This window comes from Myxocyprinus asiaticus, chromosome 23, assembly GCF_019703515.2.
Source record: "Myxocyprinus asiaticus isolate MX2 ecotype Aquarium Trade chromosome 23, UBuf_Myxa_2, whole genome shotgun sequence".
Taxonomy (NCBI): Eukaryota; Metazoa; Chordata; class Actinopteri; order Cypriniformes; family Catostomidae; genus Myxocyprinus; species Myxocyprinus asiaticus.
Genome location: NC_059366.1, coordinates 29,570,217 through 29,642,305, shown reverse-complemented (window position 1 = coordinate 29,642,305; position 72,089 = coordinate 29,570,217). Strand labels below are relative to the sequence as shown.

At 36.8% G+C, this 72,089-nt stretch overlaps 3 protein-coding genes and 1 pseudogene across 5 annotated transcripts; 1 reads left to right on the top strand and 3 right to left on the bottom strand.

The window, feature by feature from the left end:
• Positions 1-27,015: 27,015 nt before the first annotated feature.
• On the bottom strand, positions 27,016-34,639 carry LOC127414100 (carbohydrate sulfotransferase 3-like). Its single transcript, XM_051651846.1, has 4 exons — positions 34,520-34,639; positions 34,258-34,361; positions 28,416-28,602; positions 27,016-28,317 (listed from the first exon to the last, which is right to left on the bottom strand). The coding sequence occupies exons 3-4, from the start codon at positions 28,493-28,495 to the stop codon at positions 27,120-27,122; spliced, it is 1,278 nt and encodes a 425-aa protein (XP_051507806.1). The 5' UTR covers positions 28,496-28,602; positions 34,258-34,361; positions 34,520-34,639; the 3' UTR covers positions 27,016-27,119.
• Positions 34,640-37,938: 3,299 nt separating this feature from the next.
• On the top strand, positions 37,939-58,318 carry LOC127414037 (cadherin-related family member 1). 3 transcript variants are annotated; one of them, XM_051651705.1, is made up of 18 exons: positions 37,939-38,049; positions 38,265-38,270; positions 38,642-38,737; positions 40,988-41,133; positions 41,217-41,267; positions 41,366-41,455; positions 41,631-41,717; positions 42,333-42,452; positions 43,145-43,288; positions 43,770-43,848; positions 44,021-44,121; positions 44,435-44,638; positions 46,149-46,301; positions 47,805-47,969; positions 48,868-48,935; positions 51,214-51,442; positions 51,535-51,789; positions 56,820-58,318. In XM_051651705.1, the coding sequence occupies exons 1-18, from the start codon at positions 37,989-37,991 to the stop codon at positions 57,360-57,362; spliced, it is 2,598 nt and encodes an 865-aa protein (XP_051507665.1). In that variant the 5' UTR covers positions 37,939-37,988; the 3' UTR covers positions 57,363-58,318. The 3 variants fall into 3 exon arrangements, with proteins under 3 accessions (XP_051507665.1, XP_051507663.1, XP_051507662.1); XM_051651703.1 differs by lacking the exons at positions 37,939-38,049; positions 38,265-38,270 and having other exon boundaries at positions 38,453-38,737; positions 55,952-56,959; XM_051651702.1 differs by lacking the exons at positions 37,939-38,049; positions 38,265-38,270 and having other exon boundaries at positions 38,459-38,737.
• Positions 58,319-64,163: 5,845 nt separating this feature from the next.
• LOC127414104 (leucine-rich repeat, immunoglobulin-like domain and transmembrane domain-containing protein 2) lies at positions 64,164-68,005 on the bottom strand (annotated as a pseudogene).
• A 161-nt stretch (positions 68,006-68,166) lies between these two features.
• LOC127414091 (leucine-rich repeat, immunoglobulin-like domain and transmembrane domain-containing protein 1) lies at positions 68,167-71,757 on the bottom strand. The gene is made up of 4 exons (XM_051651831.1): positions 71,535-71,757; positions 70,549-71,009; positions 70,084-70,389; positions 68,167-69,902 (listed from the first exon to the last, which is right to left on the bottom strand). Exons 1-4 carry the CDS (start codon positions 71,654-71,656, stop codon positions 68,851-68,853), a joined length of 1,941 nt encoding a protein of 646 aa, XP_051507791.1. The 5' UTR covers positions 71,657-71,757; the 3' UTR covers positions 68,167-68,850.
• Positions 71,758-72,089: the final 332 nt, after the last annotated feature.

Below are 72,089 nucleotides of genomic sequence, written 5' to 3'. Positions count from 1 at the left end.
TCATTGTACAATTTAATGTACTATATTTCCACCTTCTCTCCAAACAATTTTCCGGTCACCAAGGCCGAAACATGCACAGTATGCAAGTGCACCCACATCAGTCAGTGACTGTGGGCATCCTCTTCTCTTCTTTGATGTGAGAGCTGAGGAATGGGGTTAAGTTGTGTTGAAGAATGTGAGGAAATCATAATGAGGCAGACTCTTGGGGAGCGGAAGCATCAGTGAGTCCTAATTAATGGAGGAAAAGACACTCCTCAAGTCTCCCATTCACCGCTTCACAATGGGCATCTCTCTGAAGCAGAACCTGCGGTGGAATATTAAAGAAATGAATGAAAACGGGTGCAAATGCCGGACCCTCGGCCACCTCCCATTCCTTTGGCACCCTGGCTCTCATTGTGTGCCTGTTCTCGAGTGTCTCCTCCAATCTTCCAGGGGAGTCCCATTCAAAGCAATCTGCTTCAGAAGATCCAGCCACGCCGTTTTGTAAATATGGCCCCAGACAATACACACAAAGGGAAGGCACATTGCCAACAAGTATCCAATTTAGTGCTTAAAAAATTTTAACTCTCAAGCTTCCCTCGACTCGGCTGAGATGAGCCCAGACATGAAGAGTGACAGTGCCGTCGATGCCAAAGGGGGCCCTCGTGTAGACACAAGTCAGGTCGAGGGGTATTTGAGAGGGGTGATTGGAGAAGTGTGGACCCACCTGTCACTGATTATCGCTCCTGTTAGAGGGTTTAGCATTGACCTCTCCTCCTCCTTTCTGCCCCTCAACACTAATCTGTTCATTAACATCCGACAACAAAGACTAAGAGTTTTGAAGGGGTCAGTGCAATGTGACAGTAGCCAAGGTGGCTTTTAGTGTGTATGTGTGAAAGATTTTTATTCATGTGAATAATGCTCAGATCTGGTAATGGTTGCATCTCTCTTGCACTATATAGCTTAATCTCTCAGAAGTTACTAGTTTGCTTGTGTGCTTTGTTTTAGCCATGTAGAGAATCATAATGGTGGCCCTACAACTGTGAGACATTTTGAAATGCCCTGAAAATCCAAGCTTCATCATTGTTGATAGACAAAGTCAAAAATCAGTCCAGTTGTGCTTTGTTTAAAACAATGCTATTATGTTTATTAAAGGGCAAGTTCACCCAAAAATGATGACAGTCATAATTTACTCAACCTCATGTTTTTCTAAACTTGTGTTTTTCCTTATTCCATGCAACATAAAACATTGGCAGCAGTAGCAGATCCTGGTATAGGTGATATAGGCAGGCGCCTAGGGTGGCAACGCTCTCTGGGGCGGCACGACAGGGTACCTGATCGATCGCCCCTGCATAGAGCTCGCAAGGTCACGATGGGAGAAAGGTGCCCCGAATTGTGCCATCCCGCCCCGGCTCGCGATGGGTGAAAGGTGCCCCAAATCGTGCCACCCCACCCCTCACAGAGCTCACAAGACAGCGATTGGGGAAAGGTGCCCCGAGTTGTTTCTGACAGGCTACTCAGCCTACAAGGCTCTAAATGGTTAGGATTATAGATGTTCATAATGCATTCTTACATTCTGAACAAACATATGATAACCATAATCAACAGTATATGTACACCGTGACACAGGATCGACTCAGTGGTCTTGAGAAAATAAGAATCAGCCATGTGATTGCTGGGCAGATTTGACAAAGTCATTGATGATTTTGTGTTTATGAAAACTAGGAGGGGAGGGTTAAATTAGAAATTTGGAATTATGTGTAATAGCACAAGCAGCAATCTTTAAGTATTCTGCCATTTTCTTTATTTACTGACTCTATAATTTAATTGTGCAATTTAAGTTCTGTATATATATAATGTACATGTTAATATAATTTGCCTATATATATATATATACACACACACACACACACACACACATGTATAGTTACTTCATTTCTATATTCATTTTCTAGTTATACCCAAAAATGAAAATTCTCTCATCATTTACTCACCTGCATGCCATTCCAGAAACATGGCTTTCTTTCTTTTGCAGAATGCAAATGAAGATTTTTAGAAGAATATTTCAGCTCTGTAGGTCCATACAATGCAAGTGAATGTTGGCAAGAGCCTTGAAGCTCCAAAAAGCATATAAAGGCAACATAAAAGTAATCCATAAGACTCCAGTTGTTAAATCTTTGTCTTTAGAAGTGATATGATAGGTGTGGGTGATACATAGATCAATAATCCCTTTTTACTCTAAATCTCCACTTACACTTTCAGATCTGAAAGTGAAACTAAACAGGCATCACATGTGATTTTAAGATGTAAAAGTGGAGATATAGAGTAAACACATTACTTAAATATTTATCTGTTTCTCACCCACACCTATTATGTTGCTTCTGAAGACATGGATTTAACCACTGGAGTCTTATAGACTACTCTTATGCTACCTTTATGTGATTTTTGTAGCTTCAAAGTTCTAACCAACATTTACTTGCATTGTATGGACCTACAAAGCTGAGATATTCTTCTAAAAATGTTTTCATTTGTGTTCAGAGGAAGAAAGAATGTCATACACATCTGGGATGTCATGAGGGTGATTAAATGATGATAGAATTTAAATTTTTGGGTGAACTAACCCATTCATATATTTTGTGTTAAAGCATAGTTTGTAAAAAAAAAAAAAAAAAAAAAAATTGTTAACATCGTAAAATCCATAATTCTGTTAAGGGGGTGCCACGTCGTATCTCGCTTAGGCACCAAGTAAGCCAGAACGTCCACTGTTTGACAGAATGTTGCCTCAGTCACCATTAATTTTGATTTTATGGAAAAGAGATGCAATGAAAGTGAATGGCGACTGAGGCTAACATTCTGCCTAGCATTTCCTTTTGTGTTCCACATACAGTAGGAAAGAAAATTATACAGATTTGGAATGACATGAGAGTGTTATAACGACAAAATGTTCACACTTAGGTGAACTAACTGTCTTTAAAAGTCTATAAAGTAAATATGCAGATGTTTTCTGTGGTAAAAGCACATATTGCTTTATGATGATATTGTATTTTTTATTGCTTAAATTACATGTAGCATGTTATAATGATGAGCATTGCCATGTTAATCTGTTGGGGGAGCAGCAAATGTCAGTTAGTTGTGTGTTTATTAGTTTTTGACAGGCATAAAAGCTTGTAGATTAATTAAATGACCCTAAGAAGGATTGGACAACAATTACTGCCAAACGTGTCTGTCAGAGCAGAAAAGTAAAGGTAGTAAAAGCTGACAACAATCCATGCTCAATTCATTATAGGTATTAATGAAGTTCTGCTTGATTACTTGTAGATGATATTCAACGCCTTAGTGTTTTTTTTCCTTCACCTGACATAATGGACACTCACATGTAAATAATTGACTCCTCAATGATTAAGCATACTAACATTTTGAGTTTTATTAATGTCCTCGGATAGGTCTAGTAATTAAATGCAGCGCAGTCATTGGTCGTAATTAAACTATTAAGCATCTCAAGGTTTGACCTTCTTGCCTCTGACCCACTGTTAAAGCAAATGTAATGATTCAGAGAAACTCTTTGTACAGACATGGTGAGGTGACCTTTTAGTGGCATAGGATAGCAGTTTTAAAAAGCTTGTCTTCACTTCAGTTTAAATACAGTCCAGATAGGCTTTAGAAAATTATAACTTTTGTATTGCATTGGCCTCCACAGGGACCCCAAAAAGTATTTGGACACTTAAGCCACTCTTAAAAATGTTTAAATGTCTTTGCTTTATACAGTATAACAGAATATCAAACCAAGTGATATTTATTCTAAAGAAAAATAGCACAAACCAACTTTTCAAGCAAAACATTGAGCTTAAAAGCATTTAGCTTTGAAATGATTAAACAATCTATGTTGTTTTTCAACAATAACAATTCAAAATGAAGATGAGAAGTATTTGGACACTTTCTGGTGGTCAAATTTAGTGGAACATGTCCTTAGTTACTGTTATGAACTACATCTGTGATTACTCTGCTAGGACACCTGTGTGAACTTGAGAACTGACTTCAGACATCCTCTTAAATGAACTTGTTACCCATTGGTTTAAAGTAATTTAAAATAAAATGTCTTAGAAAAGAAAAGTTAGTTCTGAGAAAAGCATCTTTTAACAACCTGAAGCTCTCCTAAAATAATTAACAAAATTTAAATAAAATCCAAGTTTTAATAAATTAAAAAAATGTACAGTATATTTTTATTGTAAGAAACATTCCTTTAATTTATTCTCCCACTAATTATAAAGACTTCTCACCAGTGTGTTGCAATTATCATTAGACATTTTAATTCTTGACGGTAAACTTACAAATGGCTGCTGCCTTATATCTCTCCTCCATTTCTTCTGATTCCGACAGTCCAGTAAACAACATCTGCCATTCCATTTGCCCACCTTACACTGTAACCTCTGTCTAGTAAAGTTAAGTGAATGCACAATGGAGGGTAATGATCTTCTACTAATGTGTGCTATTACCAGCACTCTCACAGTGATAGATTAGAGCAGATACCTTGTATATTTTTCCAAGGCCGCTATTGTCTAATGTGGTTGCATTGATATTTTTCATAGCACGTTTTGCTTTCCTGCTTTTTTCTATTGTTTATTTAAGGTTTTAATCGATGAACTGAATTAAGATGCTAGCCATAGTATTTCAGCTGTTCTCAAAGGACATCAGATATTTTTACATTAAGGCATTGCTTTGGCTGTTTTAAGATGTTGATGAAGATAATTGCCCTTTACCTCCAGCTGCATTTGCTTTATAAGTATGCCACTGTGGCCGAGCCGTAGATCAGCTTCTTACATGCAGATCAGGGCTAGATCAATATGGCACTACACCCTGACCCCGAGACCTGAGGTCAATACCCCTTAAATCAATGCGCTCAAAATTAGCTGTCATCAACGTCAGTTAATGGAGATGCCTCATCTATACCACCAAACTGACTGTCACTGCCTTTTTTTGGCCTTACAGCTAACCAGGGCTTGTTTGTGTTGTGTAGTTTTGCATCCCTCTCAAAATTATGTGCATTTACACTTTAAAGGTTAAATTTGAATTCTTGTTGGGCTGGGTTTTTGTTTGAACTGTCTTAAAGGAATAGTTCACCCAAAAACTCTCATGTCATTTCAACCATGGATGAGTTTCTTTCTTATGCGTAATGCAAATGAAAGATGGCCCTCCATCTTTTCAATACATTGGCAGTGGATAGTGCCTCACTTGTAAGTACAGTTCATAAAATATGCATGGCGCTTACAGGTACACATATGTCCAACAACACCAATTTCGGTCAGCATACACTGATCTTTGCTGAAGAAAAGTCAACCTATTCTTTCCAATTTCAATGTGAGGTCAGTCTGTTTTGTTTTTTTACACTAAACAAAGCAAGTTCTCGCATGACCACGCATGACTTTTGGGTCCTTACCCTAACCCTATGCTTTAAAGTGAGGCATTGCACACTGCCATTATATTGAAAAGACAGAGGTCTTTCTTCATTAAAACATCTCATTTTGTTTTGAGTAAATAATGACAGATTTTTATTTTTGGTTGAACTATTCCTTTAAAGATCATTGCAGTGAGTCTCGCTGGAATTTTGGATCCATTGTTTCAAGTTTAAAATATTTTTGTTATGGCTCCAAGCATTTCCTTGGGGAAGTAAAATTATTCAAAATATTACAGACTCTTTGAACTCATTTACACATGGTTACTGTTTAATCCACAGGTATTTCATTTCCACTGGTGAGTAGGAGCAGTCTGAGGGATATTGTTTTCCTGAGGAGATCATTGACTAAAACACTTTGCATTCCATTCACTGTATGTAAGTCATTTTCAGAGGTCATAACCTGGAGCCAGTGAAGGATGGCAAAATTGCCTTTATTGTAAAAAAAAAAAAAAAAAAGAAAGAAAAAGAAAAAAAAAGCTGTTCAGGTTAATTTTCACTACTGGTATGTTCCTCACTAAGTTTTTGTTTTGTTTTTTTTTTTTTTTTTGTTTCATTCTCTGCCATACTGTGTTTTTTTTTTTTTTTTTTTTTTGTTTTTTTTAAGATTTCATCCACTTTTGAAGACCTTTCTCTGTTTAATTAAAACAATAAAACTCTTTTATAAGCCATCAGTACATTTGATCAACAAGTGCATGGGATTATTCTGCCCTCACCGCTAGACTTCCCTGCAGGTGAAGAGATCTGAGAGCAGCCATGCAGACCCTGCTGCTGCTAAAACTGACCATCACAATCACAGGCAGCCCCGGCCACAGCTGAGACTTTAACTGAGCAGCACAAACTGTTTTCTCAACAAAGGGATTGGCCCAAACAAATGTCATAAGCCTTTAATGAGAGAGCTGATCTCACTAAAACCTACTTCTATTCACAGGCCCTATAACCATTGGAGTCATTGAAACTAAACAGAGGCTCTTTCTCTTAGAAACCCACTGCAGCCAAGCCACATAACAATGCAGGTCAATTAATTGGTTAAAAAAGTGGGAATCCAATTAATGTGTATCAAGCTGGCATTTTTGCATTATGATAGCTCATTAGTGGGGGTGTTTTGCTGGATTATCCCCCCCCCTCATTAAAAGGCTGTCTTTCTCAGTAGGGCTTTAGGCAGCAGGGAGGGGATTCTTTATGCAACAGGTCTGAAACAAAAACTCTATGTTATCCTCATTTAATGGATTTAACGGTGTTGAATTTTTAAATGGCTTGGGCAGATGCCTTTTGACAGGGCTCTGCAATTCACATTCACTTTCACTCTGTTCCTTAATTGCAGAGAGGCATTTTGTGAAAAAGTGAAAACACACCTTATTGTTGTTTTCAATGTGTTTTTCTCCAGATCTACAGTGAACTACGCAATTTGGAAGTAAAAAAGGAGCATTTAATGCGTCTTGGACTCTGTCTTTTTTATCTTTTAAAAATAAAGATTTTAAGTGTGAAAATTAACAAAATAAATGTAAATTTGTTAGTTATTTAACACTGAATACAGCTTAAGAATTATAGAAACCTTCTCATAAAATGCAAACCATTGTAGTCACTACACATTAAAATGTTACTCAAATAATGTTCAAGTAATCAATTACAATTTCTCTGTTTTTATTATTTCCCATTCACCATTTTTCAACATAATGCCAGAATGAAATATTGCTTCACACAACTATATGCGCCAACACAAAGACTTTTGTTGCTTGGTTGTTTTTAGTTTTTCTCTGAGCAGAAGATTGATATCCTTGCTATACTTGTGTAGAATAACTTCATTTTAATCTTGTTTGAGGCAAAATTTCAAGTGGAGTGTGTCTAGTTGTTTCAGAGATTACTTCATCTTTCTCTCTGCAGCCACTTCCGCCTTTGTCCTCTGGCATTCAGTGTCCCATTACCCTTCACAAGCAGCTAGTTTCTGATGTTTGCCCAGTGCTTTCCACTGGGGCCAACATCACAGCGATGTTTAGGAATGCCTTTTCTTCTCTCTCTTATCTGCCCTCCTTTAAAAACTCTGATTAATTGATGCTTCTCTTATAGCATAAGGCCATTTTGTCATTGTGTGCCTTTTTAGCCAGGAGGAAAGTTTAATTTTTTATAATTAAGTTTCAATTATAGCGCTTTTATTTTTGTTTGGGTCAAGTGTTTGTTTTGGTCCATGTTTTAGCCAATTGTATTATGCAAAATCCTATGTTTGTGTCATGTGACATGTTCAGAGAGCTGTGAGAAGAACAATTAGTCCAAAGTCATGCGGTGTAGGGAGGTTACTGAGCTTGGGCACATGATATAGGTCACAAAGACTAAGTGTAAAGTGCCCTCTTGTTCCTATAAATGGTGAGAAAAGCTCAGAAATCGAAATAGGTTGTGTTGTCCGGTTGTACCGTCACCCCTGCATCAAGCCACACCCACAATTCAGCCCCTTTGTACATTTATAATTGTTTTAATTAGTTTTGGGTTTCTGTCTCCTTTTTTTTCTGTATTTCCATCATGTTCAACAACAATCAGTTATCAAATCAAATTGCTTTCAATGGAGTATAATTGAAGTCAGTAATTATAGCCTTAGAACATTCAAAAGTAGTTTTGTATATTTGATATGTGCCCTGAACACTATGCAAAATATAAAATGAAGTGTCTATTTCATGAGGGTATCAAAGTTTAGATTAATTCAGCCTCAAGTCATGGCAAATGTTAATTGTCAACGAGTAATGATGAAGTGAGAAAATAATTAGGAATATGTTAATCAAAGTGTTTACTATGCAACCCAAAGCATCCTAATTTTAGCTTAGATTGCACTGGATGTTTTTTCCCCCAGTCTAATACATATGTTGCCATTACTGAAAGTGTATAATGTGCTGGAATTTTCCAAATCTTGCACACCAATGTAGTTTGACAGAAAGTAAGCTCTTTGGTATGTTTGTGCGGTTGTAATTGTAACTGTGCTGACCCACCAATCCCCTCTTAAAGAGAGTCGGCCACATCACTGCAGAAGAGCTGCTTCTCTTACTTCCTAGCTAATCCTTGGGGTCAAACTCAGAGCATCAACACATGGCAGAATTTAATCTGTGTATGTTTTCGCTTTTTTTCCTACTCTGGGAGTCTCAAATAGTTTTGTAATTCCAGAACAAAAGGAAGGTATAGTAAATATAAGGATAATTTAATGTAGTGGATGCCTACGTCTTACTCATTCTTGTTTTTCCATATGTAAAGGCAACTATACTATTATAATATTTTTTGAAAAACTTTTATAAAAAGTTATAAATGTCATCTTTTTTTACAGCTCGACAGTACAAAACAAGTAAAAAATATTAAAATTTTTTTTTTTTTTTTTGGTAATATTTTTTCCCCCATTTATCTCCTAATCATCTATTCTGTGCAGCCAGGCGAATACATTGACAAATGTTTCCAGCATTATAGTAATTTACCTAGTAGATAACAAAGTTTTCCCCCCTCTCTGAAACACTACTTTGTTGTTTGTGATTGCTAAGTAATAAGGCATACTGTTCAGACTGAACTTTGTGGGTCCCATCTATTGAATGTTGTTTTTTCCCACACAAAAAAAGTATCAGTTACATTGAAATTCAGTGCCTGTACATTGGAGTTTCAAACCCCTGATGTTTTATATGCCTGTCTTGATGTTTTGAGGAATTGAAAGTTTAACAGCTTTCATTTGCCCTTATTTTTCTTGCAAAAGGGATAGACAAAGTTTTAATGGGCTGTTTCCCAGAGTTCTAACATTCAAACTCAGTTAGAGTTCGGTGCAAGATCTCTAGGGCCATGTGAATATGGTAAGTCTGTTATTTTACGTACTATTTAACTACACAGAATGTATCCTACTGTTAAAACGTATCCATTTCGAAATCAGTTTAAACTCTACCAGTCTACCAGTAGCCGTGGGGTTAAATCCTTTTCTTTCAATCCCTGTAATATACTGAAACGCAGTACAGTACGACAGTACAACAGGGAGTTTGATTTCAAGCAGATACTGACCCTAACAATGAGTAGATTTAATCTGATTTGAAAGCGGCAGTCCCTGTAAAGCAGGGTGCTTGTGTGGGACCAGCCAGTGAGTTTACCCACTCATGCCATCTGTTAAGAGGCTGCTCCAAAGTTCAGCTTGGATTCACAAGCCCCAGGAGTTCTACCAGCCTGCTTACTTCTCCTGTCCGCTGGATCGTGGCGCGTGTGGGTGATGTTTGTATGTGTTCATGTGTGCATGTCTCGACCCACCTCTGCTCCACATACCGTACCGATTGTACCTGCATTCACACAGGCAGGTGGGAGACTGGCTGACTTCAGAACAGGGTAAGCCCATCGACATAGCGTACTGTAGAATACATGGAGCTTTCATACTAACTACAGCAACAAATAATATTAGGGAAACTGTTTGCAGAGTATTTATTTGATTCATATATTTTTCTCAGGTTGTTCAAATGAATGAAATTCTCATCACTCTAGTTTTTGGCCTTTAAGTGCATAAAGTGAAAGCAAAGTCTTCTGTCTCTCTCTCTCTTGTCTTTTATTTTCTGATTTATAGCGCCACCACCATGCTCAGACTGACTAATGAAATCTGTGTAAGGCCGAAAGTTTCATCTCAAGTTTAGCTCCTGCCCACTTTTATATATTCTAGCTAGCTAATCACCTCTATTCACTCTTTTTTACTCCCATCTTTTACTTAAGAAGTTTGATATACATATTAGATTTACAAGCATTTTTCTGACATTATTTGACATCTGGCTAAATTTGTAATGCAAGAGATATAGTGGACGATGTTTTCATTTTTATGTTTTGGAACGCTTTCAAAAGAAGTGACACAAAATATATTACAGACTACGTCTTTGCCAAAATGGTTTTGTGTGTGTGTGTGTGTGTGTGTGTGTGTGTTAGCTGGCGATTGTTATTTAGACTTTTTAAGTAACGATCTAGATGCAGTACACTCCATTAACAATGAAGTCACTTACTTTGGAGAATTACTTTGTTGGCTACAGATAGAATTTGAATTATGAGTCTGTCCTTGATAAATGTATGTATCTAAATTAATACATCGGAATTAATCTAAAACTGTGCTGTCCACTTTATCTGTTGTGCGTACGAGGTAGGACGTCCTATTTGTTTATTTATTTATTTCATTGTTTTTATTTATTTATTTATTTAGTAGAAAACCCTTAAAATTAGTTCATTCGGCTCATGATTTAACTCTCATATCTTGAATTCCTTAGACTTAGAGGTAGTGAGGTTAATAGATAACCAAAAAAAGCTTGTTGAAGAAATTATTTAATTTGACCCACAAACTCATTAAAGAGTCTAGCCTTACCTATACATAGGCTGCTTTATTATTGCAATACTTTTGTGATGTATGATTGCATTTCTGACCTTTATGTGAAATGAGCATAATGTTTTTTTTCTTCTTCTTCTTCTTCTTCTTCTTCTTCTTCTTCTTCTTCTTCTTCTTCTTCACTATATTGCCGTGAAGACAAAGGTCGCAACTTGACTCGTGTAATATGCAGTTAAAAAAGTTAAAGGGGGCCATCTGAGATACGGCATCCATGAATGGTGTGTTTTTTGTGGCATCTAAAGATGTAGAGAATAATATAAGAAAAACACCAGGCTCAGATATTTGTAATATATATTGCTGCAGTTTAATTTTGCTTGATGCTTTTCTTGCTCATATGTGAAAAAAAAATAAAAAAAAAAAAAAATAAACAAAATTATAATAATAAAAAAAATTAAAATGTCAGTTAATTTAAGTGATAACTTCTAAATCAATGTAACTGGTTTTATCCAAGTCAAAATAAAACTTAATATGACTGACACCACCTGTCTTCATTAGTTTACACCAACAAAAAGTCTATTTTAAAGGTTAGATCAAGCTGAAATTACTCTTGAACATATCCACTTTTTACAGTGTACGTTCACAACACACTGCCGATTTCAACTTTTTGGATAATGTTGTTCTTTTCCATTTTTCCATTTTTTGGTTTCAATATTAAGAGTTTGATCATCTTTGTGGAATAAAGAAGAGAGAGAGATTTTATGTCACTTTGTCCATTGGTCTGTTTATTTGGTCATTAAAGTGTGAGCCGCTGCATTGAAGTGGTGAGAGTATGACTGTAGGAGACGGGATGGCGGGGAAAGTTTGGAGAGAAACCTGGCTAGGCCCGCCAATCAGTCGCAAAGTTCACATTAAAAAGTGCTGACAGCAGTGGGAGAGAGAGTTCCCACTTTCATCTAGCGCGAGACCTCCAGCTAACCTTCACGTCACACTTTTCCTCTCAAGACCTTCTTTCTTTATTAAATTGTTGCATCCCACGGTGGAATTCAAGGCACCGCCTGCTTTGTCACTTATCGCAAAACTTTTGACTCATTGCATTTTTCATAATAAAAAAAAAAAAAAAAAACAAAACATTTTTACATGAAAGCCTTGAACCGAGGGCCCTCCTTTTGTCTTTGTAGAGCCCACACACACACACACACTACTCCAGTCCAGTCTGACCCCTTTTGCTTAAATGAGTTTGTTGATTGAAAGTTAAAATCTCTTCTGTAGATTAAAAAAAATAATAATAATAAAAAATAAAAAAATAAATGTAAGTGTGTGTCTGTGTAACTTTTTTTTAATGACAGTTTTAAGTAAGTTTTATGTCCTTAAATGTCAGATTTTTCCCGGTTTTGTACATGGTAAAAATAGTTTGACTGGGTCAAGTTGTCTTGGCATGCAGTAGTCTCTTGGTGTACAATTATTTGTCTCTCTTTGGTTTATTGTGAATTAAGGGAAGAAAAAAGCTAGAAACTATTTGAAATGCATAATAAATTGTTGTGACAATTTATGTTGTGACAGTGGTTTGTTTTTCTACAGGGTTGTGTTTATTTATCTGCTTTTTGAATTGCAATATTGGTGAACTTGGCTTTTGCTTTTGGTTAATTTTCAACGCCCCAATAATTTATATTATTTACACATAATTTTTTTTTTTTATTTTTAAATAAATAAATAAATAAACAAAATAATGTTAATTAACTGCAAAAGATATCACTTAAAAGAATATTGATAATTTATAGTCGTTTTGTAATGACTCACTTATATAAAGTAGTACTTTGATTTTTTTTAATGTGAACAACTCTTTCTTTAAATCTGGCAGTTAGATTCGTCAAGATATGAAAATGCCTAGATCTTTCTTTATCTGTGATTTATCAAAATTGTTAGTCATTCCAATTTTGTCTTTTAAAATACTTTCAACTTATTCTTAGATGCAAAATGACTGGTGGTCTTGGGTTTGTTTCCTTTATGGCCTATACGTTTTTCCTTTAAAATAAATAAATAAAATAGTGTATATATACCACAACAGAACAGCTGATCTCAGCAATCTAATTCTATACACTAAAAACGTGTTGATCTTCAGCTTGTGATCTGTAGAAGAAGCTGGTTACTGGTGGGTTGCAAGATCAGTGTGAATGAAATTCCTGGTGAGGACACACAAAATTTGGCTCCAAAACACAGTCTTTTCCTGCCCCTTTAGGGTGTTTAGTGGACTATAATCACATCTATTTCTGCTCACTTAACATAAATATATTTGCACTGCACGTTTTTGAATTTCTGTTTATGCCAGGCTTTAGCATTAATGAAACTCAACCAAACTCAATATATTTTGGTCAAGTTCCCCCAAGCCTTAACTGATCCATGTATGATTTTAAGAGATGGTGAGTGATGTTAAGAGAAAAGTGCTGTGCTCTACACTTTCAGGTCAGTTATTAACAGGAGAAATCTACAAAGTACAGTTTTTCAGTACTCAAGCATCACTAGAGCCTTTGCTAATATATTATGTGCAGGGTTGGGGAGTAACGAAATACAAGTAACGGGAATATGTATTTAAAATACAAAATATAAGTAACTGTATTCCACTACAGTTACAATTTAAATCATTGGTCATTAGAATACAGTTACATTCAAAAAGTATTTTGATTACTGAAGAGATTACTTTGCATTTTATTGACATTTGTTTCATTTAATATTTAGTCCTTTCAGATGGAAAACATTTATACATATAAATGATGCAATCCAAAATGCATTTTAACAGTGGGAAACACTTTCTTATGATGTGTTACATTCATACGAGCAGACAGAGAAGTACGTTTGAAGTAAGTTTGGAGCAGAAGAAATAGAAATAAACCTTGTGTAAATTGTCAGCTCTAAGATAAAATGCTATTTCTAGCCATTGTACATGCACATGTTACCAGCACGATCATAATTGTTTTATCAAGAAAATTCACGTTGGATCATAATTTCTTTTTTTCTTGTAAGACCTTTGATATTAGGGCAAAAATCGTATTCTTGATAATATTTTTTATATTGTTTTCCTGTAAAAATATCTAAAAATCCTTAAAACAAGATCAATTTGATTGATCTTGTTTTAGAAACAACACTGCATAAGATATTTAGGTTTTTCAGAGAATGTATTTTTAACATGTGTATTTTGTCTTACTGTACTGGCAGAGTTTTTATAGTCAAAACAAGTGAAAAAAAATCTACCAGTGCTGAAGAAGTAATCCAAAGTATTTAGAATACGTTACTGACCTTGAGTAATCTAATGGAATACGTTACAAATGACATTTTACAGCATGTATTCTGTAATCTGTAGTGGAATACATTTCAAAAGTAACCCTCCCAACCCTGATTATGTGTTCATTTACTTGTTATACCCTTTAATGTTTTTGTTCTTTTTTGTTTTATTCATACATGTGTGGTGACAAAACATCAAGTAGATATTTCAATTCGAGAAAGTATTTTGGCCTAAGAGCTAAAAAAGTGAAAAGGCTGGTATGATAGCAAATACTACCATCTGGTGGTTTAAATATGCTACAGCAACAAAACTCAATGTGCATAAAGTACTATTCAGAAATAAATGTATTTGCATTTCTAAATCAGTTTTTAAAATTGTAAATATATATGTATTATTGTAGTTGTTTGTTCTATAATAGTTTGAACTACATCTAATTGAACAATTAGAGCTAATTTTTTTTCCAAGTTAATTCTTGTCTCCTTAAAGAGAGATCCAGAAATGAAAATTCTGTTATCATTTGCTCACCCTCATGTTGTTCCAAACCTATATTGCTTTCTGTCTTTTGTGAAACACAAAACGAGATGTTAAAATGTTAGCCTCAGTCACCATTCACTGTCTTTGCATCTTTTTTCCAGACAATAAAAAAGTAAATGGTGTCTGAGGCACAATTTACCTAATATCTTCTTTGTGTTCCACATAAGAATAAAAAAAAAAAAAAAAAAAAAAGACAAACAGGTTTGGAACTAGATGAGTAAATGAGTAAATAATGACTGAATTTTCATTTCTCAGTGAGCTATCCCTTAAAATGTTCTCCATAGATCTTTACAAATAAATTCAGTTGTGCTATGATGTTTTAAATGACACACATGTTTTAGCTTATACTATAGCTCAACACCATATATATATATATATATATATATATATATATATATATATATATATATATATATATATATATATATATTTAAAAAAAGCTGTACAATTGTTAACTAATCTAGAACATTTGAGCTTTATTCTTGGTTTTAGTGTCATTTCCTCTGCCAGAATTGCACTGCACAGTAACCTTGCTCCACCTTCAATGAGACGGTCACTTTAGTCTTGTTACCTGTAAAATATGTCTGCCTTTTCTCTCTCTTCCTGAGCCCCACTACAACCTGTCAAGTGGACACAAAGGAAGGAAGTAGGATATTAAATTGCCGAGCTTTGGCTCTGTGGTGTGTTTATTTGTGATGTCAGAGACTGAGAGATTACACTGTTTATATGTAGGGTGGCTGGAATCTGGTCAGGTGTCTCCTCAGGGCTCGAGAGCTAAAGATGCACTGTTGACACTGGCATTAAGAATGAAAGTTCTGACTGGAGACTATTCACTTCGAGTAAGTGGCTGCCATCAATCATTCTGGGAAAAGTGGATGCATACACTCAAAGTCCAAGGCTGTTTGTGAGGGGAGAAATAAGATCATCTTTTTGAAAGAGAGCTAGTGTGCAACATTACAATATTTGTTTTCGTAACATCCCATATGAAAATCAATATATTGTTATGTTATATTTTTTGCCCTATGAGTAGCTTTAGCTGAGTAGCATAGAAAAGAAATCTATGCTGAATTTGAAAAATAATTTTTATTTTTAAAAATATTATTTTTTCAAAAACTTTTACCCCACTTAGAATTTATCTGCTTATTAATTCAATCATAAAATCTAAATAGATAAATAAATAATATTGTTATAGCATTTCTTTATCATTTTTAAAATCTGAAACAATTGCTTCACATAATCTGGGGCCAAATGTGAGCTGTTTATGCATGAAATGAAACAAAATGCTTTGTTCTGTAAATTTTTGCCATTCTTCCTCCTCGATCATCACAAACAACTGCCTTTTGCCAGGCCTGCTGTCATTGGATTTTGATTTATTACCATGAAAATATCTATTGCTGAGTACACAGAAAGTTCATCCTGCTGACCGGAACCCATTTGAAAAATCTGGCAATATATGTGAATTCTGACTTATTGTCTGTTGGAGTAAAAACACATATAGCAGCTTTACAGTCATCATATGGCATCATTCTTCTAGTTCTCTATATGACCTGAGGCACTGTAAACAGTGGAAGTGCTCAGATATTCTTCCTCAGTCCTGAACTTGTACATGTTTTGGCTCCACTGTCTCACTGATGGGAATAGATGGCGGGTTTTGCTTACGTTTTTTATTGAGATGGTGTCAGATTGAATATAAATGTATATTTTGTTTTGAGTTGTCAGCAAAGCGCAAACAGGTCTTCAAGGTCAAATAGGCTGCCTGTTTTGTTTTTTGGGTATTTTAGTGCTGTTTTCTTATTACAAATAGTAAATAATTTAAAGGAATGTTCTGGGTTCAATACAATTTAAGCTCAGTCGACAGCATTTGTGGCATAATTTTAATTACCACAAAAATGGAGGTTACAGTGAGGCACTTACCACTGAAGTGAATGAGGCCAATTTTTGGAGGGTTTGAAGGGAGCAGTGTGCAGCTTATAATTTTATAAAAGCACTTACATTAATTATTCTGTTTAAATTCATGCATTATTTGAGCTGTAAAGTTGTTCCAATGTCATTTTTACAGTCTTTTTAGGGTTTTAGGGTTTGTTGACATTACATCGTCATGGCAACGAAGTTGTAAAATTGGCTATAACTTTACACAGAAAAGATTAGTAAGTGATTTTATTACACTGTAATCATGTTTAAACGCATTTTGTTTACGTCTTGTGGCTATACTTTTGAAAAAGTGAGAATTTTTACATAAAAAAATTGCCACCCATTCACTTCCACTGTAAGAGCACCATTTTAAAGAAAAGGAGGGGCAAGTGCTAAGTAATTTTTGTGGTAATCAGTATTATGCCACAAATGCTGTCGATTGAGCTTAACTTGTATTGAACCTGGAACATTCCTTCAACCCTCCCTTTGACCTAAAAACAGCACCTTGGGTCAAATGTGACCCACATTGAAAATAATTAAAAATCAAATATTTATGATTACAGTACAACAGGGCCAAAACCACACGTTTTACATCTTACAGCGACAGTATAATTTGAGAACAGGCATATTTCAAATGAATCTGCACTGTGATTGGAGCAGTCAGTGTGAAAGAAAGAAAGAAAGAAAGAGTTGATGGCATTTATGTGTGTTTTAGGAGATTTCCTCTTCTAACTGTGTCATTTCATTGTATTTGCTCTAATTAAAGCACTCACAAGTTTCACTGAGCTGGATTTCAAAACCTGTGACATTTGGAAATGGACTTGGTGGAGTGTGCTTTCTTACATGTCAGGAAACTTTACAACTTGCACACTGACATTCCCTGTGACTGTTGAAAAGGGGAGCTAAGCTTTAATTTTCCCATTATCAATCCCTTAGGAGGACTGCTAATCGCCAACATGTCAGTGAACACACCAATTAGGATCTGATTTTGCTTTGATCGGGTCAGCTACTCAAGAGCTGCCACTGCCTTACTGACAGAGTTTCAACAACAGTAACGTGTTATTGTCAGTGACATGAAAGGAAAGAAAAAGAAGTCCCAAGAGTGTTTTTTGTTTTGTTTTTGTTTTTTTATTTATCAAATGCACAATACATTGACATTCTACTTATTTGGTATATTTAAAATAATAAGACTATAGCTATATTTTTATTCCCCGGTGTTTTAATAAAATAATAGCGATTGTTGTAGTGGAAGCGATTCTTCAAATGTTGGATCCCTGTTGAAATTTGCCATAGTTTGGTTTGCATGTCTTATAGACGACTATGAGAATGGCCTCTTGTGTCAGCTAAATTACATTATACTCTTCACACACTTTCATTGACTTCCTATTGATGCAAAGAGCTTAGCGTTTTACTCCAGATTTTTCTGGAATCAAAACATTTGTTTTAGTGGATTAAAAGATGCCCTCTTTCTGGGGCTGGCGTGGGATTCCCTCTCACCTCTCACATAGAGGAAAAAAATGTCAAGATATCTGTTACAAACAACATGAATATTGCAGGAGTAGAACAAATAATCCAGAAATTACTAACTATAGTTCAGGTCATTTGAGAAGGTTCTCCCAGGAGAGTGACTGATGGGTCTGCGTTTACAAGGCGGTTTTGGATAGTGTGTCAGTGACGAATAAACTCTCCATTATTTATTTCTGCAAAGTGTTGACCTCACAGTATGGCACTAACCTTTAGACATCCACTGGAAAATTTTAAGAAAGGGAAAAGTGATGCTCTTGTGTTAAAGTTGTGTATGACTGTCTCTGTTTTTCTTTCTTTGTGGATTAAATTTCACATTTCTTTTGTCTTATGTCTTATTCTCATTAGGACATTAATAGCATGTTTTAAAGGGGTGACTTTATGATCAAGCAAATGGACTTTACAAAAGCTAGATCCAAAAATCCAACTTTTGAGATAAAGACTTAAATGGACTTAAATCCAACTTTGGAGATAAAGTTGAGACACATGGAAACATGAATCAGACATACAGTCTTGAAAATAATTGCTCGAAAAGTGTGTTTGTGCTGTTTCTCTACAAAAAAAAAAAAAAAGCCACTTGGTTTGATATTTCTGCATATAATGCAAAGGCATTTATACATTTTCATATGCAGCTTAGGTGTCCAAATATTTGTGTGGCTGCTGTATACAGTACATATATATATATATATATATATATATATATATATATATATATATATATATATATATATATATATATATATACATAGGGTATTAAAACAATTAAATCACTAGAACCATTTATTATTATGAAAACAAAAATACAACTGTACAATCTTAAGCATTGCACATGCTAAGATATGCAAAGCCATAGTACTTTAAGATAAAAATATTTTCTGGCAGATGCACTCTCCAAGTAATTGAACCCCTGACAGTCTAGTATTAGAGGAGAATAGGGTTTGAGAAAAATAAAAAAAAGAAGCAATGGTAACAGTATTGTAGTTTAAATTTATTATAAATTTATCACTTCATTTAATACTAATATTATATTTTTTAAAAATTGAAATAATGATTTTTAGTATTACCAGGCATCTCCAAGTTTCCAGTGCATTTACAAGCTGCAGGTTTTGCAGCACAATGGCAGAAGAAAGCTCGTGTAAATGATAGGGGCTTTGTATTATCAGAGAACTGTGTAAAACTCTTCCTCATTCAGCTAGACGCAGATGTCCACCCTATCACATTACAGTGGAATCCAAAGGAAAAGGTCCACAGCCAGAGCAGGTAGATGATTGACAGCACACCACTCCTGTGAGGGACCATAATAAACCTGACATGCTATTTTCCTGAAAAGCTGCCAAGCATCTCCTTTACTTCTCCCAGTTTACTAAATTAAAAGAACACAGCCATAGACATAAGTGTCAGTCCAACCAGTATTCATGAAAAGACAGCTCAATAAAGATTGCTACTTAATGAAGACAAAACCAATCTCAAGATCTTTACATGTATTGCAAATAACTGATGAAGTTTGGGTTGTGCTGATGCTGTTAATGAAGACAATAAAATACAACTTACTGCATGTGTTTGAAGACATTGTCAAATATGGAAAATAAGAGCAGCTGTATGTCATCTGCTCCATCATTTTGAGTAACTTTTTGAACCAGAAATGACCAGTTTTATGCACTCAAATTTCAAAAGAAAGTCTTAACCAACATTTAAATTATATTTAATTCTGACTCTGCAAGTATTTACACAATAGATATAATAAAAATGTGAATATGCATTCTAAAGTATTGGTAAATGACATGAAACTATTATTATTATTATTATTATTATTATTATTATTATTATTATTATTATTATTATTTTGTCCAGATCTATTAAGTAAAAAAAAAAAAAAAAAATGCAATTCAAATAAAACAATTACACCTCTACTATGATGAGCATGTTTTCAATTTCTAAATTCAAAATCGTTTTTGATTTTTTTAAAGTAAAAAAATGTGGTGTTACCGTCCAGAGACATTACAATAAATAAATAAAAGTCTTATTAAATGCTGAATAAAAAAAAAGAAGACATTTTGACACAGGTAGTGTAGAATAATCTCTTTTTATAATTTCTTTAATAAAATATATTTTTAATTGTTATCAATTATTTATAATATTTATAATAATATTTAATAATATTTATAAAATATTATTAAATATTCTAACAACTTTTGTTTACCAAATCAAACTCAAAACGTATTTTTTTATTTTTTTTTATTTTTTTATTTTATTTTATTTTTACCTGTTATTGTATTTACTATTTTTGCTTCTTAGTGTCAACATCAACACAAAGTAAAAAAAAACAAAAACATCTGAAATAAATAAATAATCTGAAATAATCAAATCATCTAAAGTCCAAAGTGTTTCTGGGTCAAAGTTACACAAAATGATAGAGCAAGTTGTATGCTTTGGTGAAGACATGTTTACAGTTATTTACTTCTGATTTAAAAAATAAGTTAAAATCAAATAGAATCTATTTTAAAATACAAAGACCTCGAACAATCTCCAAATAAATGACATCCATAGTTCACTGCCCTCAGATTGTGGGCTGGTTTGGTTTGAGACATGGTTGACCTCTCATCGCTTGGGCTCTAATCTCTTTGAAATATTCATAAGTGTCTTCCCTGCATATGTCTTTCAGTGGGAGCATTTAGAGGTGGGACAAGGCTGCTTGGGGAAGTGCTGATGTTTGTTGTGTAGACGGCCAGTTCTTCCTATCAGCACACACATGAGCAAACCGGTCACATTTGGCTTGTACTTGGCACCTGAAAATCTACAGTCTGCCCCAATGAATCTCCCACCATTCGCCCAAGCTACCTTTATCAAAAGCAGTCATTTAAAGAGATGCTGCAAAAAAATAATCAAAAAATAATCTCAGAAGAGGACATAAACCATCTGTATTTGCACTGCCAGCTCATTCTGGGATGGAAATGTGAGCTGATTTGTATCTGTGTATTTTGATTGTTTGCAGTAATAATGAGAAGGACAGGGTCACCGAGACTCATTGAAAGAGACTGACTTCTGCCAAACTTGTAAACATTTTAAGGTAGCAGTGCAAATAATATATGTATCAGTGACCTCAGAAGCATAAGTAATATTTTTTTTTTTTTTTTTTTTTACTGGTTTGGCAGAAGAGCAGACATGCTTCTTTGCCCACAGTGTTTCTTTCCACAACACTCAATGAAAGAGGGGAAAGGCTGTTTCCTTTGGCATTAAATCACTCATTAAATATCAGACATGAAAGTGCTCACAGAAAGCTTTGGCCATTGCCACAATGTTTGGAGCTAATATGCCACATAATAAGAGAGGAACAACTCTTTCAAGAAAAGAGCATTGACGGTTATGGCAGAAGACATTGTCTGTCTGTTTCTTCATTATGACAGTGGTACTGAAGCCTGACCTCATTTTATTAGTTTTAAAAGACAACCACAGACCAAGGAAATGCTTGTTAGGTCTTTTATGGTCTATGGTCTCAAGCTTTCTTTGATCATTACTGTGACTTATTTTCAATCTGTCACCCAAACAAATGACAAGATGCTTGTGAATGTTTGTAGTGAACATTTTCAAATGTAATTACATCATTTAATTGTACCTTGTCTTCACTCATTATCTGAAAATACAAATGATTACTTTTTTAATATTTAAAAATGCACGTAAATTTTTAATTAAGTACAGTTTTAACCACAATTACAAATCATATATTCTCAAATGTATTAAAAATTGCAATTATATAACCAAACACCAATATCAGAAATATTTAGAAGTCCTAAATCTGTGAAAAAGATGAATACACCCATATTTTTTTCTACATGATTCCTGCAGCTTGAAGACAGTATATAGAGGGTGGAAGGTAGGTATTAGTGTGCTGTGCCCATTAGTAACAGAGTGACAGGGCTGGGCACCCCTGTCCACCATTAACTGCGGATTAGTGCTGGAACTCACACCCTTTGATGCACAGATTCTTCACATCCACTCTGCTGAAAGTAGGCAGTCACGCTTTCATGCACACACTTTTTATTTTTTTTAAACATAATGTATTGAAGATTGGAACAGGGTGTTTGTCACAATTATTTTTCTATGAAACTTTTATGTCATTCATAACAGAAGACAATTCTTTTAGCAAGATTTGGTAATTATGTTATAACAAGCTCTTAAAAGACAGAGTCAAAGCTTACATGAAAATAAATTAAAAGAATAATAACTTAGATGCTGAAACCAAGCTTTTAAAAGGAGTATATTTTTGAGAAGTTGACATATCTGTTTCAAAGCTGCTGTATTATTTTAGTGCACACTGCCCTCTACTGTAACAGAGCAAAAACAAAATGCCCAGGACACCAAGTTTATGTAAAATAACAGCAACAAGATTAAATTGAGATAAGCAGCAGGGTAAAAAATTAAAATAAAAGTGTCAAAGAGAGTTAAATAAATGAACAGCGTTTCAAATGGAGTTTCAACAGCATCCATCATCTGCATATCAATTGATTTTTTTGTATTTGTTTTTTACAAAAATAATCTGTATCTAGATTATTTAATGCATCTAAGCATCCCAGAGAGGCCATGCATTATTTTCCCGTCTACTGTCTCATTGCTTAATTAACTGTGTGTGTGTGTATATATATATATATATACTGTATATATGCTGTATGATGGCCTTTTATTTTATTTATTTCTATTTATACTGTTTGTGTTGAATGTATGTGGATATAACAAATGTTTCGTAGTTGTTCCTGTTTAATAACAAATATTGACATAAAAGAGTCAACGGCCACAATCTTGAATAATCTCCAGTAAATATTCAACTAATATTGAATAATACATTCTATATTAAATAACTATAATCCTGACACAGTCTAAATATTTGCCATATATTATTTATCTGTTTTAGTTATGATATATAATATAAAATGCTGTGGAAATTTCAAAAGTAAAATAAATAGCTTCATACAAAAAAAAAAAAAAAAAAAGAAACATTCTGCATTCGATTTTTACGTGGAGTGTTTTTGCTCAGGTGGCGAAGGGTGTGCCCAAAATAAATCTTGCTCAGCAAGATAAAAAAAAAAAAAAAGAAAACACACGCAGTATAATTACTTACACATAATTATGTAAAGAATTACATTCAACACACATTGTATGCTGTACAACATACTACTGAAGAACAAAAATAACTGACAGAATGTTAACTTGTTAACCTCTTATTTACTTTTCATTAACACTAATTTTACCAATTGTAATTTCTGAAATCATGAGGAATTAAAAATATCATATTGTGGGTTTTGCAGGATTTTATTGCTGATGGTAATTATTAGCATAAACACATAAATCAAAACTCTGTCTCTCTCTTCTCTCTCTTTCTGGTCAAACCACATACTTTTTTCCCCCAGTTTTCCAATGTAAACTTCAACCAGACACTAAAGATAAACATCAGTAGGCTGCCCGAGGCTGCATGACTGAGCAACAACTCAGAAATAGACTCTCAGGGATTTTTTTCCATAAACACACATGAAAAAACCCTTTTTCACTTAAAAAATAAATAAAAATGTTTGTCAGTTTTCATACATGTTTTTGTGAGGCATCAATGAAGCACTTAAAAATTCCAGTCTATTTGATTATGTGGACTATAACTGAAATAACCCCTCAGAGTTGCATATGATTAGTCCAACTCTAGAGGATAAAAAGGCAGGCCTGTGTGCTTTGCAGACTGGAAGCATTGGAGACACAGTATAAAAGGCCTGTTCAACAGCAGTCTGAGCCTTAGTGTGGACAGAACGGCCCTTAGAAGGTGTGGCATATCCTGAGAGAGTGGAACACACACACATACATATCAAGGCTGGATTCCTGTTGCCCTGCCTGCACAACGCTCCCTTATGGAGACATAGCAGTCCCAAAGCAGCGAAGAATGAGTTAAAGAAAACTTACTTAGAAAAGAAAGCAACTCTGCCATTTGAGTTCACAGCACTACATATCTTTATGTTGCTGTTAGAACATCATAAGGATGTGATTGATTTTTAAATGGCTTTATGGTGAGGAAAGATCTGTTCCAATGAAACAGGGCACAGAGCCTTCTCATTTGGATAAGTCCTCTGGTATGAACCAGCTGCAGAAATCCTGCAGGTACAAAACCTACAGTGTGTTGAGCATACAGATACAAATGCACAGACTCGTAGAACCAACCTATGTTGCTGGGCTAATTTTTTTCCAAAAATGTACAATTTCTCTGAATGTTCTTGTGGTAATCTCGATAGGCAAGACAGGCCATACAGGGCTTTTGACAACACAACCAATATTTAACAATTATGGACATTTTCACTGGTGCATCATAATAAATCCTTATTTTTTTGACACACGATTTGTGTGTGTGAGAGAGAGGGAGAGAGAAATATACCAATATATCAAGACACTGCTCTCTCTTTGTCTAACAGATAGACAATTGAATGCACATTTATCTTACAGTTACTGCAATAGCGGATCTTAAAATTATTTATTGTTGCAAACACAAAGCAGCAGTACAAGTAAATGGAAACATATTCCACTGGGCCTAGTGTTAGTAATATGATGAATTCATGCTTTGGTAGGGTTAGTTTTGAGAAGGATCTTTTTCTGTAAAGAACTATGCATGAATTTGTATGTGGGTGAGGTGAATCTCAAGCCTCACAGTAACCTTTCCAGTTCTGTCTTTTGTCTATCCCTCACTTTCTATCAGTGTAGATATGGTGTAAGCCATAAAGATATTACTTTACCTATTTTCAAAGAATATCTGATTCGAAAGGCAGAGTTCAGGAAATCGTTTGAGGATGATGTGGAATTAATTCCCCAGAAATCTGTATTTTCAAAATAACAGGTCAGATAAGATTGTGAGGTTATGTGTACAGAGAAAACATCACTGTTCTCAAGCTCTAACACTACTAACATTTAGAGAATGCCCATGGAGATTTCATATAAATGATATTTGTTTTGTTATTCTGTCATAAAAGACTGACTCCATATGTTCCCTAATGTTTAACTAACAAGAATTCACAATTGGTCATTCTAAAAGTAAAGCTTATTTAAAATTTGAAAGAGATTGAAGTCTGATTTATAGGTTATGTGTAACGTAAATGCCATTACACTGCTTCAAGAATGCCATGCTTCTTCCCAAGAGATTGAACAGACTGCAGAGAGTTGTGTCTCTAAAGAAAACCAGCTTATAATATATCCTGTTTATAGGATTTATAGATCCTTTATAGGATAGGCGTTTCCTCTCAATAATAGACACAAACACTCCATCTTCCCTTTGTCTATAATTGCCATTTGTCAGATGCATACACTGTCTGAAGTAGAGGTGCAGTCATACAGTAAAATCTACATAATGCCTAAAAACTGTTATGAATTCATCATATTTTCCTCATGCTTACTGTGCCATAGCTAAACAGATACTCTTGGAATATTTTGGTGTTTTCTCCAGTATTTCGCACTGCAGGCAGCAAGTTAGAATAAAGTATTTTGATCCATCCTGTGAGAAAACACACAGACACTTAAAATAACTCGGTTATGAGAGTCGGGTTGTTTTCTCTTTTGTATGAAGAATGAAATGATTCCTGTTAATAGTACTTGCTTTAGCAAAAGTTTACAAACATAAACTTTAACTGTAATTGCGTAAAAAAAAAAAAAAAACTGTAATTTTTACTTTCCAAACTTTTCTCTTCATTTTCTAACGTTGTTGTTAATTTAAAGAAATCTATGAAAAGAGTGCAATTTAAAACATTAAAAAAGTTTTATAAATGTAAATAGAATGTAATTAAATTGCATGGACAGAGATCTATTCTCTACTTCAGTTTTGTGGAGAATAATGCGACCATTGTACTCTGTCACAGCTGGCTGTCAAAAGCTGCATATTTATACTGAATGTCTGTTCATACAGTGGAAGTTATTTCCCAGTTAATATTGAGTAATAGCCTGAAAAATTCTTTTTTTATCCTTTTTTATATCCTTACTTTACTTTCAATAAAGCCCTTTAAAATGACTCTACTGACCACAACCCTAGCAGCACCATACATAAATAAATTCCATTTGTTTCTTTTATAAAGTTATCCTTTCAGGTAATTCTTTCAGGTCGAGAGAAACATGAAATAATTCCAGATACACACACTTTCTCACACACAAATAAACTGAACACATTCACTTGTTCACTTGCAGACACTGACTGCCAGAGCAACTAATTTCTCATGACAAAAATATGGAGGATTTTGTCCTCACATTACATTTGATTAAAAATTTGTTTTTAAAATGAAGGCATCTTAAACCAATTACTCAATCTCAGTAAACATATCCTAGATGCAGGCTCTTATGTTCCATAGTAAAAAAAATTATTAAAAAAAATAAAATAAAAAAAACTTTAAAGTTCACACAAAAATAAAAATTCTCTCATCATTTACTCACCCTCATGCTATCCCAGATGTGTTTGATTTTTTTTCTTCTGCTAAACAAAAAAGAATATTTTAAGAAGAATATCTCAGCTCTGTAGGTCCATACATTGCAAGTGAGTGGTGACCAAAACTTTGAAGCTCAAAAAGCATATACTGTAAAGGCATCACTCCACTGGTTAAATCCATGTCTTCAAAGCAATATGATTGGTGTGGGTGAGAAAAAGATAAATATTCAGTACTTTTTTACCATAAATTCTCCTCCCTGCCCAGTAGGTGGCGATACGCACAGATTCAATATCATTAAATATTGATCTGTTTCTCACCAACACCTATAATATCACTTCTGAAGATATTAATTTAACCACTGGAGTTGTATGGATTACTTTTATGCTGCCTTTAAATGCTTTTTGAGCTTCAAAGTTTTGGACCCTATTGACTTGCATTGTGAGGACCAACAGAGCTAAAATATTGTTCTGAAACTTTTTGTTTGTGTTCAGTGGAAGTAAGTCATATACATCTGGGATTGCATGAGAGTGAGTTAAAGATGAGAGAATTTTCATTTTTGGGTTGACTATTCCATTAAAAGGTACAACATCCCAGTGTGCTAGTTTCTGCTATACACGTTCTCTTTTTTTTTTTTTTTTTTTACAAAACCTTTCACATTTTAAAATGTATCTATAAAAAGTTACAAAAAAAAAAAAATAAAAAAAAAAACCTTTGAATCTATGACCAATTAAATTCTTTCTCTTCAAGCAAACTAAAAGATCTGTTTATCAACATCTGTTCATTGTCTATAAATCTATACCCAAAAAGCTTCATGGTTGGTCCACAAACTTGCTGTACTACTTGGGCTAGTTTGAACGGTATACTAAACCGCCATTTTTCCACCTGTTCTGAGGAGTTTTTTTGGGTAGAAAACACACCACTGGCCTCAGTTGAAGCATGTGTGTTCTTAAGGATCCAGTCCCTTGCTTGTGTCGTGAATGGAATCCCTGTGAAATTGTACATTTCAGCTGCTTTCTGCATGGGATACCTGGCGATATCCTCGTAACGTACAAGCATGTAACGGTTTTCCAGCCATTTAGGCTGACTCAAGCCCAGCTCTGCGGACATGCGGATGTTGTTACAGTTTCCTTCTAGGCGTTTCATCTCCTCATCCTCGATAGGCACATCTCCATTCACAGCCCAACTTTTCCAGTTCTGATACTTACTGGCAAAAGCCACCATCCTTGATGCCAGGATGGCTCGCGGGTCCCTCACCAGCTGTATGAGTTTGATTTCCAATCGAGGGTCCTCCACTAGGGAACGAAGCGTATCCAGCTGCTGGACCCTCACAGATTTGATTGTTCTGTGCTTTTTTGCATGGCAGACCTCAGACGCCAAGGTCAGATTGAGCGGTCCACACCGCCTTATCTTGCAGTGGTACCTCTCAAAAACCTCTTTGATGACAGGAGTGCAGACTTGCTCCTCGCACAGGGCTATACTGGACTCCCTACGGAAAAGGGCAGGGGTAACATGATCCTGAGGAGGAGGACTGATGAAGCGCTCCAACATGGAGAAGTTACACAAGAAGAGATGCTGCAGGACATCCCTGTACACCCAAACAGCTGCACTAGTATTAGTGCCACTCGTGCCAATCGCTAACATTTTCTCCACATGCCATAGTGGCTCAAAGAGGTAAAACATGTTGGCACCCTGTTGGTTGAAAAACTCGCCCACGAAGGAGGAACCTGTACGAGTTGTAGCCATCAAAAGGATGTGCTTCTGACCTGCCCTTAATAACTGAGTGCCATTCTCAGCATACATCTCCTCTGGATTGGAACTGTTGCCCTCCATTACGACTAGCGCATTGGAAGCATTGTAGAGCACCGGAGGCTCCAGAGTCTGTGTTGTTCGTCGGATTGTCAGCTTATCTGAGACCCTGCAAATATTACATGAAATTAAAACCTTTCAAAAATTTCACAGTACATTCTTTGCATCATAAAATTAATAATACTTTATTAATAAAAAAATTCTCACCTTGAAATAATGTTGTTTTCCTTTTCAATGATGACAAGTGCCACAATGCAGATAAGGATGACTGCATACTTGTTCCTCATTCTCAAATTAACTTGTATTAAAAAAATGCTTCCATGGACTGCTAATAAGTCGCTGCTGCCAAGAGTTTTGGATTCATCTCATGTCAAAACCTGGGTGTAAAATTAATCTGCAATAAACAAAATCAGAGAGGTTACAACTTTTTATTTATTTTTTAATACAAGAGTATTGGCACTAAGCCATAAAACTCACAAAAACAACAGCCTTTGGTATCGATTCAGGGTGGTGACCGATTTATACCTTTTGGCACAGCAGAGTATAAGCAGACACAGACAATCTAAGCTTTGTTCCCCAACAAGCTGCTTGCACTGACATCACCTATCCAGTAAATCCACTAATGTAGAATGATGAGAGATGATGAGGTCCATAGAACACAGTGTCTCTTTTTGATCTGTGTGTTCCTGCTTACTTTTTGATGAATAATGAAAAGTAGTACTTTTTAGTGTTGTTTTGTTGTTGTTCAAGAAATTAAAAGGAAAAATATCAGAATTAGATCCTTGAGTGTCACACCAAAACTCTAAAAGCGGTTTTACACAGTACACGGTAACCGCGGGTTCCCTATTTATTTTCAATGAGAGGTGGCAGAACAGAGGACCAGGGCCGCTATTAGGATGCAGTCTTTGGGCAGGCATTTTGGTCTTTAGGGTGGGCAATAGGTTATCTCTTCGTCTGGCCTGGGGTTTCCCCTTGGTCGTTTCACCGTCTGACCGGGTGGGAGGGGGGCACAAGTAAAATATGGAGGGCAATAAAAGATGGCAGATGACAGCGCAGGTTGACCAATCGCGTTTTAGGTCCACCCACATGTGCAAATCAAATATTCAAGCTGTATATCCATTTTATATCCAAGAGCAATAACGCTGATTTCTCACTTTTAATTTTTTTTAAACAAAAGGAATAATAAAAAAAAAGCCATTTTCAAACTGTGCCTATTTCTTTTTAAATGAAAAACCAAAATTCAAAGCATACATTTTATTTTGTTTTTTCAGTTTTGAAACAACAATGACCAAATGAACACAACGTACATGGACGCTACAACATACACGGATGTTACTCAACCTCATGTCGTTGCAAACCAATATGAGTTTCTTTCTTCTGTGGAACACAAAAGGAGACATTTAAAGCAGAATGTCTGAGCTTTTGTTTTCCATACATTGAAAATGAATGGTGACCACTTCCATAAAATTTTCAAGGCAAGATTTTCAGTGAGTAACAACTTAAATTCTGTCTGTTGCTTACACAAAGTTGTCATATGGCTCCAAAGACTTAAAATTTAAGTTGCATGGACTACTATAATGAGATTTTTCACTTTATTATTCTAAACTTCTCCTTTGGTGTTCCGTGAAATAAAGAAAGTCATGTATGTTTGTAACAACATGAAGATGAGTAAATGATCAGTATATTTTCAAATATCTTTAATACAGTATATGTAGTTTCCATCCATCATCACACAGCAACACTGAAACACTAGGCTGCCCTTTCACCAAGGGTTCAGGACCTCTGAATTCCACAAGCCATTTGTTCACAGCAGCTGCATGCTGTGGGGGTAGTTTAGGTTTACTTGTTGAAATAAACTTTTGTTTTAGTGAGGTGATAAGGGTTTCAGCTTTTTACATTCCTTATCAAAGTTGTATCACTACATTTTACACCATATGGAGCTTTAAATACTCTCTTAAGGTTTTTACAGTAAATAAGCTTTGTGAGTGTGAAAAGTATGAATGTGTACAACAGACAATCTTTTCAGGCTTTTAAGATGAAAACACATACTACCTACCCTCTTAATATTGTGTGATATTGTCATAATGATTATTATGGGAGTGTTAGTTAGGCAAAACACAAAAAATGATATCAATGATTTTGATCAAAGAATTAATCAAAAATTAATTTATAAATTAATCTAGCAGCAACAAGAAATGACAGAAGAGCAACACCAGGACACACAAATAAACTTGGCTGTTTCACTGAAATAAAACCAGTGGCTTTAGGGCTTGTTTGATCCCAGATAACCCTGCAGAATGGCTTTAAATGGGTTCTATTCACAACTGTCGTTTACCAGCAATAATGCATTGTGTTACCTTTACAGCAAGGCAAACAACTCTGCTTGACAGGGGTTTATCTGTACCATATCAATCCATCTGTGCAAATAAACTGACCAGATCTCTGCCAGACAGCACAATTTATGAATGTGACACTTTTCTACACCATGCTAACAACTAAATGGAAGGTGAAATTGCACAATATTGTAGTCGAAAGGTAAGATGTGTACCAATGTGAAAACTGTCATGTTAAATGCCATGCAATTTGTCTGCACAAAGAGTAACATTTAGGATATGACACAATGTTCAAGCCGTCAAGAAACGATAGTGTGCAGTCTAAGTAAATATAAACCAATTATGTGGGCTTATTATGCCATAGCTGTCAAACTGTCAGGCACGGTGGTTGAGTTGAGATCTTTACATATTCTAAACCCACTGGAGCATTTGACAAATCTGATGATTTGCTCAAGCAGAAACGGACATCACCCTGTTCATCATTCCCATACAAATTACATTAATGGCTTCTCTTACAGCCTTTTAGATGTGTACGGGAAAATGTTTTGGTTCTAAGGGATTGTTCATTTACTCACCCTCATGGCATCCCAGATGTGTATGACTTTCTTTCTTCTGCTGAACACAAATGAAGATTTTTAGATGAATCTTTCAGCTCTGTAGGTCCTTACAATGCAAGTGAATGGGTACCACAATTTTGAAGCTCCAAAATTCACATAAAGGCAGCATAAAAGTAATCCATAAGACTCCAGTGGTTAAATCCATATCTTCAGAAGTGAATTGATAAGTGTGGTGAGAAACAGATCGATATTTAAGTCTTTTTTTACTATAAATTCTCCTCCCTGCCCAGTTTGTGGCAATATGCATGAAGACTGCAAATCGCCAAAAACAAAAGAAGAAGAATGTAAAAGTGAAAGTGGATATTTATAGTAAACAAAAAGAAGTCTTATGGAGTCTTGTGGATTACTTTTATGCTGCCTTAATATGCTTTTGGAGTTTCAAAGTTTTGGTCACCATTCATTTGCATTGTGAGGAACTACAGAGCTGAAATATTCTTCTAAAAATCTTAATTTGTGTTCTCCAGAAGAAAAAAGTCAGCCACATCTGGGATGGCATGAGGGTAGGGTAGTAAATGATAAGAGCACTTTCATTTTTGGGTGAATTATCCCTTTAAGTAATAATGTTTAAACAGAACTACTGTTGCAGTATTTTAGTTTCTTTTGTCTAGTTAAAAAAAACATGGCTTTGCTTCGATGTTCAAAATCTTGTTTAAGATTTGATTTCTTCACTGGAGATGGAAGGTACATGTCAGTGCATTCGGACTGGTTTACAACATGTGGTCAGTCATTTTAAACCATTGGGATAGCACACCTTGCTCTAGCACACTATATTGGGTAGTATTACACCAATATAATATAGTGCCATTTTCTGTCAGAAAACATGACACAAGAAGTGAGTTAACATGGGTATCAGAGAGGTGTGTGCAGTCTGGGGCTAGGGAGCATGTTTCATCCATTTTTGTCTTGTTTCATTACTGAGCGCTTTGCGGTTCAGCAGTGCGTGATGGTGCCTTCTGGGAGATAGGCAGTGTTTAGCTGGAGTTCTTCTATGAGATAAATCCACTATCACCAGTGACAGGTCTTCTTGTGCTGCATGAGCCTACAAGTTGCAGCTGCTGCAGCGGTGGAGGAGGGGAATGGGAACAGGGGGTGTATTTGTCATCATGGACATAAAACAGAATGTAAACCTTTAGAGACATGGCACCAAATGCTTTTTCTCACTCTCTCTTTCACACACACACACACACACACACACACACACACACACACACACACATGTTGGTGCAGCTATCATTATGAGGACTCTCCATAGACATAATGATTTTTATACTTTACGAACTATAGATTCTATCCCCTAACCCTACCCCTACACCTAACCCTCACAAAAAAACTTTCTGCATTTTTACATTTTCAAAAAAACATTATTTAGTATGTTTTTTAAGCCCCCACACACACAAACGCCATTACACTGTTTTGGTGATCAATGTAGGCTATACTAACAGAATATTTAACTTGATTCCACTTATCTAACTGCTATTTTGCAAAGTAATATATGGTCACTTGATACATGATATTTGGCTAAATAACCCTTTCATATGTACCGTTACACAAACAGTCTGTGACGATTAATAACTGGGCAGCGCAGAGTTGCGTCACACATATGTTTTTCTGCAACATCCAGTTACGTTACAAGCTGCCAGATTCAAATCGGATTCCGCACCAACACAGGCTGCGCTGGTCAAGCGTCTGTAATTTATATTCACTCAAACAGTTACTCATACAGTCTTTTAAACCACGAATAAGTTTATTTTATATACATACATCCAACTCGTCACCAAAGTACCGCAATAAAAAGTTTACAGCTCTTATACGCACAGTCAATACATCAAACATCTTCTTCTGATGCGTGCTGCCATTTGTTTACATTAGTAGTGGTCGTCATTTGTCAAACAAACAGCTACTCAAAGAGTCTTTTCAAGCACATAATATGTTTATTTTATGTAACAAACAACCTAATTGTCACAAAAGAACCACGATAACAGTTCACAGCTTGCATATGCACAGCCATCATATCTAAATGCGATCTTCCCATGCACGCAGCCACATCTGCTGATTAGGGGCAGATGCAGTTTTCATTCACACAAACAGCAACTCAAACAGTCTTTTTGGGCATATAATACGTTTGTTTTCTGAAACAGACAGCCAAACTATCACAAAAGCACCACGATAACAGTTTAAAACTCATATACTCACAGTGGAAACATGCAGGTTTGACCGTGATTATCCGATGCACGCAGCCAAGTCTGTTTACATTAGCGCTTGTCTCACACACACACACACACACACACACACACACACACAATGTCTGAGAAGTCAAACAGCGCATACAGGCAAACCGGACTGCTGATATTATTTGATCATTTGTTTTTTTACAGCTATAAAAATGAAATAAATAAAACAAATACACAGTACAGCAGACATAACCCATTTGATCACATATTTACTATATTATATACATTATTTATTTATTCATTATGACAAGAAACAAATAAAACAAATACTCCCCTTCACTCTGCCCACCTCTACCAGCTGTGCAGTGTCACTGGGCACTGCAGATGATTTTAGACCCTACTCATGAATAGGTTAAAACTTTAATCTTCCTTTATGTACTGATTGTAGACATGAAAGTTATTTGTTTTAGATTAACTACAGTATTGTTAGAAATGATCCAGATCACAGGATAATCCAAATTTGAAGCTGTGATTTGCCTTTTACTCTATGAAATGAGTAGATCTTTAAATTAATTACATTTTAGCCACTGTGATTTTGTCTTATGAAGAGTACGATGCAGACCGACTTCAAGCAAGAAAAAAAAAGATGCATGCATAAATGCTAGTAGGAAATGTTGGGTTTCTTCTGCTGAATTTTGAACGTATGGGTTGATATAATTTACTGTCCATATTCGCAGTTCAATTAGACGTAAAAGAAAAGACAAAGAGAGCATGCTTAACCACATCAAATTACTATTACGCATGGTATTACAGAACTTTGCCAGTAGTTTAATGTAAAACAGCGAGATTACGGTAAAACATTTGAACATTTCTACATGGCTGGACCGATAGAGGTTGGCCTGTTCTTTGAGTTGGAATAAAGTCTTACCTTACAGACTAAACGGGTCTCCAGTGGCTCATCCGGAGCATCCTGAATGGTCGAGTCTGGTACACATTGTTCCTTTGCGTAGCCTATTTGAAGACTCCGAAGTGCTGCAGTGAGTTAAGTGAGTAAAAAAGCTTTAAATTAACGTTAATATTTGACTTATAGTACAGACTTCATGCCCTGATAATCACCCCCCCATAGACAAAAGAAAGGGATGATTCAGTGAAGTTTATAGGTCCAACTTTGACATGTTTCTTGCACTCACAATTCGAAGGGTCCCAAAGTCATTTCTAAAGTCTCACAGTGTTACAGAAAAATTTATAAAGTTATCTCCATTTGCTCTGTCCTCTTTGGCATCGTGTTGGAAAACGTGTCCATTTCTCGGCGGTCTCCAAGTTTGGGCTATTCTTGGACACATGATCACGTGGTCAAGAAAGAGCCCCAATGTGAGCGTGCTAACAAGGACTTTTCTGTTTGAGGAGGTCCCAGAGACACTCCTCAGTGGATTCCTTCATCCCATTTCTATGGTAATAGGGGTCCGCACACACGTCTCAAATCCAAAACACGCTGCGTAAAGACGGAGATCCCGTTCGTTGAATGAGTGATGGAGCGGTGCCTCACAAAACTTACCGTCGCACCCGCCAAACACCATACCACAGTTGTTATTAGCACTGTCAAACAATTATAAATTACTATGGGATCGCCATAGTATTTCTCTCATGTAGTTTGTTATTAATGTCAGTGGTGGCTAATCACAATTTATTTATCAGTTTTATTGTAGTAATAACAATATGCTGTCAGGATTCGTTTTAACTATATAATAATAATAATAATAAGATTACTATGATTATTATTGTTATTATGACAGCCGGCTGCTTCATACGCTATGCTTTTATTGCACTGTCCAGTTTGATTTAGGCGATTTATGTGAATTTATACTAGCATTGTTTTTGTTACTTATGTTGGATAAACTGATATTTTCCACCTAATGACCCCTCGGGGACAACTAGATTGAAAATGAAAATGTCTATTTATTCTTGAAGAAGTCTGAAGTTGTGCCACGAGGGACAGCTTCGAAGCATTCAGCAAGAACATCATGTAACCACATGAGGGCAGTACTGTACAGTGTTGCTGTCAATAGTTTTAAAATGAACATTACAATGACTATTTTATGCTATTTACATTGGCAGCACTACAGAATAGCCAAAACACAGTACAGTTCTTAGTTCTTTCTAAATTAAAGTAAATATGAACAAAAATAGTTTTACCTGTAGGTGTGTTTATACGTTTCGTTTTATTGATTTAGATGCTTTCATCTAAAGCTACTTACAAATGAGGAATATTCCATCATAATCGGGCTCCAAAAGTGATGTACTGCCAAGCAATCTGTTATCAAACCACTACAGAAATACCAGTCTTTCCTTACTGGCATGCAAAACGCAGTGATCTGGTGTAGTTAATGCAGTCTTCTCATTTTCAACATTACTCTTTAGCTAATGTAACAGAGGTCTATAGCTATTTGTGTGTATTTACAATGTTATGTACTCTAAATGACTGCAACAACATTGTTTAATAATGTAATAAACAGGACTCAATTTTTAAATCTCAGAAAATATTTTGGAAATAGGGGAAACGTGACTAAAAATGATTGCTTTGGTGGCCCATGTAAAAGCTTCAACCCTGAGCCAAAATACATATTATATTTTCAGATCAACTAAAGTTTGTGAGAAGATTAAAATGAAATTTGTTGGCGATCCAGACGTGGACTGTTTTGGAGTTTTTATCCATCTGTGATTCAGGAAGGAACATTCAAACATTTCGGAAGAATATGTCAAAATTGATTCTACTGAACTGGTTTTGAAACTGGAATTCAATGAAATAGTTAAAGGGATTCCTGCATGATCTGAAACTCTTATTCAGTGAATAGAATGCTTGCTTTACTGATGTTTACAGTGGTCCCCAATATACCGTAGATGTCCTTTTAAGTCTTCATAACTGTGACCTTCTTATGGCACATTTGGATTGCACATCTGACATTTCTTTCTTGCTTGCTTACTTTCGAAAATATGCATCCTCCATTTTAGACCATGGCAGGATAATCACAATAAAAACGATATCTAAGACCTTTTATAGTCATGGCAGAAACAGATTTAAGCAGATGATAATACACTATTTTGCATGAATGGCAAATCTGTTTGCCATTCAATGTTTCTATTTTGTTGCATAATCCACACTGCTGATGCATGACTGACGCACATGGTCACAATATACAAGAAATTTCCAGGGTTAATCTTACGATAAATTGTACGTTGAACCCCCTGTCCTATCCTGTCCTGTCCTGTCAATTTTTGTTTGTTTGTTTGTTTTTTTATGACTAAAATTAAATGCAAAGTGTTTCCTTTTTATATGCTGTCATATTTGCATCATCTCCATAATTTATCAAAATCCATTGTTTAGTGGAAAGAACAGAAACAAAACCAAGAGCAATGCAACCAACTTTGTGTAGTCATAAACACTGTCAATGCAACATCTTCATAGCCATATCAAAGTAATCATTATGGTCACATCTATTGTATGCAGTGTTGGGTCTTCACTGTGATGTACATGCAGAGATGCTTCTGGTATATGTGTCCCTGTAGACTGGCTCTGAGCAGTGCACGATAATGAAGGATTATTGTAGGTTAATCTGCTTGCCTGCCATCTGCCTGCTCCAGTCAAATTAAACCTGAAAGCAAAGCCACACTCACAAATGTTGATGAAGGTAAATTGGCAGGTGTTCATTTTGTGATCTGCACAGCTGCTCATCTGCACAAAATGTAATACGAAAACATTTTATCTGTAATTCAATGACAACTGTGCAAATAGTGAATCTTTATTAAAAGTTGCATTGTGGTGTTTTAAAGGCAGCAAACCATTCAATATCATTTAAATCCATCCTCATCTTTTTAGTTGACCTTTTTAAGAATACAGTTCATCAAAAATGCATTTGTGCCGATACATGAATGTTTCTAATGTTTTCTACTAAATCATCCACATCAGCACTTGACCTGATGGAACTAGAAAAGTTTGTTTTGCATTAAACTCTAACTTTGAGAGTAAGACAATGTTAAAAAGCTCTCATGATGTAGGTAATTATTTTCTCTTAGAAGCAAGTCTTTCACAATGAGGTGAAGGCCTTTGCAACTAATGCTGATGAGCATGAGATTACATAATTTAAATGTGACATGAATGTGCTCTCTGAAATGTAAACTGGATTGTCAGTCAAAGTGATTAAGAGCATTCTTCCTCTAAAAGGCCTGCAAAAATAGATTTTCTGATAAATACTTATAAGCATACTCATAAGTAAAAGTGCAAATGCATAAAATAAAAAAAAAACATACACGCAACGTTCACATATTATGATTTATATATTTGTGGGGCCTTTGAACAGTCACTGGGCAAGTCTAATAGTATTTGTCTCTTCTTTTTACCAAATCTGTAATTACCTAACCTGTCATATCAGGTGTGTGCTACTCATGAACACCTCTAGTGGGAATTACTTACCATACTGCAGGAATAGATGCAGAGATGGGCTTCTAAAAATGTTCTCAGGGTTAAGGCTAGTCATTGGATTAGGCTCTTAGCACCTGCCTTAGCTCTCCTCAATCTGCAATAAACACCTTTAGAAGGACACTGTCATAGCTCTCTTCAATAGTGTGCTCTCTGCCCTGCTGTAACTGCTTTGCTTTATTAGGATGAAGAATTCTATGGAAATACCATTTTCATCATTTCTTCTGGTAGTGCATTTCTGCTTTGGTATGTATCCAATTTAAAGTGAACAACTTTGATTAAGAGTTTAGCTCAGACATTTAATATTTTAGGGTGCTTATCAACAGGTTAAACATTCTTGTACTTGATTATGCTTGTACTGTTAACTGATGTATTGTATATAATCTTGACTGCTGATTATATACAATGTACTTGTTTGATTTTTCCTTCTCATGTGCGTCACATCTATTCCTGCTTGACAGTAGGAGGTGAGCATATACAGGCCTTAATATCCATGAAAGTAAACACACAAATATTGAGTTACGGTTTAAATCTGTAAATTATATTTCATATAATAAACAAATTGAAGTAGTGAGAAAGATAGCTTTGGTAAGTCAGGGGATATTGATGCATTTATGACGTAAGAAACATGTAATCCTACCCAGGTGGATAGAGGGAGGTCATTAGTGCTATTACATTAGGCCTCACATAAACAACCTAATTTCAGTAAAATATTATGATACGTTCAGTGCAGTTGTTGTGAAGCACACGGTGCCTTGTCCTCATAAATCTGGTTACGTTACACTGTTTACTGATGTATGTTGATCTGATTTCTTGTCCTCATTAATGTTGTTTACAGCACAGAGTGACTATGCACCTTATTTCTATGATAATGGGCCTAACAGTAACAGCGGTAATATGGCATTGTTCAGTCTTTCAGAGGATACGCCAAAAGGTAAGATGCTTTTTATTAAGATTATTGTAAGACAATATCTAAAACAACAGTAACATTTCTTAATCAGATTTGTGTCAGATGGCTAATTATAAACACAATCTTTATTTACTGACTTGTTTGTACATGTTCATACCATCTGATTAAAAGACTAATGCTTTATGATGTCACCTGTCTCCTCTGGATAGCTTTAAACAGTATTAACATGGTGACTACTGCTTTCCATGTGTGTTAAGCTCTGGTGACAGTTTGGTAATTTGTCCTTTCGGCCCTTGTTGTTAATTGTGGTATTCTACTGAAAACAAACAGCTGTGCTGAGATCATAAAATTGGCATACTGCTTCAAATTTGTTATTTGGAAAAGCTATAGAAGTATTTTTAGACATTATACAACCGCTAGTAACGGTCCTCTAATCTGATTGGACAATTCCAATAGCGATATTCCAAGAGTGCTTATATTTAGTATAACAGCACTGTAACGCTTCACGGTTTGTATCCCTCCACATGTCTGTATTCTCGGCATTCCAGACAGGCCAACCCGGTCTCGTGACAAGTTGTAATAATAGTATGAGATGGCGAAGTGTTGGCACGTACACAAAGATGTGACGTTTACTCCAGTGGAACCAACAAATCTCACATAATTCTAGTTGGAAAATAACTTTTGTGTACTAAGGAAAAAAGGAAATTACTGGGTTTGGAACGAGAAGATGGAAGCATATTACAGGTTATTGACATCTAACACTTTATTTTAAAAAAGTGTTAGATGAATAAATCTAACACTTTATTTTAAAAAGGAAATGTCTGTAAACAAATTTGGAGGCTGGCTAAAATTTGGTGGCTGTACTTAGGGCTGGGCGATAAAACAATCTCAATATTTATCACGATAAAAAATCCCTGATATTGATGATAAGCTTTTGAGTAATTTTCGATATTTAGCCTACGTTCTACATCTAGACGATCAGGTGTGTGTTGCTAAAAATGCAAGCAGTTCGGATTTCTCACCATACGTTTCCACTGGCGCGTTGAGAGCGAAGCTGAGCGAGCGTTTTCAGTTCATTCCTATGGAAGCCGAGCACCACACTCACTAGGTGGGTTGTGGGAATGACAGGGCAGCGGAGCAAGCTGTTTCCTAGCGTTGTGAGTGGCTTTGAGCGGAATATGACCGTATGGAAACATACGGTCAGGCTACGTTTCCACTGGCATGGAAGAAATCTGCTCAAAGCTGCTCACAATGCTAAAGAACAGCATGGATGACAAGGAAAGACAATACAATTACTAGCTGGTAGCCTAATCTTTCTAACTTTAATGAAAATATAAAAATGGTCCATTCTGACTGTTATATTTTCTAAATTTTCTCTCTGGGGATACCCATGAACCCCTATACAGTATCATTCCTCAGTCACAAGGGCTTCTATGCCCTCATGCTTGAGTATATGAATGTAAAGAAATATAAAAAATATATAATTTGAATGTAAAAATATTCAAACAAATACTGGACTGCTGTCATTATGCTTCAAAACAAACAGATAATTGTTTTTTAACATTCATATCCAACTGCACTCAATTTTAAACTCTATAAAATATTTTAATGTTTTGGTAGAAGATCCCTCAGACACCACTGCTTTGGCTGTCTCTGGGCCCCCAGTGCAATTTTGTAGAGACTATAGTGACTGTTTAGGATCAATTTTAAACTTCTGCCAACTTGGAAATTAAAAAAAAAATAAATAAATAAATGCAATGTGCAAATGTGAATGTATATATTGTGATAAATATAAATATAGAATGATATGAAAGAATATTTTTGGCCATATCACCCAGCCCTAGCTATACTGTATCGATTTGAAATTCTTCTTGTTTATTGGTTGTTGTAAAAGTCACACCGTTTTGTACAAACCAAGTTGTACAATATCTTAGGATTTCGTCATCTCTTACAAATTATTAAAAGTTGTCATGAGACTATGTTGGACAGGAAGTTATTTTTGTTAGCTGGACAAAAAGTGACAAAATAACTGGCCATATTTTGTCTAAAATGTAAGTTATACTTGATATTAACTTCTTGTCATTAAATGTGGTTTGAAAGCAATATCACACTTGCAGTTGTGCCCTTGTATTGAATGTCAGCATGGCTGTGGTTACCTGTGGCTAAATGTCAGCTGTGCTGTGTTCAGTACAGCAGCTCTCTTGCTCCTGTGATATTGTTTAATTGTGTGAACTACATTGCATAATAATAAATACTTGTATTTGTCAACTACAGGAACACAGATATATGTTCTAAATGGAACTGATCCAGAAGGCCAGCCAGTAAAATATGGGCTGACCTTTGAACCGGGATCCAAAGAATATTTTCGTGTTCATCCCAAATCTGGAGTGCTAACTCTGATAGAGGAACTGGACAGAGAGGTAAATTTCAAACGCATCCATATGAAGCATTTTTTTTATTTGATGATAATGTATTGTGAAACCACATCTGTTTGTTATCACAGGCACAAGATGAAATTGAGATACTTGTCAGTATCTCAGATGGCCTTAATAAAGTAAGTATTGTTGATTTACAAGCAGCCTCATGCTGAAGGTATCTGATAAATTGTACAGGGATCTTACTAATCTTTCTGATGCTCTGGTGTGATGTCAGGTAGTTGAAAAGGTTTCAGTGTTTGTAATGGATGCCAATGATGAGAGACCACAGTTTCAGAACATGCCCTCCGTCCTAGATGTGCCAGAGGTGAGGAACATACAGTATTCAATTGTTGCTTGATGTCTCAGAGACTCTTCGTATCTTTTGTTTTTCTTTATTTCTCATTCAGTCATTCAGGTAGTATGCCCATCTAGAGTATGTTTGGAAAGTGGTCTGTATAAACAGGCTTATTTGGAAATTGTGTATATGTTTGTGTGCACAGAACGCTACGTCTGGGAGTAGCATCTACAAAGTACAAGCAGTGGACAGAGACACTGGCTCAGGGGGATCAGTCACCTACTTCCTACAGGTAACATCTGGCATCCAGTTGCCTGAGACCATAAATTAACTGAAAGTCATGGTTAATTTTTTGCTTTTCCCTCTATTTTCACACTTTGTCCATATTTAGAAAAGCCTTTGAAAGAATAGCCATGAATGACCTTTGAAATCTGCTTAATCTGGCCATAATGAGAATAAATCTATAAGCACATTTGAAACTGGACTTAAATGTGATTTACAGTATAGTCCTACTGTGTGGCTGTGCTGTTTGGGATAAATTACTGTCACAAGTGAAAGATTATCAGATAGCTTTACTCTGCAGGGGAGTGCTAGCAAATGTTGGACTATACCACTGGGATCTAATGGTTATTATTGTAAACGAAACAGCTGAGTGTGAGTCAAAATGTAGTTCAGCGCATCTGTCTCAGATGATTTTTGACAAAGTGTCCATAGTTTAACTTGAACAGCCCACAAATGTCAGTAATACTGTTTAATGCAATGTACTATTGACTGTTACAATTAAGATATTGCACAGAGCCAGAACAAGAGATCCACTATTTGAGATTGCATTATATAGAATTGCATTAGAATCTCTGAATCTATATATATAAGATTTTAAAACATTGCTCTTTGTTTTGAAATCTAGAGCACTGAACTGAGCACAAAGTTTGCCATTGACCACCATAGTGGTGTGCTGCGGATAAAACCGGGTGAAACCCTTGATTATGAGAAATCCCGCACACATTTCATCACTGTGGTAGCAAAGGTGAGAGGAAGGGTGCTTCTTATTGTACCAATGAAAGATGAAAGCTTATTTCTCTAATTTCCAGCACTTTTCTGATGTACCATTCATCATTTATGCCACTCTCTCATATATATATACACTACAAATGACTAATTACTACTCTAAAATTATAATTAGATTACTGACTTTACAGATTACATAATCAAAAAAGTAATCCCATTACTAATTACTTTTAAGTAACTTTCTAAATACTTTTCACAGAAAATATTTAGTTTTTCCATTAACGAATTCAAAATGTGTGACAAAAAGTGTCCATTTTCCTCCTTGTTCATTGACTCATTAGGAGGCACATGCCCTTCAGTTGTCACATAAATGCAAACAGATGTACATATTAATGTAATTTATTTTTTAAATGTATTCTACATATATAATATTATTTTAGAAATATGTGTAACCCAAGTAAAGTACTTAAAAGTAATTATTTGAAATTCAGTAACTGTAATTTGATTACAAGAATTTGGAATGCAATGTGCCAAGCTGCTTTTTGTAATAAGTTAGATTAATTTAGATTAATTAGATTACTGTAATTACACCCAACACTGTATATATGCAGTTGATTTCTGATAGCAATAGGGATAGTCTGCTTACATGGCTACCGAAACCTGTTTTCTAAAATCGTAATGAAAGTTCCTGTTTTAATGTTTTGTTTTCAGGATGGGGGTGGCAATTACAAGGGCATGCAACAAGTGATGTCATCATCTGCCACTTTAACAATAAATGTCATTGACATTCAAGACACTCCTCCTATGTTTGTCGGAACACCTTACTTTGCTTATGTCTATGAAGTCTCCTCGCCTGTAAGTATTCAAGGTTTTCATTTTAACACTGTACCATGTTTTCTTAACAACATGTTAGAGGGACATTGTACATCAGTGTTATTGTGTTTTCAAAAAAGTCACACTATAAAAGCTTATGAAGATTGGAGTGGTCAGTCTTTCGGTTAGGCCTAAATGTTAGTTTATTTTTCATTTATTGTTTTGATTATGTTCATTTTATTTTTATTCTATTCTTTTGTTCGATTGTTCTGTTCTTGTTAGTATATTCCCAACTCCAGTTACACCAGAATGGGGCCTCCACTGCTAACAGGCCAAAATTTCTTTAATTGTCAAATTCCCATTTCTGGAAAACGCTCAAATACCTTCTCATTACATAACTACCTGTTAACATTACCCTATTGCTTTTTTGGCAAATGCTATAGCTTTCTCAGATATTTTACATTTCAAGTTTTTACCAGAAATGGAAGTACTTTGACAAACTGAGATCTATTTTTGTCTACAGGGCTCTGAAATATTTACAGTTTTTGCCAAAGATGGTGACATGGAAAATCCAAATCCAATCATTTATTCAATAGATTCTGGTATGTATTATTTACTAGTATGTTTTTCATAAAATAATGGCTGGAAATAAACAGATTAAACAATGTAGTTTCAGCATAAAATCATTCCTGGTGAATATTTTCATAGCGTTATAACTCATTTGCCTTTGCAATCCTCACCATTGGGTTAACAATTTCTAAACAATCAATACAGGAGCAGATGGGGTTTTTGCCATCAATAAAACCAGTGGATGCATCACTCTGAAGGTGTACCCAACCCAACTGAGGAGGGAAATCTTTAATATAAAAGTCAAGGTAAAATTCCTTTTTAAATTTGGTTTTATCTGCAGCTGATGTTTTCCTGTGATCAGATTTTTTGTCAGACATTGCTTCCCTTGATCTGTGACTTGAAACAAAGCTAACATTAAGCCAATTGCAGAATAAGCCAATTACTAAAACCCATCTCTCCTGTCCATGATGTTTAGCTACATCTCCAAAACACAGGCAACCTCATTACACAAGCTAATCGGTGCTGTGTTCATACTCCTGTGTTAGCTGGGCAACAATGCATTTTAGTAACTGTTTCTTGGTATTAAAGTGTTTAATCAGTGATTTCTTCCATTCTCAGGCTTCAGAGGTGGGTCCAGAGGGAAACCTCATGGACTTTGCTATCACCACAGTAACCATTCGGGTGGTGGATCTGAATAACCATCCACCCACATTCTTTGGAGAGAATGGACCACAGAACATGTTCGAGTTAACTATGTATGAGCATCCTCCAGAGGGAGAGGTCCTGAGGGGCTTGAGAATCACAGTCAATGATTCAGACCAGGTGGGTACCGCTCCACTTTCCATTCTTACAGCAGTAAGTTTCAAACTTGTTGTAGCTAAAATCAGTGTGTGCAAATGTATGGACATTTGGAAGATGTAATTTCTTTGCGTATACACTTTTAAGAGATACAATAAAAGCTGATTGGGTATTACAGTATTTGTCGTGTGCAACAAAAAACGTTACTTAAAAAATAACAATATATGACACTTAAGCATTAGTTTAATGCATCATTTCCATGTAATATTCATGCAATGTTCAGTCATGATGAAACAGATTCATGTATGTTACATAAATGAAAAGAATGTGCCCAAACAAGCAGGTGGACCCTTATAATCTTTTGTCATATTATGCAATATTTCTAGTTATGCTGCATTTAGTCACACAGAATGGCAGAATTCATTACACAAATAAAGATCACCAAAATAACACCATAATGCTATAATTTTTTTTTCCCAGTAGTGTAGTCTAGGGCATACGCAGGCATACGGCGTATGCCCAACTATCTTTCAAAGGATTTTACATATGCCCACCTAAAATTAGTTATGATACTTATGGCCGCAAGAACAGCGAGGAGGCTTTTGACCCATAACTTTTAAGGCAGAGGCACTCTAGTGCAAACAGTGGCAGATTCCCTTACACCCCTGTTTAAATTCTAACATACAGTATAGTGGCATTTGTGTTTATTTGGAGTCACACAGACACCCTACACCAACCCCTACTCCTAACCCTACCTTACAAAAATTAACCATGGTTTTACTACAGTAACCATAGTATCACCATGGTATTTTTCTAGTAAAATCATAGTAACCACAAAATTAAACATGGTTACTATTAACTGCTATTAGCAACATGTTACTGTAGTAACACCATGGTTAGTACATCAGAACTATATAGTTTCCACCAAAACACATGGTTACTACAATATTACTACAGTAAAACCATGGTTAATTTTATCCAGATCAAATCCTTCTCTCAACTGGCTGTCTTGAGTTTGGTCTGAGCAGTGAGGAGCGGAGTTAGTGTAAATAGCCTCTGCCAAAAAGATGGGCTACTTGCACTTAGTGTAAATAGACACTCCGAACTTTTAATTCTAAAAAAGAACAGTTAATCAAACGTATTTATTTAAATAGATATTTAATATCAAGCTTTAGTAGTGTACTGTACACCTTGCCAGCAAGAAACTGTCTTACCCTGGCATACATTTTGTAAGTTCAAATGAGACTATGATTATAACGAATCAAACATTTTAAATATTATTTGTTTATGTATTGAAAAAATAAAATTTTCGTACATCTTTTATATAAGTTTAAATATATGACTTTTTGAGACTGGGTGGATCCTCCATAAAATCACAGTATGCCCACCTCTTCAGTCACTACTACACCACCGCTTACAATCATTGTTTATTATCCATTTCAAGAATTATTATTCCAATTCCAGATTTTTTATTGATACTGAACATTAGCTCTGTATTTGTCAAAATGTGTATTTATTTTATATTTGTTTTCAGGGAGCGAATGCAAAATTCCACCTTAGGTTGGTGGGCCCAGGTCGCATGTTACGAGTGGTCCCTCAAACTGTTCTAAATGAAGCCCAAGTCACCATCCTAGTAGAGGATTCTGCTGCAATAGATTTTGAGAAATCACAATTCCTGACATTTAAGGTAATTATTCAGGATTTTATAGTAATATTTTAAAGAGAGAATTGCCTAATAAAGCTTTAAAGGAATATTCAGGGTTCAATTCAAGTTAAGCTCAGTTGACAGCATTTGTGGCATAATGTAGATTACCACAAAAATTACTTTCTACTAGTCCCTCCTTTTCTTTAATAAATAAATAAATAAATAATCGAGGTTGCAGTGAGGCATTTACAATGGAAGTGAATGTGGACAATTTTTGGAGGGTTTAAAAGCAGACATTTGAAGCTTATAATTTTATAAAAGCACTTACATTAATTCTTATGTTAAAACCCATGTATTATTTGAGCTGTTAAGTTGTTTAAATTGTCATTTTTTACTGTCGACTGAGTTTAACTTGAATTGAACCCAGAATATTCCTTTAATGTCACCTATATGTGGTTAGTCCTGAATACATACTGTACTATATATATATATATATATATATATATATATATATATATATATATATATATATATATATATATATATATATATCACTATACCATTTTTTTCATAACAGAGTTTGAATATTGAGCTTGGTGAGGCCAATATGTAACCAAGAGGCAAAAGTTTAAACATAAATAGACTGTAAGAGAAACTTACCCCCTGTTTCAACCATGTGGTCAAAAGTGTGGTCAAAAACTCCCTTCATATAATGTCAGAAAGTATAAAACATTATTGTAACACTTTACAATAAGGTTCCATTCGTTAATATTAGTAAATTCATTAGGTATCATGAACAAACAATGAACATTTAAAACATTTCTTTACAGCATTTATAAATCTTTGTTATTGTTAGTTAATAACTATGCAATTGTTTATTGTTAATTCATGTTAGTTCATAGTGCATTAACTAATGTTAACAAATACAACTTTTGATTTTAAAAATTAGTATATGTTGAAATTAACATTAATTATGATTAACAAATGCTGTAAAAGTATTGTTCATTGTTAGTTCATGTTAACTAATGTTGTTAACTAATTTTAACAAATGGAACCTTATTGTAAAGTGTTATCAACATTATTTTAAAGGGATCATATAACAAGGTTGGACAGAATGTGAGGGACAAAGACAAATTCTGCATTTTATCATAAAATGCATAATACATTTTATTTATTAAAAAAAAACTATATAGACAGTGTAAGCATGATATATTATTAATTTCAAAAAAGCAAAATGAAGGTTTTTGATTTGATCTTTTTTTATTCTGTATAAAACATTCAAATGTAATGATTATGAATGAAAAATAAACATTTAAAACTCCCAAACAGGGTTAAATCTATCAAATAGTGTGACTAAGTTGAGTATCTTGTTAATTATATCAGTAGGAAATCATAGGGACACAAAGGGGGCACAAATTGCCTGAGAATGACCCTACACTATTACAAATCTAAGAGTGCTACTGATAAATGAGACCCTCTTCAATAATTGCTAGTACGTATACTGTGTGTTGCCAATGAGAAATTTGTTATGCTCGTTGTTTCCAGCTCCTAGCTGTAGAGATTGACACGCCTGAGAGATTCAGCGCCACAGCAGATATCATCATCCATCTACTAGACACCAATGATAATGCTCCAAAATTCACCTCTGATTTTTACATAGCCCGGATTCCAGAGAACTCTCCTGGAGGTTCCAATGTTGTGTCTGTGACAGTGAGTACAGAACACTCTTTAGACATTAAAAAAAGCAAAAACAAGAAGATTAACATATTTGTCATCCACCCCAGATTGTGCTGTAACCATTTAAAAAAAAAAAAAAGCATTAATAATCTAAATATAACATTTGAGAGGTTGGATCAGAATCCTAAATCATGCTCAGTATGTGAATGCTTACTAAACAGTCTATCATACGGTAAGCTGCCAGATGGCTATCATTTTCATTCAGTTGTGTAACTCTCAAACCCCAGATTTGATTTTTGTACTTTACACAATAGCATCAGTAATACCACCTGTTCTGGTCATATCATTAGACCATTCACTCTGTGTGATGGCAATTACATCAGACATATCTTGTTGCGTCAGCATACTCGAACAAAATGGCAAAAATCTTTTGCTTGACAAAACCATGATCCTTTTTTAAATTAACATGCATCTCTGAATAAATTCCTTACTGTCATCTGAAGTAAAGATCTGAATGCCCCCAGTTATTCTCCAAATCTAACCATTATGCAGGCATGATACTAAACTTGTCTAGTCCTCTTGGGGTCTCAACCTCTGTCCCATTCCACCCCTTGAACCCTCTTGAGATAAACCCTCACCCTTCATAAGCAAGCATTTGTTTACAGGAAACGATCTGTTAAATGACCTGCCAGATTTTGACCTTGGACATAAGAATATGCTACAACCATGAATACAAGGCAAAATAATGATGTAATGTGATTAACAAATCCCCACATCACTCTTAATCATGTTTCGGTTTGCTCAAAATGTCATCTGTTATGTTATGTTTATGCTGGCTACAGTGCTTTGTATTCAGCATAAATGAGCATATTTAGGAACAGTTGCAAATTTATGACGTTTGTTCTTTCCAATCTTCTTATGCTCTCTGCAGGCCACAGATCCTGATTCTGGTATTTGGGGTGTGGTCAAATACTCCATCTATGGCTCTGGAGCAGACTTGTGAGTAACATTACTCTGGCCCCACTTCATTTTCTTCTTTCTATTTCCTGCTTACTCTTCCTTTTGTTATGACAACCTGTGATCATTTGAAAAGCTAAAGTGCTGTAGAGATCATACTGGTGCAACACCAGCCAGCTGGAATAAGCCACATGAAAAATAACAAAAAACAAATACAAAAAAAGAAAAAGAAAAACGGTTGCTTATGAAACATCATTAGCGCCAAAACACAGACTATTTAGTGAATGGGAGAAGTGGAGGGACATGACTAAGCTCACCTCGATTCATCACACACTGGTGCGGTCCAGTCTCATGCAGCCTTCAAATACTGAAGCTAGACAGACTTTAAGAAGTCCTATGTCCTAATACCCTATAAACAGATACATTATTATTTAATAATGCCCTTAAAATATATATATATTTTTTAAACAATATACATCTACTTGAGAAGCAAAATTGTGTGAGGTAATAATACTTGTTTTCAGAGAAAATATATTGAATAATGTTTACTTATTTTTTAAATCATTGGCAAATCGATTTTTTTCATTTTAATCATAAACATCACTCAATTTTGTGTGTGTGTGTGTGTATATATATATATATATATATATATATATATATATATATATATATATATATATACTGTATAATATATAAAGATAGATTTGTTAATTAAATAATTAATTAAGAACAATATATTTTATATTATATAATATTTTTTTTCTTGTTTTAAGGATGTTTAGATATTTTTACAAGAAAACTAAACAAAATACGGTTTAGGAAAATATTTTCTGCAGTGTAATAATAATAAGTATTATTATTGTAATTATTATTATTATTATTATTATGGCACTGCAAAATTATTTTCTTAACAATAATATTTTGTATTATAATTAATAGTAGTAGTATTCATGTTGTTGTAAAAATATACATATTTTTTTACTTTCAGTAACTTCAAAATGTTATGTTGTTGTAAGATTTTGCTTTCTGACTCTGACTGCTTTATGATAATTTGACTCAGGACTAGCCATACACAAGAGGATCTGATTTTATTTTATTAGATTCCAAAGGCAGTGCACAATCTTGGAATCTTGGAACAGAGTTCAGTCATGTCGCTGTTCTCAGCTCTTAATTCAATAAAGCTGTGTCCATCTCTAAGCTTCTCAAACCCATAGAAATAAATTCATGATCACATTTATTAAAATATTTGTATATTATGTAGAGCATAAAACACAAAAATACAAACCATAAGATTGTACTGTATAGTAAAGGGTGGCAAGTTGGCAGAACAGGCATGTTAAATCTGTGCGATAAGCTCCCATTCCTTGGCTCTTTGAACTTAATGATTTGCACACATTATTGAAAACTCTCATTTGAAAGGTTGAGTCAGTGTGGGATCTTTTTTCTCTGTTTATGCCAGACAGACCACACAGTCTGTAAGACATGTTAACACCAGCTTATGTCTATTGTTTTATTTAACCAACAGAATTACTAAGTCGTCGGTATGCAGTCATTCAGTATACTGTATAGTTTAATATAATAGTGCACGTTATGTGATTCTTAATAATTAAATAATATCCAATGAACTGCATACTTAGACTAATAACAGAACTGAAGCACTACAAATCTGACTTCTAGAGCAGTGCAATCTGCTTCAAAACAAATAGTTACTGTGGCAGACAAGCCTCTTATTCATCAGGAAAGGAGGAAGCGGGAACCGGGTTACACTCACAAGACTTTTTATAAACAAAACATAACATAAAACTGCTTTCCAGCATAATACAAAAGCGCACACACACGAACACTGCTGTGTGCATCTCTCTCTCTCTAACTGGCATCCACGGCTCCTCATTATCCCTCTCCCAACTGATTGGTCTAATTTAGTGCCGGGCGTCCATCGTTACGGCCCGGCAACGCCCTCCTCCTAGCCACAGCTACCTTGGCCTTCATCTAGGTTAATCTGCCAATGGGATTTGGAGAGGAAATAGATTCTTCTTAACAGCCTCAATAAAAGTGCAGTGTGTAATTTTGTTTTCAAACAAATTTCCCAAACACTCCTCAGATTCAAACACTTCCCATATTCCATTGTTGGTACCATAAAAAGAAGTACACAAAAAATGTACGTGAATAGTTCTCAAATGGACAGAGAACCACTGAACCCCTTACACAGTGTTCTGAAAGCTTTAAATCATGTTAACATCTCCCTGTACATCAAGCCCTGTGTAATCCTGATTTCCCCCATGCATGGAACTCATTTCCTGTCTTGTGTATTAATATGTAGGTTTCTCATTCAGCCTGATTCTGGAATCATCTACACACAGCCCTGGGCCAGTCTGGATGCTGAGGTTAAATCAAAGTATAACTTTTATGTAAAGGCTGAAGACACTGAGGGAAAATACAGTCTTGCTGAGGTCTTTGTTACCATTCTGGACCTTAATGACCATCCACCAGAGTTTAATGAAAACTCTCTAGAAAAGACAATGGTGATTGGTGCACCAGTGAAAATAGAGGTTAGCAGTTATTGTAAAGACTCTTTGAGATGTTTATTCTTCTAAAAGAAAACTTTGGGAATTGTGAATTGACTGTGTTTGATGATGTGTAGGCAACTGATGAAGATGCAGAGGAGCCCAACAATGTAATTGAATACTCCATCATGAAAGCTGACCCAGACAACGTGTTTGACATTGATGCAGACACAGGAGAAATAAAGCTGAAGCCATACATCAAGTCCATGGACATAGTCCAGAACATTACCAATCAGAAAGACTGTACTTGGTCAGTGGTGGTTCAGGCCAAAGACAGAGGTTCTCCATCCTTCAGCACCACCACTGTGGTAAAGATTGATATCACAGAGGCGGTAAGTGTTTTTTTGTTTGTGCTTCTATTTTCTGATAATTCTATTAATTTAATGTGTGAAAGCCAGAATATTGGGTATTTACATACTAAATAAGTTCTGAAACCTAAACTAAAAAGTTCCCTATCTGTCACTCACTCGATGTTGTGTCGATGTAGTGACACTAGGGGTCACTCTTGGGAGCCTCAAATACCTCTGCTTTTTGAAAAAAGGCCAATGGGATTTGGCAAGTGGAATTTGCTTGTCACTCCCCTGGACATACGGGTATAAAAGGAGCTGGTATGCAACGACTCATTTAGATTTTCTCTTCGGAGCCGAGCGGTTCTATTCATTGAGCTGAATTCATCCACCGAGTTCATTCACCTCATCTGCCGTTATCTCTCCGCTTCTGACGGCCATGATCGCTGTCTTACGTGTCTGGTCGCTGCCCACGTGGAGACTTTGTTGTGGATGGGTCTTGTCCTCATTGCGAGAACATGACCATGGCAACGTTGCGGTCGCGGCTTGCCTTCGTAAGAAAGCAAGACACCCCAGCGGCTCCCCGCCTCGGTCCTTCTACCTACGGGTATGAGGCTGCGTCAGTTAGCACTGGGGGCAATTTGGGGACTCCAATGGGACCACCTCTGCCGGGTAACCCCCCACGGACCTCCCATTCCTCAGCATATCGAGTGCAGCATCGGAGAGCGGGTTTATCCACTCTGATGCGTAGGCTTTGACTGGGCTTCCCCCTTCGGGTGTGGTCGCCCAGTCTCAGGCCGAAGCAGAGATGACGGACATGCTTTCCCGGTCAGCCGCGAGCGTCGGGGTAGACGCTCCCCTGAACCCTCGCGGCTCGATGATTGGTTCCTGGGCCCAAAGCACCACTAACAGCCACACCCCGCCCGGTTCCTTTCTTCCCGGAAGTGCATGAGGAGCTGACAAGATAGTGGGGGGCACCTTTTACTACCCGGTCCCGATCATTCAGCTCTCCGCTCTCACTACCCTCGATGGTGGGGCGGCCGTGGGGTATTCGGTGATCCCCCAGGTGGATAAGGCGCACTTGTACCCACAGAGCGCCACCACCTGGCGTGGGCACCCGAAGCTCCCGTCCAGGGCCTGTAGGTTTACGTCGTCTCTGACGGTTAAGGCCTACAGTGCTACTAGACAAGCCGCCTCCACCCTGCACACCTTGGCTCTCCTGCAGGTACACCAAGCCAAGGCACTAAAATAGCTGCACGAGGGTAGTTCTGACCCGGGATTGATGCAGGAACTGCGCTCGGCGACCGACCTCGCTCTCCAGGCGACGAAGGTCACGGCGCGGCCTCTCGGGCAGGCAATGTCCACTCTGGTAGTCCAGGAACGCCACCTTTGGCTCAACCTGGTCAACATGAGAGAGGCTGACAAGGCACAGTTCCTTGACGCCCCCATCTCCCAGGTTGGCCTGTTCGGCGACACCATCGAGGACTTTGCCCAGCAGTTCTCGGCGGTGAAGCATCAGATGGAGGCCATTCAACACATCCTGCCCCGCTGCAGCTCAAGACCCCGCACCCCATCTGCTCGTCACCAAGGGCATCCTCCTGCAGCATCAGCACTGGCTCCACCGCAGCCCACGGCCCGGCCCCGGCATGGAGCCCACCACAGGAAGCAGATGCCACCCGTCTAACGGCCGGCCGCCAAGAACCCTAGGAAGGCTTCGAAGCGCTCCTGAGACAGGCGACACAGGGACGAGGATACCCACTTCTACGGAACTGGTAGACAGACCACTCCATCCCCCGGTGAAGGGCCGGGAGCAGAATCTTTTGTTTCATTTTTCACCGCATGCCCAAGAGGCTGCGGTACCCAAAACTTCAACAAAAGAATGGTTTCCTTGTTCTCTGGATTACATGTCAGGTGCGCACAGCTGTCGTCACAACCAACATCCACCGTCCCATTTTGGCAGGTTTGGCACTCCAGCGGCGGACCCCCCGCCCCTGCGTGCCCAGCTGTGGCACAAACATGCCCACACCGGGTTGGTTCCGACGGACTGCGGGGATAGTGTTCCTCCTCCCCCCTCTTCGACCAATCTTACGATGGGTGTCAGGGGCCAGGTAAGTTCTTCAATGTCTCTGGACTCGTGCTCCCTTTGAGCCTCTGGAGTCAGTTAAGCTTACGGCACTCTCTTTGAAGACTGCCCTCCTGACTGCGCTCACTTCCATCAAGAGGGTAGGGGACATGCAGGCGTTCTCTGTCAGCAAATCGTACCTGGAGTTCGGTCCGGGTTACTCTCATGTGATCCTGAGACCCCGACCGGGCTATGTGCCCAAGGTTCCCACGACCCCATTTAGGGATCAGGTGGTGAACCTGCAAGTGCTGCCCCAGGAGGAGGCAGACCCAGTCTTGGTGTTGCTGTGTCTGGTGCATGCTTTACACATCTATTTGGATTGCATGCATAGCTTTAGAAGCTCTGAGCAGCTCTTTGTCTGCTTTGGTGGACAGTGGAAAGGAAGCGCTGTCTCCAAACAGAGGATCACCCACTGGGTCGTTGACGCCATCATGATGGCATATCACACTCAGGACGTGCCGCCCCCCACTGGTCATAGCCCAGGAGCCCACTCTACTAGGAGTGTAGCAGCCTCCAGGGCCCTGACCAGTGGTGTCTCTTTGGCAGCTGGGCAACACCCAACACCTTTGCAAGGTTCTATAATCTCCGGGTTGAGCCAGTTTCATCCCGTGTGTTGTCAGGTCCGAACAGGTAAGTTCCAGGACAGCTGGCTGGGTGTACCACTTTCGCAATAGCGCCTTTCCCCTCCCATGAGGTGAAGACGTGCGCTTTTGACTCCCAGATGTGTTCAGTTGTAATCCCTGGATGACTTTCCTCCTTAGCCCTGTGGCAGACGAGTTTGCGGAGAAACTCGCTGCCGGCCCAGTACATGTACTAATTAGGCCCTGTACTAGGGTAGGTGCTCCACATGTGCTGGTTCCCCGTATGTGACCCCATGTGATATCTTCCGCTAAATCATTTCCCTGTTGGTAAACTGCGTCTTCCTTGGGAAGATGCCCCTCTACCCCCGGTCACCATGTTTGTAGAAACTCCTTCCCCCTTGGTAGGACCTACCATGGGACTTCTCCACATGACATACTTCTGACAAGACTCGGTAAGACCATGTGACGTATTTCCACTCAAAATACCCCCCCCCCACCTTCTCTGGGTGGGGTGTGGTCTCCGCGGTGTCTTCCCCTTGGGAGTGACACCCCCCCGATGAAGAAATGTATGGCCCCCAGTCGGTTAACAAATTCCACTCTTTTGGGGAGAAAAAAGAGGAAAAGAGGCCATGGCTGGGCTAGCCTGTCCCTATTTTTTTGGGCAGTCGACTTATTCCCGAAGGGCCGTTCGATGCTCATAAGAGTGTTGGGGGAGGTTATGTGACGGCCTGGTGTGCTGGCTACGAGGCACACAGCGGTCTGCCCATCTCGCACCGCCAGTCTACGTAACAGTTCAGCAAGTTGTGGCATTTTGTATAGGGACCCCTAGTGTCACTACATCGACACAATGTCGAGTGAGTGACAGATAGGGAACATCCTGGTTACTTTCGTAACCTCCGTTCCCTGATGGAGGGAACGAGACGTTGTGTCCCTCTTGCCACAACACTGAACTACCCGCTGAAATGGCCGGGACCTTGTCTCGGCTCCTCAGCACAAAACCTGAATGAGTGGTTGCATACCAGCTCCTTTTATACCAGTATGTCCGGGGGAGTGGCATGCAAATTCCACTCGCCAATTTCCATTGGCCTTTTTTCAAAAAGCAGAGGTGTTTGGGGCTCCCAAGGGTGACTCCTAGTGTCACTACATCGACACAACATCTTGTTCCCTCCATCAGGGAACGGAGGTTATGAAAGTAACCAGGACGGTTTCTCTGGTTAGCACAGGAAGCCTTTGGTTTTCAAGACCCATTCAAACAGTTATGCATTTTGATAGTCACATTATTGTTTATGTATGCCAAATAAGCTATCAGCATTTAGTATTTCTTCAATGACTGCTGTGAATTTGAATCAATAAACTGCAGGATTTACACTTAAGTCATAGTAGAGAGAAAATTTGAATTATGCACATGAAAATGTTTAATCTATATATCTCAATAGACCTGATTTTATCTTTAAAACCTGATATCATCAAAATAATAGGAAGTTTGTTATTGTGTGCTTTACAGATCAAATCCAGAATGATTTCATACTTCTTGAGTCTAAGAACTCGGCCCTGGACTGTTTTCGGCATTTGTCTGAGCATTGTAGCCCTCGCCATCTGTCTGACCATTTTCATATCCACCATAATTTACTGGAATGCCGTGAAAAAGTCACGGGTCCAGCCAAGGGGCAAGATCAGAAAGATTATTAGGAGGCCCTGACCATGAGACACTTTCACAAGGCTGTGAACATTTTTTTAAATTGACACCAACCCCATTGCTAGCTTATCTTTCATTTTTTCATCTTTGATTTAATTTTTGTTTAAAGGCAAGTTGAAGTGTCTGTAAAAGAGTACACGAGAACAATTAAAATAAAACCATTCATATATATGTATTTTTCTAAGAACAACACCCAAATTGAATCTTTTATTCTGAGCTTAGTTTACTCCAAACTATTGCCTGTTACTCTATTGAGCCTAAATCATAAATTTCTACAGAACGTCTTGAGGCTGTATGGTCTTAATTCTGGGTGCCCCATTCAACCCTTCTGATCTTGTCTTACTGTGCAACCAGGCTCTATTGTAGCACTTAAACTAATCTCAGCTTCAAATAGTACAGCCAAATCAATTGTTAATAATTTCTTCTGAGCTGCCGAGATGCCATGCAGTCACTGTATTTATTCAGAGATGCCCTATGAGATTTACAGTATACTAGTGTGGTATCACATGATGTACATACATTCCAAACAAGAATGCTGTGTTGACAGCTGTTGGCCTCTCTGGGAGTTGAGTGGTTTACCTGCCTCACCTTTACCATGTGTTTCTGGCCAAATAGCAAGAGGTCTATATAATCCTTGAGTCCCATGGACTTGATTTCTCTTTGTGCTCTTTTACAGACTCAACTCAGTGGACCTTTGACGTCCTTTTTAATGAAAAGTAGGGAAAATCCCATGCAAATCCTAGGCTTGATCGCTGGTGTCATTATAATTCTGGTTTTTGTGACAGTCTTGATCTCTACTGTAATATACATGAGAAACATAAAGTCCAACAAGATCCTACCTTCCCGTCGAATCATAAGGAGGAAACGTAAACATCAGAGACAAGAGAACTTCCAGCAACCGTTTAGAGAGGAAAGCCCTGGAGATTCATTTAGAGAGAGGGAACTGGAGATCCCCACAGTAAAGAATGTCAACTGTAACAATAACATCAGAGTGTGTACTCATCATCGAGCCCCTCCATCACCTCCTAATGCCCCGGTCTTACCCCCGCCATTGCCAAGTCACTATAGACAAAGTGACAGGGATTGGACAATACCTTCAATTTCCGCCTCGGTAGCCTCTAAGTCAAAGAAAAGGGGTAAAGACAATCCTGTAAACACAGCGTTGGTGTCTGAGCTCAAACTTAGACTGGAACAGAAAAAGATGGCTAACCGATACTGATTATCTGTGCACGTGAATGTATTAGTGAAATGCATGTGGGTTTTTTGTAAAAACATTTACCAGTGTTCACTGGAGACATGAGAAGATGTGTCCCTCCGCTAATTATCAACCGTGCTTCTTCTTATCAAGAAGATTTGCTGAAGTGATGACCACGAGGACAAGATCTCAGCATGCATGGGCCTCTTCTGCCAACTCTGTATGCATTAGAAATAATGCAGTAACTAGCTTGCAGAGTTGAGCTGGGGCTACAGGATGGCCCTAAAAATAGTGGAAAGAGGGGTAGTTTCACCATGGATAATGCCCTGCTAATCAGCATGTTGTCACGCAGTGTACTGCCCTCTTCTGGATGGAAAATAATTGGTTTATTCTTGTAGCTTCATGTACATTTCTCCATCTGCTGTTACTTCATATACAAATATAATATAATGGTACCACAGAAGTTAGTCATCATCTCGATTGTGAGGAACCAACATGGAAAATAAAATATGCCCTTGAATTTTTTCTTTATAATTGTAATTTTTTCGCACTGCATGATTTTTAAAAGGGAACAATGGTTGTTTGAGGCCAGGGAATAAATGCATTCCAGATCTCATACAGTATCATACCTTCTAGAACTTTAAAATGCCAAATTGTTTACAGAGATGTTTTACAGGACACATTTTTTATTTTCTTTGACAAACCTAGATGACTGTTTGACACCTAAAATCACATACAAATAAAATATTATACTCAGTGGTAGGCTGGCCTTAGTAAATGTCTAGATTAAATATTTAATGTGTACTTACTGGTTAACAACATTTATACCAGTAAATAGTTACATAACCTCCTATCCTTAAATTAATCACACTGAGGATCCTGTTGTGCATATGTTTTAACAATCAAACCTACCTTGTCCCTCTTCATCAAATTTAGTGTTAAATAATAAATGATTCTTGGAATGGATGTTTATATTCACTCTTTTGTAAATAAATGTATATTTCATGCAAATTTGTCATACATTTCATTTAGAGACATCAGCATTAAGTTTAAGTTAAAATTTTCTTGCAGACAAGAACATCAACTAAAGACCTTTGTTTGTTGTTTTTGTTGTTTCAATTTAAGTTGCTCGATTGAGGAAAAACACCAATACGTCAATTGTTATATAGTCTTTAATGCCACACTTCTCCCTTATATGGTCTGTCAGTGCAACTGGTGACCTTAATTAGGGGTTCAAGCACTTAGCGATGAAACCCTATTGTAATTGTTAAGATTATTATTATTATTATTATTATTATTATTATTATTATTAAAACCATAAGGCCTAGAGACTTGAAACTTGGTCAGATGGTAGTAGACTCAGAAACACAGACTCGTCCAAATCGGTCAATAGGGGGCGCTACAGCGATCAAAAACACGAAACTGCTCGTAACTCCTTGACCATTTGTCATAGACTCAAGTGCTTTATACCATTGGAATCCTTGGCTCAAACCAAACAAAACGTATATATTCCGCCTATACAAATTTTCCGCCATCTTGGATTTTTCATAAAACCTACTTTTGCGAACTAGTCCTAGGTTTTTCGTCCGATCGGGACCAAACCAGTGCCAAACGGTTCTATGGAGACTCAATATCAAAAGTTATCAAAAAAAAAAGTTTGACATTTCGACTCGAGCTAGCTACTGTATGCGAAAAAATCAGAAGTAGGAATGGCCAATTTTACGTAAATGGCTATAACTCTTGAAGGAAATGAGATATTTTCACCCAGCTTGGCATGCTTATGTAAGAGGTCGCCTAGAAAAGTTGGCGTGTTTTTGCCACATGGTAGCACTATAATACCGAAAAACAAAACAAACAAACAAACAAAAAAAACATGAAATTGGCTGTAACTATGAAACCGTTAATCTTATTGATTTCAAAATTTGCATACATTGTCTTTTTCTCAGCTGCCATCATTGTCTATATGGATATTCACCTATGTTGAAAAACATGGCCGCCATAGGCCAATAAAATTTCAGCAGCTATTACACATGGTTAACAATGACCAATCGGAATGAAACTTGGTGGACCTATTTGACTCTTGGTCTGAGAGGGTTGTGCAAAGTTGAAAATAAATCGGCCACACGATTTTTGTAGGTGTTAATGGCTGTATATAATGCAGTGTTGTGAAAAAACACAAGTAATATATATCACCTGATAGCTCTTCTCATTCTAAACAACTTTGCCTCAAGAAGCATTGGTGTCTGTCAAACCGTTCGGTAAATATTTCAGATAATGTTAAAAACCTACTTTTGCAAACTAGTCCTAGGTTTTTCGCCTGATCGGAACCAATTCAGTGCAGAAATATACTCTGGAGTTTGATTATCAATAATTATTAAAAAAAAAGTTGAAATTTCGACTCACGGTCGCTAAGGGGTGCCAAACCGTTCGAAAAGGGCGGGCCATTTTTACTAAAATGGCTATAACGCCTGAATGAAATGAGATATTTTCACCAAACTCGGTACACATGTGTATAAGCTCAATCGGAGGTCACAGTAACACCACGGAGTTTGGCCGCTTGGTGGCGCTATAACAGGAAAAAAACATGAAAACAGCATTAACTACACAACCGTTAGTCTGACTGAGTTGAAAATCGGCATGCAGTGTCTTTGTCCAAGGTGCCTTGACTGTCTATGAGGACATTGGCGTATCTCTTGAGCACCTATTAGACAAGGTTAACTGAGGCTGATCGGCACAAAACTCGGTGGGCCTATTCGACTCCTGGCCCTAGAGGTCTGTGAGAAATTTGAAAGAAATCGGCCAATGGATGGCGCTAATGAGTTTTACACCTCTGTAATCACATGGTGTTTCACACATACACACAATGGCTGTGTCCCAGTTTAAAGGCTGCATCCTTCAAAGGACTCGGACTTCAAAGGCCATGCCTTCGAAGGCCGCGAAGGTCAGACTGAGCATTGTTAATCGGGACAGTCTAGCCTACGGAGGACTGTTCTTGTCGCCTAACAACTGTGACAGCTGCCGAGTGACTGTAACGTTTGTACTGGACTTTTTTGAAAGTTATATTAAACTGTCAGAAAACAAAACAGGGTTCACAAACTGTCTAAATATTTTCACCATGGTCCATTTCTGTATATAATAAAAAGTATAAACTATATATAAAATCGCATCTTAGTAAGATAAAGGGCATTTGAACCACTTTAAAGTTTATTTTTTATTTATATTATTTTTTTTACATTTGTATCATTAGATATTTGAGAAAGTTGAAACCTAGTACTTATGTTTAAAAGTGTAATTCGGCAATTTCAGTCTCAAAAAAATCCTGTCGTCACTGGCGCGCAATGAATTCTGGGGTAGGCAAGGCCGCGAAGGATCCTTCTGTTGTATCCTTCACTTCACAGGAAACAAAGGATGCATTTGGAGGCCGCATTTGAAGGAGCCTTCGAATTGGGACAGCCTTTGTCACGCATCAGTGACGCAATCGGCCTTCGAACGTGACCTTTGAAGGATGCAGCCTCTGAATTGGGACGCAGCTATAATTCATATCATTTGTTAGATCTCCTCATACTGAACAACTTTGCCTCAAGAACCACTGCTGTCAATCAAATCGTTCATTAAATATTCACGATTATGTAAAAAACCTACTTTTGTGAACTAGTCCTAGGTTTTTCGCTCAACCTCAATAAAACCAATGCAGTATAATACTCTGTTCTCTCTAGGTCAATAATTATTTAAAAAAAAAAAGTTGAACTTTACCCGTTGGGTAGCTATAAAAGTCATTTAGAAAATGGCTGTGGTCAAGTGTACAAATAAGCCCATAATTCCTAAACAAAAACTCAGAACTTGAAATTAGGTGAGCACATGCCACATTTGATTCTAAACAAGCATGCATACTTTTATGGAGATCGGACCATAGGTGGCGCTATGAGCTTTAAAAGGCTTTAAAAACCATGTATTTCCTTAGTAAATTGCCTGTATTGGCTGTAAATGGTCTATTCCATCTATGATCTAGGTGGTTACATGCTTGCTAAATAAAACAAAATACCTTTTTACTCATGTGCTTAAAGGCCTTAAACCGCTTGAACCCCATTAACTGCTGCTTATATACAGATGTATGTTTAAAACACATATTATATGAGTGATGTGACATTAAAAAAAGAAAGTAGTGAAAGTAATATCTCATATATTTCATAAACCGCCCACAGTATGTGCAGCTATGGTTTGTTTTGCTTTTGCTGTCTTGGCATGTGCTTGATATTTTTGGACTTAGCTCCAAGCTCAGATTTGGTGCTCATATTAACATAGATAAGTTTTGAGTTTGCTCTATCTCTATGGCTTTCCAAAATCTTCTCTAAATATAAACAGTGCTTTACAGTTTAAAGACCCCACAAACAAACTGAACAAACAAGTCCAAAAGTCTCCACTGAATGCTTTTTAACATCGGGAATGTTTTTGACAATCTTTCCTCTTTCAAGCACCCCTGCACAAGAGGCAAAATTTCTGTGATGAGGAAAGTTCTGGTTTTAGATAGTAAAAGCAGAACCAGGGGTGAAAGCACAAATGGCATGGAATTATACCCTGTAGGAAGAAAGTAGGATTACTGTTTTTTTTTTTAGAGAGGATTACAAGCTTGGAAAGTGCACTGATGCACATGGATAAAAGAAAAAAACACAACATCCAAACCAATATGTGTACATGTTTATTTTGGGCTTCGACTGGTTTACTTTGGAAACCTCTGGATAAGGTCACAGAGCTCTGGACAAAAAATAATAAAAAATAATATCAGTCATGAACTGATGGTCCCATCACAACACTCTCAAAGTTTATATGGGGATTTGGTTTGGGAGCTTTATTTATCCTTCAAGGGCATCAGAAATGTGGTACAAACAAAATAATTGTGTTTAGAGGGTCACTATCACTGACATAAATAGAAGAGGTCTGTAGAATCCTCTTTATTATAGAGCATGTGCATGTACCTCTCTAATTAAATTATTTTACTGCCTCAAGGGCACATCTCAAATTGAATTTTACTGAATTCGAAAATAAATCTCAAAATGATGATCCAGAACATTTGACAAAAGATGAAAGAAGACACATCAGCCTAAATGACAGCTGTGCCAAACTAGTGTTAAATACGTATCTATTGAAAGATTATTATTACGTATTGACATGTTGTTTTGCGTCACAGCAGAATGAGGGTAGCTGAGGAGGAGCCAGTGGGCTCAGAGAGAATTAGGAGTGCATGGCCATATAACTATCACATCAAGTGAACAATAACATGGCTCTTTCAACATTCTCCACAACCATCTGCCTCTGTTGATCATAACAGAGATCACTAACATCCATCTGCTCAGCTATTCCTATTCTCATTCTCATGGTTACACAAACAACGCTAACTCAAACGATAAAATCAATCTAAAATCTGTGTACAATATAGATAAATGCAATTAAAGCTTTTTTTATTTAAACACAGATGTTCAGTAATAGTCATTAATTTACAGATTAATAGAGACTGCACCTTTATATTTTACCTGTTGCTCATTCAAAAGAATGATAAAAAAAAAGCATCAATGTTGAAAGACTTTGATTTGGTTTAGATTTTTTTAGTAGATATATATTTAATTACTGTTATATTTAGAAGGGAAATCATTACAGTTATACCAGATCTCCATAATATTTCCCTTCCAAAACAGCAACTTTTCTAATGGTAATGGTAGAACTCAAATTGAGGAGTTTTTATCCATCTGGCTTTGAATGTAAATGTATATCAGTCTTACAATGTCAGTCATTGTATCATTGTCAATGAAAACATTTTTGTGAAAGTGCTTGTTCACTGAGGCTTGTATCCATTTTGAGAGATCAGTATTCAGTCTGCTGTTGAATTCACATGGTATAGAACAGGCATCACAAATCCTAATCTGCTTTCATATCCCTACAATCGTATTGTGTGCATTAAATAAATCCGTTACATAATAAAGCATGCCAAGGCATTTGACAATCATACAAATGCATTTCAACCTAAAATAACACACTTTCATTTAGAATAGAGATGTCATCCCCCACCACCCATAATGAACAGCTTTTATATAGGCTTCATATAGTGGATGTTCTTATATACTTTGAGCACAACTGATTGTTTACTAGTTGCTGTTGTAAAGTGTATTGATATTAGTAAATCTATAAAGTCTACATTTAGGGCTAGGTTTAAAATTGTTTCTTAAATCCCATTTATTTATGCGCAACCCTCTACAATATAAGTAAATCACTTACATATACAACATAATATCGCACGATGCAAATAAAAATGTCTTTGATTAGCCACTGTCTGGTAAATTTTCAGATTTCAATCACCAGTCGTTGAGAAATTCAGCACTGAGATCCTTGCATGTTGAGGGTAAAAGTTTGTTTTGACTCGTTCCGTATAATGTGCGTCAAAAAAATTTGTTCCACACATTTCCCATTGAATAATGTCTCTTTCAAGATACTTACTGTTCTTACAGTAAGTTGTTGATCAAAAACAACAAAAATGAACAAGTAATTATAATTCTGCATTGTATGGATGTGGTAAAGAAACCATTTGACTCCACTCTCATTAACAGGCACTCAACAAAAACACTTCTGTGAGATGCTTGCTAAATTGCTGCTATTCTTATAGAGATCTTTTACAAAATCAATGTATACTCTACTGGATATATATATATATATATATATATATATATATATATATATATATATATATATATATATATATATATATGTATATATGTATGCATGTATGCAATTTCAAGACATAATTTTTATTGATGGAATACATGAATTTGTACAATCACAATGACAAAATTGATGAAGACTAATGAGAAAATATAATTTGTGAAATATATATTTCCATTATGTACCTAGTTAGAAGGTTCCCTGTAAAATAAACAGCATTAGATGAGAGCGAATTTCTTTCATATGTAAGAAAAATGGTAATTATAACTGAAATATGTCATACATATGATTTGGAATCGAATCAGAATCGAATCTAAACCAAGAGTTTGTGAATCAAATCAAATCAGGAAATCTGTATCAATACTCAGCCTGATCTAAATATAAGAGTTCATAAAGACAGTGACACTGAAATACTCTTTTATTGTTGCCTTCTTATTGTAATTAGTCTTTTGAAGAGTTCAGTTCAGTGGTTTAACACTCAAATGTTGTGCTTACAGCTTTCAATTTGATTTCACCAGTTTTTCTGTCACAAACCTGTTGGCTTGTAAAATTCCCTCAACAGATCCATGGATTTGGTGTAAGAGCAGTTGAGACATACTCTCCTCTGATAATTGTGGCAACCTTAATTAGTATATTAACTGTACTCTACTGGAATCTCCTAATGATCACTCAAGCTGGATGAATCTCACAATGTAATTAAAATGGAGGCCTGGCTTAGTCCTGTCATGGGTATTAATCAGGCTATAGAAGTCACTTGGTCATTAGTCACATGTGTGGGGTCAGTAAAGCTCAGCTGTTGGTCTGTGATCATTCTTCGTTTTCTGTATCTTATCAGCAGACCTTCGTCTGGCCTTCTTCTCCTTGCTGGACTCCTTGCATAGGCCCTCATCACTAGCAGCTTGGAGACTGTCAAACGTGCCCTGCCTCTCATCAGGCCTGTAAGAGTGTTCTGTATGTCTCCTGTTTCTCCACTTCTCCATGCCTCGTTCAAGGCAGTTGAACTTGGCGTCAGTGGTACAGGTGTACATTCCCGCTTCCTAATGACCACAGTATGAATGAGCTTCTCTCTCTGAAATCATTGAAATCATTGCCTGTCACAAATACAATGCACTGGCCTCTCCGAGGAGCCTGGTTCTTTAGGGTAATGCAAATGTCATACTTAGTAGCTGGTTGCATGTCTGTGACAGAGTAGGTATTAATACCTGGCCCAATATAAATCGTCACCTTCTTGGGCGTGTCATAGTGCCCAAAGTGGATGGTGAACCAGGTTTCTGCTGGATTCTCTGTCACGGCACGCCATTCAAATGTGATGCCATAGACTGTCTGTTTGGCTATACAGATGTCAATGTAAATGTTTTCCTCTGCAGTGGCAGCAGGGAGGCCTGAGGAATGAAACAGTGATCCATCTGGAGAATTCAAATCCAGTTGAATGTTGATGGAGGAATTTCCAATGAAATTGTAGAGCCCTCGGTCAGCCGGATGGAGAGAAGGAATGACTAGCTAGGACCTTATCGTGTCTTAATCCACACGGCTCTGAATCTCTGAAGATGTAATACAAAGAACACTGTTTCAGAAGAATCTGTTACAGCCAGGTATAATCTGAACAGTGCCAATTGTACAATACTATACAAAGAACCGGCTCTCTGGTTGTAACATGTAGGCCCTTGTGTCAACAATCATTTCAACCATTTTTATTTTTTATTTTACTTTATTTTGAACAATTCAATGCTTAAATGTTTAGGATCTCACTTTTCACTGACATTGACATGTTTAATTAAAGTTTAGCTGAATCGACAGCATTTGATAGATAATGTTTATTACCACAAAAAATAATTGACATCCCTCTTTTTCTTAAAAATAAAATAATAATAATAATAATAAAAATAATAATTCGAGGTTACAGTGAGGCACTTACAATGGAAGTGAATGGGGACAATTTTTGGAGAGTTTAAAGGCAGTAATGTGAAGCTTATAGTTCTATTAAAGTGCTTAAATTAATTCTTCTGTTATAACTTGTGTATAATTTGAGCTGTAAAGTTGAATCATAATTTTTTACAAATGTTTGAGGGTTTTATTGTTTACGGCATTACATAATCATGGCAAAGAATTAATAAAACTTTACAAAGAAAAGGTTAGTAAGCTAATAAGTTAGTAAGTAAAATTTTATCACACTGTAATCATGTTAACACACATATTGTTTACGTCTTGTGGCTATCCTTTAGATTGGCCCTATTTACTTTCATTATAAGTGCCTCACTGTAACCCAGGATTTGCTTCTTTTTTTTTTAAGAAAAGGAGGGACAAGTTGAAATTAATTTTTGTGGTAATCAACAAATGCTGTCGATTGAGCTTAATTTGTATTGAACCTGGAATATTCGTTTAACTTTGAAACACCTTCTTCAGTTAAGAAAGTTAAAGGGACAGTTCACCTAAAAATTTACATTCTGTCATCAATTACACATCCTTGTGATGTTCCAAATCCGCATGACTTCATTCCTTCCATGCAAAACTAAAGGAGACGTTAGGCAGAATATTAGCCCCAGTCACCATTCACTTTCATTGCATCTTTTTTATATATATATATATATATATATATACCAATAAAGTGAATGGTGACCTAAATTGTCAGTCCCTACCATTTTGCCTAACATGTCCCTTAGCGATGCATTGAAGAAAGAAAGTCATATGGGTTTATGACATCATGAGGTGTGTAGCCTACTAACAGAATGTTTACTTTTAGGGGGAAATAACTATCCCTTTAAGCACATCATTTTAAAAGAAAGACATTTACAATTTACAATGTAAATGTATGTTTTCACAAAAATAAATCTTACCACAAAATCCTCTTAGTATCTCAAGACAATATATCCAGCAAATAGCAGGTTCAGGTCTAGACATCGCAAAGCATGTCAGAGTGACGTTCCCACCCATCAGCATGGTGATGTTGGTAGATCACTGGTTTCACACACACCTTCAAATCGACCTCATCGAAATATTTTTCTACCCTGAATTCTGGGCCAGAGCATGTTAAATATGAATTCATGAGAATGAACAGCGGACTCAATGATTTGATAAACTCAGTGAAGCCTACAAGGCGACAGTCGCAAAGCCAGGGGTTGTCGTGAAGTGCCAAAACAACATTGGTCATTGCTGCTTTTTCATTTTTGTTTTGTGTGAGGTAGAGAGGCCAATTCAAGAAGATGTCTTTAGAAATTACTGAAAGCTGATTAGAGGACAAATCTAAATTGGTCAGATCTGGTAAAAACTTGAGCGCATATTCAGAGAGGGCATCAATGCGGTTATGCTTCAAGTCTAGAATCTTGAGGATGGACGTCTCCTCAAACGCCGTCCATGGTACCGAATGCAGTTTGTTACCCTGCAACCTGAGCTCCGTAAAGTTCCTCAGACCCTCCAAACTTTTGATATTTATGATGGCAATGTCATCAGAAATTCAGCCAGAGATTCTTTTGGGTAGTTTGCTGACCTGTGATTTCTCTATTCGGATTTTGGTCAAATCTTCCGGTAGGCTATATCCTCAGGAATCCCCAATAATGCTGTTTCCATACATGTGTGACCTAAAAATAAAATATTAAGTTCCTTTAACTGTACGTTGATGTTCAACTGTTTGATTACAATATCTGCGAGTGCTACTGTATGTAATGCTTCTTTATAGATTTATTCAATATCTAACAGATGTTTTCATATCTATAGACTATAGTTTTCACATTGCTACCCTTCTCAGATCAACAACAACTATTTTAACCTAATGACACTGATCATGTCTGTTAATGATGTGTGATACAAAAGCTGAAACTAACCTCCCATAATGGTCAGTCACACAGGAGCATCCTGGAAAACATTCTGAGCTGAAATAACTTAATAACAGAAAGAAGAAAATTAAACAAAATATAACTGAGGCACCCATGGTCCCTTAAAGAAAAAATCACATTCGCTCCAAGTCTGTACACGACATGACTGCAGGTACAGTAAAGCCTCTTAACTGTAATCCTTGACATACTTTGTGAGAGACTGTAGGTTTGATTCTCCCAGTGAGAAAATGGTTGAAATTTTAATTAAAACTCAAAAAACTGTTCAAGTCATTTTTAATGTGCATACAAAATTTATTTTGGAGCAGAAATGGATGACTATTAAGAAAACTGGGACATAATAAAAAGCATTGAATGGTTAAGGTGGCACAAGTATCACAGAATCCACAGAAATAATGCCACATAGGCTATTGTACATAATAATGTTGCTGCATATGGAAATCCCAATAGATTTTCCTAATTTTCCTAATTTGAGTGTTTGTCTAGATGCATTATTCTCTGTATTATAAGAGTATTTGTAATATGAACAAGTATGTGGAAATCAATCTCTAATTAATTTATAAAATCAAAGCAAACCATAACAGTTATGCTATTACAGTAGTATTAACACATTTGTACATTTTATTCATATACACTAACATACAATGATCTATATGAACATTTCCCTTTGAATAAGTTCCTTCTAGTAGTATCTGAAGGGGTCAATTTTCATGTGTGCATGTTCCTGGGATTGCTCAACCACAACCCCACCACCAGCCAAATGGCTTAGTTAAGAAACCAAGTCCAATAGCAAAGTAACAAAGAGCAATATTTCTAAGAAATTTTTAGTTGTGCGCTTTATTACTTATGCAAAGTATCCAAAAATTGCTTTATAGATGGCCAGTCATGTACTGCTAGTACAGATTATGTGCACTCAGGTACTGTGGCTGGGCCTGGATACTCAGGCTGCGTGGTGGAACTGTGGCTGAGGGATATTGTCAGCAGAAGTATTCGTTTGGCTGTCCCTCAATCTTGGCTGTGGACTCTGAGTCAAGGCTGGACCTGGCTGACAGCAGTCTGTTGGACTCCTCCGCATTCAGTCTGGTAAGGTATTCACCCTCCAAGCCTTTGGCCTTTGTGTTGGGGGACAGAGTCTCAAATGTCACATATGAATCCTGAATGTCTTTGGACTTTTTGCCCAGAAACTTCTGAATTTTCCTCTTAAGTGCCCCGCAGCACACAATCACAGTGAGAGGCACGGCTATCACACAGGCCACCGTGATTACTACTACATTAATGAGCTTTTGGGTTCCATTAGCGCTAGCTGCCGCATCTGTTGAGAAGATTACACACTGCTCCTTTTTGGGGATCAGGCCTTTGACGCACACACAAGCAATGTATTTGATTTTTGGAACCAGTCCCTCAATGACAATCCGGTTGTTGCCAGGACTGACATTAATTCTGCGCATATCCCTTTCTCCGAATACAGCATAGAGGACGCTGAATGCAGTAGTGTTCTTCGCAGTTGGAGCTCTCCAGTTTAGACACACTGTGTAGTCTGTATCGCCGATCACTTTCACAGAGCGGACAACCCTGTCGGGATCTTGCTGAAGTGAGGATGTGTTGGCAGCGAGGTTGCTCAGATTGGTCTCCAGGAACCCATCAGGACTGGCTGTTTGTGTATCTGACCTACTGTTAGCAGCATTGTCACTCTCCATGCCAGGATATGGGCCTGTGTAACTCACAGTGGCACCAGGTGGCAGCACAGTGTTGGGTATTGGGGAAATATATGTAGCAACAAGCTTTTCTTGATAGGCTGCCTTGACAATAGGGTTTGGCTTCTTGGCCTTAACTTTGGATCTTTGTGCTTTTGAATCCACAGTCGGATTCACTATTTTGGGTGAATCGCTGATTATCAAAGAAATGACAGCCTCTGCACTCCCTGCGTAATTTGTGGCTTTGCAGATGTATTTTCCCGTGTCACCATGGGATACTGCAGGCACACTTAGAATAGACCACACTATTCCTTCTTTTGAATTCTCTTGTTGAACTGCAAAAGAAAAAAGCAGAGGACACTTGAGTACATTTGTTCACACAGCCAAAATGCAAGCAGTAATTGGTATTGCGTAATCACAGTTCATTGCTGTGTCTGCGCCAGCTCTGTGTAATCATGGTGCATTAGTACTTCTGGTTAATACTGCTTAACCGCTCTTGCCATTGTGCTGACTCACCTGTCCCATTCAGTGGCTTCCCATCAGCCCTTCTCCAGGCCAGCTCTGGAATGGGGACCCCAATGGTTCCGCAGCGCAGCAGGACATTGTTGCCTACTGCACTCCTCACACGGGCTACAGCAGTGTGGACTCGAGGCCCCTGGCAACGTCTGAGCTCAGCATCACTAAAAAGAACTCCAGAGAGGCTCTCTGGATCTGCACACCTGAGCCTTGTGTCAATGAAGGCCACTGACAGACTGGGAGACTTTTGGAACTGGACCAGGTCATATAATCGACAATCGCATAACCAAGGGTTGTCATGGAGACCTGGGACAAAAGAAATAAGATCTATAAAAGCATTCAAAACTCAATTTCATACTATCTAGTTGCTATTGTGTATTTACATTGTAGACTATTAGGTTCCACATTTTTAAATGTATTTAATATATATATAAGAAAGAAAAAAAGACAAAAAATCTCACTTACCAAGAATCATTTTTGAACTTTCTGCTCCTTGGGTGAGTTTAACGGTCAACCAAGTACTAAGAACTTCTGATGGCACCGTTAGCAAATTATTGCTGGATAGATCCAGGTAGGTTAAATTTTTCATGTAGAGAGCTGCCTCAGATGGGACTGAGGAGAGCTGGTTATTGTGTACATCAAGCAGTCTAAGACTGGGCATATCCATGAGCGATTCCCACGGAAACGAAGTGAGCGAATTTCCATCTAGCCTTAGTTCCTCTAAACTGTACAAGCCACGGAAACTGTCCGAGTTGAGGGAGGATAAAACGTTAAAAGACATCCAAAGGAATTCTAAATTGGAGAGGTAGCTAAAAGCCTCGCTCGGTATCCTCTTTATGGCAGTCTTTTCAATTCGAAGTTTGGAGGTGTCCTCGGGGAACGTGGCGGGCACCAGGGAAATCTCCGGGTCATTGCAAATCACGCTCCTGCAAAAGGTATTAGAAACAAGAATATGGAATTATAATCACGGGACCCGTGTGCGCAGCATGCGCATTCGACCCGAATCTTTAAAGCCAGCAGTATTTTTTAGTGACGTTACAAACGCATATTGCAAACCACAAAACAAATCACGTGCATAACAAAATTAAAAACAACACTTTGGTCAAGAGCCTCTAACTGTGTCAAAACAAAAGCATTGCGCAATGAATACATGGAAATGACTGAAACAAGTTTCTCATTCGATCATACATTCCTTATTCTGGTGTCCCGTAGCCTAATTGAAAATGTGTTTAAACTGGTCAAATGTATCGATATAAAAACTCTGTCTTTTAAGATACCAAATAGCCTATATATTCGTGTGCAAAATACACTATATAAAAAGTTGAGGTGGAATGCTCAAAAACTACATTCAAACGTGCATCACATTTCAAGTGCAAAAAAAGTGCACTGCGTTAAATAAAAATTAAGTTGTGATATTAAAGTACACTAAAATCTGCAACGTAGATACGCACCTGGCTCTTGATCCATCACTCAGGTTATGATAAAAGCAGCTGCACTGAGCAGGACAGGAGCTCCGAACAAGCGAAAATCCACTTGCAACAAATAAGAGACCCAAAACAACAGTGAGAGACATTTCGCCACTAGTGTTAACGACACACCCCGGATTATTCTTTTAATGAAGCACCATCTACTTGCAATAGTGGAAAAATCGTCAGCATGTCATCGTCCCTCTGCTCCGATGTCCCATAGTGATCTGACTGCTACGAGTCCAGCAGATAAAAAGGACAGACAGGGATTAGCGAAAGGACGCGCATTATTTTCATTTAGATGCGTATGCATCTTGGAATCTGATAGGCTGCACAGAGATTTAGCCGTTAATTATAAGAGAAAATATTTCCGAATTGGCCATAATGTATAATTCCCATCCTCAGTCTCTCTCTTTCCCTTTTAATCCATCCTCTCCTTAATACAATTTATCCTGTGTATATACATGCATACATACATACATACATACATACATACATACATACATACATGCATACATACATACATACATACTTAATTCC

Bases quoted from the DNA above. Each gene is read 5' to 3' on its own strand.
- LOC127414100 (XM_051651846.1), bottom strand. From the start codon at position 28,495: ATGAGGAACAAGTATGCAGTCATCCTTATCTGCATTGTGGCACTTGTC. The intron at 28,318-28,415 runs GTGAGAATTTTT...TAATATTTGCAG, and splicing joins GAAAACAACATTATTTCAAG to GGTCTCAGATAAGCTGACAA.
- LOC127414037 (XM_051651705.1), top strand. From the start codon at position 37,989: ATGAAGAATTCTATGGAAATACCATTTTCATCATTTCTTCTGGTAGTG. The intron at 41,456-41,630 runs GTGAGGAACATA...TTGTGTGCACAG, and splicing joins CCGTCCTAGATGTGCCAGAG to AACGCTACGTCTGGGAGTAG. The intron at 47,970-48,867 runs GTGAGTACAGAA...TGCTCTCTGCAG, and splicing joins CCAATGTTGTGTCTGTGACA to GCCACAGATCCTGATTCTGG.
- LOC127414091 (XM_051651831.1), bottom strand. From the start codon at position 71,656: ATGTCTCTCACTGTTGTTTTGGGTCTCTTATTTGTTGCAAGTGGATTT. The intron at 70,390-70,548 runs GTAAGTGAGATT...CTTTTGTCCCAG, and splicing joins AAGTTCAAAAATGATTCTTG to GTCTCCATGACAACCCTTGG. The intron at 69,903-70,083 runs GTGAGTCAGCAC...TTTCTTTTGCAG, and splicing joins GAAGCCACTGAATGGGACAG to TTCAACAAGAGAATTCAAAA.